General features: G+C 46.5%; 3 protein-coding genes across 3 annotated transcripts; all 3 read left to right on the top strand.

The window, feature by feature from the left end:
* Nucleotides 1-16030: 16030 nt before the first annotated feature.
* LOC123047415 (probable prolyl 4-hydroxylase 3) lies at nucleotides 16031-20129 on the top strand. The gene is made up of 8 exons (XM_044470967.1): nucleotides 16031-16413; nucleotides 16545-16632; nucleotides 17373-17470; nucleotides 17552-17649; nucleotides 19188-19317; nucleotides 19405-19592; nucleotides 19691-19788; nucleotides 19913-20129. Exons 1-7 carry the CDS (start codon nucleotides 16187-16189, stop codon nucleotides 19762-19764), a joined length of 903 nt encoding a protein of 300 aa, XP_044326902.1. The 5' UTR covers nucleotides 16031-16186; the 3' UTR covers nucleotides 19765-19788; nucleotides 19913-20129.
* A 27507-nt stretch (nucleotides 20130-47636) lies between these two features.
* Nucleotides 47637-50000, top strand: LOC123121590 (lanC-like protein GCL2). The gene is made up of 6 exons (XM_044541639.1): nucleotides 47637-47993; nucleotides 48084-48262; nucleotides 48371-48482; nucleotides 48621-48737; nucleotides 48845-49159; nucleotides 49426-50000. Exons 1-6 carry the CDS (start codon nucleotides 47700-47702, stop codon nucleotides 49762-49764), a joined length of 1356 nt encoding a protein of 451 aa, XP_044397574.1. The 5' UTR covers nucleotides 47637-47699; the 3' UTR covers nucleotides 49765-50000.
* A 4307-nt stretch (nucleotides 50001-54307) lies between these two features.
* On the top strand, nucleotides 54308-56064 carry LOC123047408 (bifunctional epoxide hydrolase 2). Its single transcript, XM_044470955.1, has 4 exons — nucleotides 54308-54575; nucleotides 54700-54917; nucleotides 55017-55414; nucleotides 55519-56064. Exons 1-4 carry the CDS (start codon nucleotides 54503-54505, stop codon nucleotides 55763-55765), a joined length of 936 nt encoding a protein of 311 aa, XP_044326890.1. The 5' UTR covers nucleotides 54308-54502; the 3' UTR covers nucleotides 55766-56064.
* Nucleotides 56065-72089: the final 16025 nt, after the last annotated feature.

Raw genomic sequence — 72089 nt, 5'->3', positions numbered from 1 at the left:
CTGAATAGGAGTGGACGGCGTCATTTACCTGCTGGCGACGGCGACACGGGGTGTACAGCGGCGTCGACCTGCTGGTGAAGGAGCTGCGGCGTGGCGGGGCTACCGATCGAAGATGGCGTGGGAGGGGCAGGGTGGGGCTGCGGCGGGTAGGTATGAGGTCGACGGAGGCTCGCCGACGAGGACGTGGTCCAGGACGCGTAGGGGAACCAGGCGGCATAAAAAAGCGAACCTTGCCGCTTGCTCTGTTTTGGCAGGGGAACCAGGCGGCAGCATGGGGTGGGGGGCGAGGCAGAGGTGGAGGCGACGTGGTGCCGCGGAGAGGTGATGGGGGAGCAAGGTGGAGTGGGGCATGGGACGGAGGGGGGAGGCAGTGCCGTCGCCGGAGTAGGGGTGGAGCCGGCGAGGAAGAAAGCGAGGAAGGAGACGGAGTGGACTGCGGGTTTGGTCGGGGAAATTCAAAGGACAAAATTGCGAAAAAGCCTTTGTGACAAGAATTACGGGACGGAGGGAGTAATATGATTAATTTAACTTCAATTTATCATGAACTTAGTACCTGATAGTATTTTGCATGTCTATGTTGTTGTAGATAGATGGCATGTGTTGTTGTTCCAACAAATTTTAATGTGTTCCTAGAGAAAGCTAAGTTGAAAGATGATGGTAGCAACTACACGGACTGGGTCCATAACTTGAGGATTATTCTCATTGCTGCATAGAAGAATTACGTCCTGGAAGCACCGCTGGGAGACAAGCCTGCTGCAGATGCTGCTGACAATGTTAAGAATGTCTGGCAGAGCAAAGCTGATGACTACTCGATATTTTAGTGTGCCATGCTTTACGACTTAGAACCAGGACTTCAACGACATTTTGAACATCATGGAGCATATGAGATGATCCAGGAGTTGAAGTTAATATTTCAAGCAAATGCCCAGATTGAGAGATATGGAGTCTCCAATAAGTTCTATAGCTGCAAAATGGAGGAGAATAGTTCTGTCAGTGAACATATACTCAGAATGTCTGGGTACCACAACCACTTGACTTAGCTGGGAGTTAATCTTCCTGATGATAGTGTCATTGACAGAGTTCTTCAATCACTGCCACCAAGCTACAAGAGCTTCGTGATGAACTATAATATGCAAGGGATAGATAAGACAATTCCCGAGCTCTTCGCAATGCTAAAGGCTGTGGAGGTAGAAATCAAGAAGGAGCATCAAGTGTTGATGGTCAACAAGACCACCGGTTTCAAGAAGAAGGGAAAAGGGAAGAAGGGGAACTTCAAGAAGAAGAGCAAGCAAGTTGCTGCTCAAGTGAGGAAGCCCAAGTCTGGACCTAAGCCTGAGACTTAGTGCTTCTACTACAAAGGGACTGGTCACTGGAAGCGGAACTGCCCCAAGTATTTGGCGGATAAGAAGGATGGCAAAGTGAAAGGTATATTTGATATACATGTTATTGATGTGTAACTTACTAATGCTCGCAGTAGCGCCTGGGTATTTGATACTGCTTCTGTTGCTAATATTTGCAACTCGAAATAGAGGCTACGGATTAAGCGAAGATTGGCTAAGGACGAGGTGACGATGCACGTGGGAAATGGTTCCAAAGTCGATGTGATCGCCGTCGGCATGCTACCTCTAAATCTACCTTCGGGGTTAGTATTAGAATAATTGTTATTTGGTGCCAGCGTTAAGCATGAACATTATATCTGGATCTTGTTGATGCGAGACGGTTATTCATTTAAATCAGAGAATAATGGTTGTTCTATTTATATGAGTAATATCTTTTATGGTCATGCACCCTTGATGAGTGGTATATTTTTACTAAATATTGATAGTAGTGATACACATATTCATAGTATTGAAGCCAAAAGATATAAGTTTAATAATGATAGTGCAACTTATTTGTGGCACTGCTGTTTAGGTCATATTGGTGTAAAGCGCATGAAGAAACTCCATGCAGATGGACTTTTGGAATCACTTGATGCTTGCGAACCATGCCTCATGGGCAAGATGACTAAGACTCCATTCTCTAGAACAATGGAACGAGCAACAGACTTATTGGAAATAATACATACTGATGTATGTGGTCCGATGAATGTTGATGCTCGTGACGGGTATCGTTATTTTCTGACCTTCACTGATGATTTGAGCAGATATGGGTATATCTACTTGATGAAACATAAGTCTGAAACATTTGAAAAGTTCAAAGAATTTTAGAGTGAAGTAGAAAATCACCGTAACAAGAAAATTAAGTTTCTACGGTCTGATCGTGGAGGTGAATATTTGAGTTACGAGTTTGGTCTTCATTTGAAACAATGCAGAATAGTTTCCAACTCACGCCACCTGGAACACCACAGCGTAATGGTGTGTCCGAACGTCGTAACTGCACTTTATTAGATATGGTGCGATCTATGATGTCTCGTACTAATTTACCGCTATCGTTTTGGGGTTATGCTTTAGAGATGACTGCATTTACGTTAAATAGGGCACCATCAAAATCCGTTGAGACGACACCTTATGAACTGTGGTTTGGCAAGAAACCCAAGTTATCATTTCTTAAAGTTTGGGGCTGTGATGCTTATGTGAAAAAGTTTCAACCTCATAAGCTCAAACCCAAATCGGAGAAATGTGTCTTCATAGGATACCCAAAGGAGACTGTTGGGTACACCTTCTATCACAGATCCGAAGGCAAGATATTCGTTGCTAAGAATGGATCCTTTCTAGAGAAGGAGTTTCTCTCGAAACAAGTGAGTGGGAGGGAAGTAGAACTTGATGAGGTAACTGTGCTTGCTCCCTTATTGGAAAGTAGTTCATCACAGAAATCAGCTCCAGTGATTCCGACACCAGTAAGTGAGGAAGCTAATGATGATGATCATGAAACTTCTGATCAGGTTACTATCGAACCTCGTAGATCAACCAGAGTAAGATCTGTACCTGAGTGGTAAGGTAATCCTGTTCTAGAAGTCATGTTACTTGACCATGACGAACCTACGAACTATGAGGAAGTGATGACGAGCCCAGATTCCGCAAAATGGCTTGAGCCCATGAAATCTGAGATGGGATCCATGTATGAGGACAAAGTGTGGACTTTGGTTGACTTTCCTGATGATCCGCAAGCCATAGAGAATAAATGGATCTTCAAGAAGAAGACTGACGTTGATGGTAATATTACTGTCTACAAAGCTCGACTTGTTGCAAAATGTTTTCGACAAATTCAAGGAGTTGACTATGATGAGACCTTCTCACCCGTAGGGATGCTTAAGTCTGTCTGAATCATGTTAGCAATTGCCGCATTTTATGATTATGAAATTTGGCAAATGGATGTCAAAACTGCATTCCTTAATGGATATCTTAAATAAGAGTTGTATATGATGCAACCAGAAGGTTTTGTCAATCCAAAAAGTGCTAACAAAGTGTGCAAGCTCCAGCGATCTGTTTATGGACTGGTGCAGGCCTCTCGGAGTTGGAATATATGTTTTCATAGTGTGATCAAAGCATATGGTTTTATACAGACTTTTAGAGAAGCCTATATTTACAAGAAAGTGAGTGAGAGCTCTGTAGCATTTCTGATATTATATGTAGATGACATATTGTTGATCGGAAATGATACTGAATTTCTGAATAGCATAAAAGGATGCTTGAATAAGAATTTTCCAATGAAAGAACTCGGTGAAGTTGCTTATATATTGGGCATCAAGATCTATAGAGATAGATCAAGACGCTTAATTGGACTTTCACAAAGCACATACCTTGATAAAGTTTTGAAGAAGTTCAAAATGGACCAAGCAAAGAAAGGGTTCTTGCCTGTGTTACAAGGTGTGAAGTTGAGTCAGACTCAATGCCCGACCACTGGAAAAGATAGAGAGAAAATGGAAGTCATTCCCTATGCTTCAGCCATAGGTTCTATCATGTATGCAATGTTGTGTACTAGACCTGATGTGTGCCTTGCTATTACTTTAGCAGGGAGGTACCAAAGTAATCCAGGAGTGGATCACTGGACATCGGTTAAGAATATCCTGAAATACCTGAAAAGGACTAAGGATATGTTTCTCGTTTATTCAGGTGACAAAGAGCTCATCGTAAAAAGTTACATCGATGCAAGCTTTGACACTGATCCGGATGACTCTAAGTCACAAACCGAATACGTATTTTTATTGAATGATGGAGTTGTCAGTTGGTGCAGTTCCAAGCAGAGTGTCGTGGTGGGATCTACATGTGAAGCGGAGTACATAGCTGCTTCGGAAGCAGCAAATGAAGGAGTCTGGATGAAGGAGTTCATATTCGATCTAGGTGTCATACCTAGTGCATCGGATCCAATGAAAATCTTTTGTGACAATACTGGTGCAATTGCCTTGGCAAAAGAATCCATATTTCACAAGAGAACCAAGCACATCAAGAGACGCTTCAATTCCATCCGCGATCTAGTCAAGGAGGGAGACATATAGATTTGCAAGATACATACGGATCTAAATGTTGTAGATCCGTTGACTAAGCCTCTCTCACGAGCAAAACATGATCAACACCAAGACTCCATGGGTGTTAGAATCATTACTGTGTAATCTAGATTATTGACTCTAGTGCAAGTGGGAGACTGAAGGAAATATGCCCTAGAGGCAATAATAAAGTTGTTATTTATATTTCCTTATATCATGATAAATGTTTATTATTCATGCTAGAATTGTATTAACCGGAAACTTAGTACATGTGTGAATACATAGACAAACTGAGTGTCACTAGTATGCCTCTACTTGACTAGCTCGTTAATCAAAGATGGTTAAGTTTCCTAACCATTGACATGAGTTGTCATTTGATTAACGGGATCACATCATTAGAGAATGATGTGATTGACTTGACCCATCCGTTAGCTTAGCACGATGATCGTTTAGTTTGTTGCTTGCTTTGTTCATAACTTATACATGTTCCTATGACTATGAGATTATGCAACTCCCGAATATCGAATGAACACTTAGTGTGCTATCAAACGTCACAACGTAACTGAGTGACTATAAAGATGCTCTACAGGTGTCTCCGATGGTGTTTGTTGAGTTGGCATAGATCGAGATTGAGATTTGTCACTCTGTGTATCGGAGAGGTATCTCTGGGCCCTCTTGGTAATGCACATCACTATAAGCCTTGCAAGCAATGTGACTAATGAGTTAGTTACGGTATGTTGCATTACGGAACGAGTAAAGAGACTTGCCGGTAACGAGATTGAACTAGGTATTGAGATACCGACGATCGAATCTCGAGCAAGTAACATACCGATGACAAAGGGAACAACGTATGTTGTTATGTGGTTTGACCGATAAAGATCTTCGTAGAATATGTAGGAACCAATATGAGCATTCAGGTTGCGCTATTGGTTATTGACCAGAGATGAGTCTTGGTCATGTCTACATAGTTCTCGAACCCGTAGAGTCTGCATGCTTAACGTTCAATGACAATCGATATTATGAGTTTATGTGTTTTGATGTACTGAAGGTAGTTTGGAGTCCCGGATGTGATCACGGACATGACGAGGAGTCTCGAAATGGTCGAGACATAAAGATCGATATATTGGAAGGCTATGTTTGGACATCGGAATGGTTCTGGATGAGTTCGGGCATTTACCGGACTACCGATGGGTTACTGAAACCCCCCGAGGAGTCAATGGGCCTTATTGGGCCTTAGTGAAAGAGAGGAGGAGGCGGCCAAGGTGGAGGGCGGACCCCCCCAAGCCCAATCCGAATTGGGTGGGGGCGCCCCCCCCCTTCCTTCCTATCCTACTCCAACTAGGGAAGAGGGAATCCTACTCCCACCGGGAGTAGGGCTCCCTCGGGCGCGCCATGAGAGGGCCGGCCTTCCCCTCCACTCCTTTATATACGAGGGAGAGGAGCACCCCATAGACACACAGGTTGATTGTTTAGCCGTGTGTGGTGCCTCCCTTCACAGATTTCCACCTCGGTCATATCATTATAGAGCTTAGGCAAAGCCCTGCGTCGGTAACTACATCATCACCGTCATCATGCCGTCGTGCTGACGAAACTCTCCCTCGACCTCGGATGGATCTAGAGTTCGTAGGACGTCGTCGAGCTGAACGTGTGCAGATCGCGGAGGTGTCGTACGTTCGGTGCTAGGATCGGTCGGATCGTGAAGACGTATGGCTACATCAACCACGTTGTCATAACGCTTCCGCTTACGGTCTACGAGGGTACGTGACAACACTCTCCCCTCTCGTTGCTATGCATCACCTAGATGGATCTTGCGTGTGCGTAGTATTTTTTTTTGAAATTACTGCGTTCTCCAACACCACATACATTAGAATAATTAGCATGCTCTCCAATTCACCTGCACGCATGAACATATAGGAAGTAAGCATCAAGACCTTGAATTGATTTACTATGAACTCAAGATTGATTTTTCATGACCTATCAGTTTTCATAAACTAGCCAATTACCAATTATATTATCAGGAATAATAATCCAATCATCTATACAATGTATGCAGTACACTTGCAATCATTAAATGAATTATACAGAAAACTTGATAGAGAAGATGCAGTATGGCCGTGGTACAATTACATGCGCCAACTACAGGTCAAGTGGATGATCTTAATGACGAGCGGCCGGTGAGACAACGCAGCTCCTATGATGATTTTTAATGTCGGCCGCTGAAGCTTGCTTAGGAGACGGTGAGATCAGAAGCAACGACTGCATGCGTATTAGGTTTTGTAGATCAGAAACATTTACGTATATCAGAGAAAAGAAAAGATGACTCGATTGAGCCTAATAAGTCGAACCACATAGCCGGAGGTCATGCGTAACAACGTTCATAGAAGGACGCACTTAGCAATGGCGTCCAGACTTGAACGCTACTCTTCATAGCGTCCTTTCTATTTTAACAATTTTTACCGTCCCTCGGGTCTATTCTCATCATATCAATCTCCATCACTTTAATCTTGCTTTGCTGGTTTTACAAACCTTTCGGCTGCCAGCAACAATGCTCCCCTTCCCCTAGCACTCCCCTTCCCCGCCATGCGCTACTCCGGCGCCGGCGTCCACCTTCCCCGCCGCTAGCCGCTCCGGCTCCGGCGGCCACTCCCCCGTCGTTGGCCACTCCGGCTACGGCGGCCACCCCGTCATCGTCTCCTCGTCTTAATGCGGCTGCTAGATCTAGTTCCCATGGCTGCAAGCCCGCGTTCTGCTTCCTCCTCGTGCCATGGGGAGCGCCCCGTGGTCTCCGGCCTTGGCCTCTCCTCGGCGTCGGAGGGCTCAGTGGCGGCTGTGGCTCCAAAGAGGGAGGTGGTGGCGGACCCTTTGGCAGCGTCTTCTCGCCGTATCGTGCCATGGCAGGAGGCTCCGGCATCGAAGCGCACCCTCTGGAAGCGCCGCAGGGAGGCTGGGCCTCCGGTGGTGGATTCGCGTCCGGTCTCGCCAGGTCGCCGTGAGGTCTCGCCGGAGATGAGGGATCACTGCTTCAAGTGTTTGGAGAAAGGTCACTTCTTGAAGGATTGCACCAATAAGGTTGTCTATCTCCGCTGCGGCTTGTCAGGTCATGTCGCCAGCCAGTGCAAGCACCCCCGCAGCCCCTCGCCGGTGGAGGATCTCAGGCGCGAGGTGGCGGCCAAGGTCGCTCGGAGGTCGGGGGCTTCCGGGGGTGCGGGCCCGGGCTCTTCCGCTGGTGGCGTGCCGGTGTCGGTCAGGCCGTCCCCAGGGATTTCTTCGGGCACGGCTCTGGCAGAGATCTGGCCACGTCTGGCGCCTCCGCGTCTCGAGGTGGAGGAGGATTTGGACATGGTGCCGGCGGATCTGTGTGTGGTTAGGCGGTCTCGTGTGGTGGAGCATCTAGAGGACAAGTTGCAGCAGGCCATGGTGGTGTACGTGGGTGGTGATCGCTCTAAGCTCTCGCCGGAGCTGGTCTTGATGGCTCTGCAGGAGAGATTGGGGATTTCGGCGGACAGAGTTTCGGTTCACCGGTTTCGCCCTGAGGGTTTTCTGGTGGTGTTTGCGAGGAAGGAAGATCGCATTCACGTGGGGCTGAGGCCAGTGCTCGAGTTCCAGGGGAAGAGGCTGGCTTTCCGGCAATGGATCAGGCAGAATCAGGCCGTGTTCGCGGTGCTTCGGACTAGAGTTTTCTTGGAGCTGGAGGGCATTCCTCCGCATGCATGGGAGTTGGAGGTGGTAGAGAGCTTGCTTGGTGGGTCATGTTTCATCGAGTCGGTAGCGCCGGAGACTTCGTCGAGGTCGGATCTGGTGTCCTTCAAGCTGCTGGCCTGGACGGTGGATCCTGATTCGATTCCCACCTGCAGGTGGCTGGCTGTGCCGGAGCCGGAGGAGCAGAGAGATGTTTTCCAGCCCAAGACGCTGCAGTATCGGGTGCTGATCCATCTTGACTCAGTCACCACCTTCCCGGACGGCGAAGAGCCATGGTTTCTGCGTGATGGATCGTCGGGGAGCGGGCAGAGTGGCCTGCCTGATTCAGATCATGACATGGGAGGGGGTGAGACGACCCGGCGCTGCACTTGGAAATTTGGGGTTCGAGACGATCGTGGAGATAATGCGACTGGTGGAGCTTCCGCTCCGGCTGGCCGGAGTTACGCCGGCGTGCTGCTTGGTGCCCAGGAGAGAGAGGACTGGAGGATTCCTCCGATGGCTCCGGTGCGTCAGGTGGGGCGGGAAAGAGGACCCACCATGGTCCAAGATAGGCTGACACGTCGTTAGTCAGCTTTTGACCGATTGGGTGGGGTCGAAGCGCGTGCGAGGGAGACCGGGTTGGGGACAAATTTGAATGATCTTGGCCGCTTGGGGCGGGAATCAGTGATTCGCGAGCAGAGTTTGAGGCTGGCACAGCCAACCCAGGAGTTGTTGGCGGATGCGTTGGATCAGCATGTGATTGGGAAAGAGGGAGTGCAGCAGGTGGGACCTGTGGTGGCAGATGGGTCAGCGCAGGTTGCGGAGAACGAGGAGATAAGGACTGACCAACCGAAGGGCGAGGGGGTGTTGCAGGTGCGGCCTGTTCAGCGGCAGAACCAGTTGGTGGAAGCGCACCTAGGGGTGGCTGTGCTGCCATTGGCCACGCCCCTGGTCGGTGGCGCGCGGGTCCAAGGGCCGGCCACAGAGGATCCGGACGCGACTGCTGCAGAGGCGGTTAGGGATGTCTCGACGCATGTGGGTGGGGACACAGGGAATCCCGAGATGATGGCGACTATCGCTGGGGAGCCCGTGCAGCCAATTATTGAGGAAGCTTCCCCAGCATCTGTGGACGTGCGCGCACAAGTGGCGTGCCACGATTCGCTGGTCTCAGCACCGGGCATGCAGGACGTTGATTTGGCCATGCAAACGCGGGGCCCGACTGCCAGAGACGGAATGACTCCTCAGGAGTCGATTGCGTTCGGGAAATTGAAGTGTTTTTGCAATGCGCTTGTGAAGAAGCTTGCGCCGCCGCTTCTGTTGGAGGTGCAGTCTATGTTGAGGCCGGAAGCTGAGCCTTTTACTCCGCATAGAGCGACGAGGAGTACCAAGAGGGCTCCGACTGCTAAAAATAAGGCGACCCAGGCTGAGAACGTTCTCATGCGAGCACTGGGAATTGTTCCAGAGGACTTGGAAGGCAATGATGATCATATCGCGGAGCTGGTAGACCTATTTGAGTCACTGTTGAGGGAGCAACACATCCGGGTTATTGCGGCGATGTTCGGCAAGGAAGTGCCACCAGCGCAAGACATGAGCTCGGGCACGACAGTCGTCATAGGGGCAGCTTGATGCTGGCCTTTGTGGGGGTGTCGGGTGGATGCAATGGGACCCATGGATTGGAACCCTCAAGTACTATGTTGGAACGTGCGGGGGTTGAACAACATGTCCAAAAGAAATGCTGTTAGGAAGTTTATTAGTGAGGCTAAGGTCAACTTGGTGTGTCTCCAAGAGACTAAACTTGATGTAATAGATGTTTTCGTGGTTATGCAATGTATAGGGCCATCCTTTGATGGCTTTGCTTACTTGCCGGCAACGGAGACTAGGGGTGGCATTCTTGTCGGATGGGACACATTCGTTTTGGCGTTGGATAACTTTACCTTTGATAACTTTGCCCTCACGGGGCATGTGCATAACAAGGATGGGTGGGATTGGTGGCTTACGGTGGTGTATGGCCCCCAAGGGGATGAGCTCAAGACTCAATTCTTGGTGGAGCTCCAACAAAAACGAGACCTGTGCCTGGGACCGTGGATGGTCATTGGGGATTTCAACATGATCCTCAATGCCAATGAGAAGAACAATGTAAATCTCAACCGAAATATGATGAGGAGGTTTAGGACGTTTGTGGATAACAACGAGCTCAAGGAGATTTATATGCACGGGAGGCGTTTTACTTGGTCTAATGAGAGGGAACAGGTGGTGATGAACAAGATCGATAGGGTTCTCGTCTCGGTGGAGTGGGAATTGCACTTCCCGGATGTCCTACTTCAAGCGTTGTCTATGAACATTTCGGATCATGCTCCGCTGCATCTTTCCACTTCTGCACCTTTCTGTGCTAAGAGAAGGTTTAGATTCGAGCTATATTGGATTCGGTTGGAGGGCTTTGAGCAGGCAGTGAAGGATGCTTGGGTGTGTGACGAAGCAATTGTTGACCCTTTCAAATGGCTCGATGCGTTGTTAAGAAACACTGCGGTGGCTCTCCAAGCTTGGGGACAAAGGAAAACTGGCAATATCAAGCTCCAGTTGGCAATCACAAACTACGTCATTCTCCGGTTGGACAGGGCTATGGAGGACCGCAGTCTGTCGGTGGAAGAGCGTTGGCTGCGACGCATGCTCAAGAAGATGGTGTTGGGCTTGGCTTCCCTTCAGCGCACGATCGAGAGGCAACGGTCGCGTCTTCGTTGGATCAGGGAAGGGGATGCGAATACCAAACTCTTCCAAGCGGTGGCGAACGGTCGGAGGACAAAAAACTTCATCCCGCACCTGAGGCATAATGGGGAGTTGGTTACAGATCAGGAGAGGAAAGAAATGATCTTCACAGATGCTTATAAGAACCTGTTGGGTCGTTCGCCCACGCGGGAGGCAGATGTGAACCTCCAGTTCTTGGAGATGGAGGAACACGAGCTCACGGAGCTGGATGCAATTTTTACGAAGGAGGAAGTGTGGAACACCATCAAGGAGATGCCCCCGGATAGGGCTCCAGGGCCGGATGGGTTTATTAATGCTTTTTACCAAAAGGCTTGGCATATCATTAAGCAAGACGTGATGGCGGTGTTTCTAAAGCTCTACGTGGGTGATGGACATGGTTTTGGTAGGCTTAATCGGGCACACACTGTGCTCATCCCCAAAAAGTCTGACGCCGAGGAAGTAGGGGATTTTAGGCCGATCAGCCTCACCCATAGTGCGGCAAAGATCTTTGCAAAAATGTTGGCGAACAGGGCTCGGAGGAGGATGAAAGAGATTGTGTCGGCGAACCAATCGGCATTTATTTGTGGGAGGCAATTACACGACAACTTCCTCTTAGTAAGACAAGTGGCGAGGAAAATCCACGCGAGAAAGGAGGCGGGTGTTTTCCTTAAGCTGGACATATCACGCGCATTTGACTCCCTTGCTTGGCCATTCCTTTTTGAGGTGATGAGAAGCAAAGGCTTTGGTCAGAAATGGTGTGACTGGATTGGCATTCTCCTTAGGACAGCCAACACCAAAGTGCTAGTTAATGGTGTGCCAGGCCGAAGTTTCGTTCCTATCAAAGGTTTGAGGCAAGGAGATCCAGTTTCGCCCTTGCTGTTTGTGATTGCTATGGATGTTCTCTCCAAGATCATGGTGAAGGCGGCGAACTTGAGAGTGATCAGTACATTTTCGGGAATCACGGCACATCAATCGGTCTCAATCTATGCAGATGATGTCGCACTATTTGTTAAACCAAGGTTGCTGGACCTCAACTTCATTATGGCTGCTCTCAAGGCGTTTGGAGATGCACCGGGATTGAGAGTGAACTATAACAAATCTCTGGCGGTCATGATACATGGGGGTGAGGAGGATAGAAACCGGGTGGAGTCGATGCTAAGATGCCGCATGGGGAACTTCCCTTGTAAGTATCTTGGGCTGCAATTGGCAATTCGGCAGTTGACGAGAGCGGAATGGCAGCCCATGTTGGATCATGCAAAGGGATTTGCCCCGGCGTGGCAAAGAGGGTTATTGCACCGTCCCGGTAGGCTCATCTTGGTGAAGTCGGTGATAGCTGCAAAACCAATCCACCACCTCATGATTGAAGATGCTCCGCTTTGGGTTTTCGAAGAGCTTGATCAATGGATGCGTGGATTTTTTTGGGCGGGTAAAAATAAGGCGAATGGAGGGCAATGTCTGGTTGCTTGGAACTTGGTGTGCAGGCCTACCTAGCTTGGTGGTCTCGGGGTGCGGGACTTGCGGATCCAAAGTCTCACCCTGCGCGTCCGTTGGGAGTGGATTCGACGTACTGACCCTGGGAGACCGTGGCAAGGGTTGCCGACGATGGTGGACCGAGATGCGAGAGCGGTATTTGACAGTCTCATTCACATTGCCGTGGGCAGAGGGGATAAGGTGTTGTTCTGGCGTGATAGATGGATCCATGGATTTGCCGTCAAGGACATTGCGCCGCTCTTGTACGCTCGAGTGGACACGCGCACCGTTAACAGAAGGATGGTGCAGGAGGGGTTAACCAATGGTAGGTGGCTTTTGGATCTAAACAGGGAGCTAAACTTCGGGAGTCATCTGCAACTCTTGCACCTTAACTTGGCCATCAGCACGGTAATCACGGACCCTACCGGTGATGATGTGTTCTCTTGACCGGCGGATCCGTCCGGTCGGTACACTGCTCGGTCCACCTATCATAGATTATGCCTTGGGACGGAGAGGGTGCCGTTTGCCTCTTGCATTTGGAAAAGTTGGACGCTCCTCAAATGTACACTCTTTGCCTGGCTGGCAGTGCAGCATCAGATTTGGATGTCTGATAGGAGGGCGAGACATGGCCTGCAGGAGGAACCCTCGGCCTGCTACCTCTGTCTACAAGAGGAAGATAATGCGGAACACACCTTAGTGCAGTGCGTGTATGCCAGAGAAGTATGGCACGGTATCTGGAACACGCTAGGTCTGCAAGGCCGCATCCCGGAGCCTCAGGACACTTTATTGGAATGGTGGCTTGCGGGCAGGAGCTTCTATAGGAGGAGTGGGAAACGTGGTTTTGATACCCTAGTCATTGCCACGATCTGGGCGCTATGGAAGCAACGGAACGCGAGAGTTTTCAATAGGACTCGTCAGCAACTGCACGCGCATGGCCTGGCCACTGCCATACTAGATGAGATCAAGGAGTGGAAGGCGGCGGGTCTAGGTGGAGGAAGTTTCACTACGTTTTGTGAGAATGTAGGTATAGGGTAAGTGTGGGGTATAAGGGTGTGTGCTTCAGGTGGAGGTTTGTTCCATCTTTGGGGCTTCTTGTAAATGGTTTTTTCCCTCTTCTATAAAAATAAGGTACACTTTTGGCGTACTCTTGAAAAAAAAAACAATTTTCACCGACACTTTACCAGTTCTGTAATTACAGATTTATTATTTATTATAAAAAAAATCGGCCCGAGCGACGTTGGAAGCTTTTAGTTTGGTGCCGACTTTCCTGCGTCTAGTATGCGTCTAGTAGTAGTTGTAATCGAAAGTTTGTAATCGTTTTTTAGAGAAAAGTATATTTTTCATCTCTCAAATTTTGGCGGAGTCTAGATTTGGTCTCTCAACTTCAAAACCGGACAACTTGCACCCTTAACTTCTCGAACCAGACAAGATTCATCCCTGGTCACGTTTTTGCCCGGTTTTAGTGCTGTCCCACCCCGGTTTTGACCGTTCCAACTCAAATTTGCCTACTTTTTTCAAGTTCACGTACTGTTTTCAAATTCGGTTACTTTTTTTAAATACGTGAACCTTTTTAAAATGTGTGTACTTTTTTTAAATCGGCGTACTTTTTTCCAAGTTCATGTACTTTTTCAAATATGCATATTTTTTAAAGTTCATTTATTTTTTAAGTTCATTTAATTTTTTTAAAATTGATGCACCTTTCATATCCGAGTACATTTTTCTGAAAGAGTTCATGAATTTGAAAATTTTATGCGAACTTGAAAAAAGTACGCGGATATGGACTTCTTTTGCGCAAAAGTATGTGGATTTCAAAAATTATTTCAACTTGAAACAAGTACGTGAATTTCATACAAAGTTCGTGGATTATAAAAGCAACACAGATTTGAAAAAAAATGCAGACTTTGGAAAGCATGTGGATTTGAAATAAGTATGTGAATTTCAGAAACAATTCATGGCTTTGAAAAATACTTGGATTTGATAAAATTACACAAACTTGGGAAAATACGGGGATTTGGAAAAAGTACGTAAATGTTAAAAATCACGGATTTGAAAAAAGTACACGAATTTCAGAATAGTTTGCTGATTTGAAAAAGAGTATGTTTATTTTAAAAAAAATACGCGACCTTGAAAAAACTACGCGGAGTTGAAAAGTGTATGTGCGGCTATAAAAAAATTACAGGAATATGAATGAGCACGGGTTAAAACCGGGGTGAGTCAACACCAAAAACCGGTCAAAACCGAGTCTAGGGACGAACCTTGTCCGGTTTCGGTAGTTGGGGGTGCAAGTTGTCCGATTTTGAAATTGAGGGACCAAATTTAGACTTCACCCAGAATTAACGGACGAAAAGTATACTCTTCTCTTTTTTTTACATGAAAGTTGTAATCGTTACTCGAAAAGAAAGAGTTGTAATCAGGCATTGCTGCGTATTCCATGTCGAGAGAGACTCTAGTCTAGTCCAGCTAGCTCTATATAGTTACAGAGCTGCTGTCGGCAGATCCGCAGATGCACTTATTTTGCACACGACTTGTAGCTTCCGTCCGCGTGCGTGCTGCTGTTTTGTTTTCTTCTCCATCTATCCATGGACAAATTCTTCAAGGCGAGGTAACTTTCGTTCTTTTTTTTTTGAAATACAGTACAATCATCACAAGCATCTCAGAGTCGACGGAGACGTCACTTACCAATGGAACAATAAAGCTATTAAATCTTGAAATAAATCCATAAAACTGTGATCACCCATGCCAGATATGAGCAGGTTTGGGGTTTCAACACAAGTGATCTGAGCATCTTACCCTAATAAAAGAAAACCCATCTTTTTTAGGGGTAAAACACTTTAGAAAGAAAAACCTGGAATTTTTTCCGATCTTTCATACCTTTTTAGGGTTCTATATCTCTAATCAAATAATTGCCTTCGTATGGTTATTTTACTGACACATATATCTTTAATTGAATAAATTAACTTCAGCATTTTACAGGTAGCTATGAAGATAACGGTTTTAGCTATAGTTTTAGATACTTCTCCTATTCCATAAAGCATACAACTTGATTTAACAACACTGCCCAATATTTAGGGGACCCCTCTCCCGAGTTCATACGTGTTTTTGTGGGTTTTAGTGTAACCGATTTGTCGGAAAATATACTTATCCATATTTTTCATTATGACGTGCATGCCATGTTATTCCTCTGCGTCATGCTTCTATTTGTCTCGTCGTGGGTTATCTTCTTCGTCTTGCTTCTATCTATCTTGCTTTCTTCACTATCATCAAAACCAAAGCTCAAACCGAAGCTTTCCGAGCAGTTGTTTATTTCTCACTTTAGCTACTGCCCTTTTCCTCTTCCGAATTAAGCAGCCTTTGTATGACCATCTTCCCTTCCCGTCTATCTCCTTCGGTCAGGTAGTGAATCATTTGAGTGATAAATTGTTTTATATAGGTTGCATAGCTATTAAACCCTATGTATTCTTTTCGATTCATATTAATTGTCGCTGATTTAATATGGAGTGGAGTGAGTATCATATTTCCGGTCGTGTAGCTGGCCTGCGCATCTGTAGCTTGTCGGCCCACTATTTCGCCGCGTGGACGGTGGACTTTGTCCGCAGCGGGGCCCACTCCTCCTGACACGTCAGCTACAGGACCCACGGGACGCAGCAGCAGTTACGGTACAGCTAGCATCATACCTCGTCGAGCCGAACAAATGCAGCAGCAGCATATCTCCTCTCATCGAGCCCAAAACAGACCGACGACTCGGGTCACACCGCGAGAGAGAAGGAGAGACAGAGGACGACGGCGACGACGAGGCGCTAAACCCACCGCGTCGGTGCCGCGAGACCGGAGGCCAGGCCGCATCCCGGGCGGGCGGGCGGGCGCGCGCGCGCGATGGCGAGCAGGACGGCGGGGCGGGGCGGGAGGCCGCTGCTGGGCGGCGGCGCCGGGGGCGGGAGGCGCGGGAAGCCGTCCAAGGCGATCCTGGCCGCGCTGCTGCTGGCGTCGGTGGCGCTGCTGCTCCTCCTGGCGCTCGGCGCGCTCTCGCTGCCGGCCGGCTCCGGCCGCGGCGCGGTCCTCTCGCTCCCGCGCCCGCGCTTCCGCAGATCCGCGTCCGAGTCGTGCGTCCTCGCCTCCCCCTCCCCTTCGCGTCCACGGCCTCCGTGATCTGCCGTGTTCGTTGCCCGCGCACGCTCTCCCTTTTTTCCCGAGATTGACGTGGTGCTTGTTGTTCTCCGTTGTCGTTGTGCAGGAGGCTGGAGAAGCGCGGGGAGAAAGGGGAGCCCTGGACGGAGGTTCTGTCGTGGGAGCCACGGGCGTTCATCTACCACAACTTGCTCGTGAGTCTCTTGCCCCATTCTGTTTTTTTGGTTTGGGCCTAAACGGCTGCCTCTTTATTCTTTACGTGCTTTATTGGTTCTAGGATGCCGGCTGGGAGATCTCGAGATCTTTGTCGGTGATTTTAGGCGATTGTTGAATTCCAGTTAAGAGCTCGTTGTAAACATTGGCCTATCCGTACCAGATTAGATTCGTTAAGTAAAATCCGAAATGCTTGTACTTCAGTCGCAAGAATGCTAGTTATGAACTGAGGATCTCAACCCCTGAATTAGGTACAGAAAAGCATGAAGGAAACATATGTGAGCAGGACGCCACTGGCATTTCACTGTAGAGGGCTTGTACATGCAGCGCGCCCAGACATGGCTCTTGTTGAGTTCTACATGTTTATTATTCATCTAGGAATCCTCATATATATAGTCACACATAATTTGTGCTTCGAATCTGCTTGACCTTCAAGCCAGGGGCTCAAACTCAGAAGTGCAGGCACATGGGCTTGGGACAAAGAAGTAGATGATAAATATCAACACTGGCATTAGAAACTTTGCACTGTGATTATTAGTATCCAAAATGCCTTTGGAAGGTGTTTACTTCTGATGACATTGCATAATAGGAGATGAAGAAATGTCATGTGTATTTGTTGTATTTATTACACCTGGTTGGTATTACCGCAACTATTTATCATCTATGTTAGTTCGCTTCAAATAGCGATCAGGGTATGACTTGACTTTACTGCTGCTCTCAGTCCAAGGAAGAATGTCAGTATTTAATTTCATTGGCAAAGCCTCACATGAAGAAGTCGACAGTGGTTGATTCTGCAACTGGAGGGAGTAAAGATAGCAGGTTTGGACACTGCAAATTCTTCTTTCTCTCGGAACTGTTACGGAACCTGATGCCCACTTACGCTTAATGAAATGTATTCAGGGTGCGAACGAGTTCAGGAACATTTCTTAAAAGAGGCCAGGACAAAATTGTTCGCACCATTGAGAAAAGAATATCAGATTTCACCTTCATACCTGTAGGTATGGCATACCTACTAATATCATGGATACTTGAAAGTTTATTTACCTTTCTATGTTTTTGCTAGTATGCCTAGGGAGAAGATTACCGCTGAACTTAAGGTCTGAATATATTTTAAATACACTGTATTGTTCATTTGAAGAACTTTTCAGCTTTAATTCAGCATAAATGAATTGAACACCACCTCAAATTATCTATAAGTGTCATTTTGTTTTACTCAAAAGTTATAACTATAGTTGCTCTTCCAAATCTGAACTGTAATTTTGTGAACTTCAGTTTTAGGCTGATGCATTAGTCTTCGTCATGGTATAATTTCAAAGTTCTGATTATCATGCAGTATTGTGTGTCATTGGTTCTCCAAAAGTGCACTTGCTTACGACTTAGTTTGAATAGTTCATCATGGAGTATTAAGTAACTATGCAAAATAATGTATCAGTACATTATGGAGTGCAACTGCAGTGCGTTTCGGTGATCTGGTGTTTTCACAGTTATGTTCAGCGAGAATTATCAAGTTTATTTCAATTGGCAGCAAGGGTTCCACTAGGAGTATTAGCTTACAACGTACTGGCAGTATGTTCAAGTTTACATTGCCTTGTCCGGATACTAGGTGACACTTGCGCACCCAATTGTCTGAGACCCTCATTTAATAAATAGAGTTACACATATCAGTAGACAAAAAAGTGTTTTTGGTTCTCGAATAAGCTGTCAAACTATCTTGTTCTCAAGTTAGCTTAGATGCTAGGTACTTGGTTGAGTTAAACATTTGTTTCTTTCAGCCAGCATGCTTCCGACCTTGTCATGGACCACAGACCTGGCTCTGTGTCTGCCATTTTCCCAACAAGGTCATTGCCAATAATTTCAATTTTTATAGCATACCAAGTGCTAGAAGACAAAATTTTAAAATTGTGCAAGGGCACCAAGTATACACTGTACCAAAATTGTTAACCAAATTCACAGTTGCACTTGAGACAGCGCTCATGCATGCAAAGCATGATATCATACATGTTAAAGTCAAATATCTCATATTTAACTAGACAGTGCATGTGCACTCTTACAAAAAATAATATAAAAAGGATACACACACTAAATTATGCACTCCACTGTGTTTAGTTCATCTTTGAAACTTCTTTATGCTATGTAAAGCAGTACATTGTGTAACTGTTAGTTACTTTTGGGTAGTTTGAAATATTGCACATTTGAATGAAATAAGACATTGTGCATGCCTAATAACATAAGGTACATGAGCTGTCTTAACTCCAGTTTATGCAAAAAGAAAAATAATTAGTGCATTGCAGAAATATCACATTGCCAGCGCTAAATGGCTGAATGTCGATAAGAACTGCCTAGTTCAACGTTTCACCACATGAGAGTTGCACAAATAAATTATATATTCTACCTACCCCTTTTGAGTTCTTGAATGTTTCAATGTTGAAACATCGAAGCACTACCTTTTTCATTCCGTAGCTGCTTATATTCTCGCTGGAAGTTTGCTTCAAATTTGATGTCAATTTCTCGTCGTTTTTATTCATAATCTGTGCAGAAAACGGAGAGGGCCTTCAAGTTCTCCACTATGAGGTTGGACAGAAATATGAACCTCACTTTGATTACTTCCATGATGATTTCAACACCAAAAATGGGGGCCAGCGTATAGCCACTGTTCTTATGTATCTGTATGTACTACAAAGATATGCATTTTTTACATATAACATGCAGCATAGATGATCCAATTGACTTTTCTTTTCCAACTGATTAATTAGTTCGGATGTTGAAGAGGGCGGTGAGACCGTGTTTCCTTCTGCTAAAGTTAATAGCAGCTCAATACCATTTCATAATAAGCTGTCTGAATGTGCAAAGCGGGGTATATCTGTCAAACCGAAGATGGGAGATGCATTGCTTTTCTGGAGCATGAGGCCTGATGGAACCCTGGATCCCACAAGCCTCCATGGTGAGATTCTAATACTCGATGCAATGACAAAATTGTTTTCCTTAAAATGGTTGCGCAACAATATATTGACTCTTATGTCTACCTGCAATTTCTTTTAGGTGGTTGTCCAGTGATAAAAGGTGACAAATGGTCATCTACAAAGTGGATTCGTGTTCATGAGTACAAAGTTTAGGCATAACAGAACCAGGCGCTTAAGGTACTAGTTAATTATGCTGTACAGGTTTTTGATTTGCCAACTACCAGGAGTAGTGGACCTCTACTCCACACTATCAAGCGCATTTTGGATTCATGTGAGGTCTTTTGTTTCTAATTCTTTGCAGGTCATGCACCCGTTACTAAATATGTGGACGTTACAGCACATGATGAGGTCTCCAGTTTTCCATAGAGGATCGCCCTACATTTTTTTCTACCTTAATCAAGGCTTGGTCTTGGTCACCTTGTTGTACATTAACTTGTTAATTAGGCTTATGAACCATGATCACTCAGAGAAGATGTATTTGTTGAGTGTATAAATAACCATTGCCCTCCTAACGCAAATCGAGATGAGTGCCTGATAGCCTGATATCTGTGAAAGAGCATTCCTATTCTATTTGCGCAAAGCCTAATTCAAATCGAGATTTAGAAAGATAAAATCTTGAGAAGTACAGAGGAGATGGCGCCCCTCCCGCTCCCCTAGCTCTCCTCCCCACCAGCCCCACCGCCGTCGACTCCACGCCGGTAGCCCTCCTCCCTCGCCCTGCTATGGCGCCCACTTCCCCCACCCACTCCCTCTCCGGCGAGCGCGTCTCCTTCGGGGACAGCCGCTGGTCTGACTCTGGGTCTGACAGCGCGGTTCCCTCCCGCTCCTACAGGGACGTCGTTCGCACACCACTGCCGGCTCCCGCGCCGGCGCCCAGCGGCCCCTAGGCTGCTTGCCTCCGCCCGCCTCGGGCCTCGCTTGAAGGTTCATCGCGTCTCGTATGGAGCCAGGGTGGACGCCGACGGCTACCAGCAGCCGCGCCGCAGGAACCGACGTCGGCCTCGCCGTGAGCCTGAATTGAGCCCGGAGTTGCGGCGCCAATGCAGCCCATCCCCTGAGGAGCTCGCCGGGCTCTGCTTCCGCTGCCTCGACCCCCGCCACCGCGTCCGCGACTGCACCAACGACATCCGCTGCAGGCGGTGCCTCATCTCCGGCCACAACTCCCGTGGTTGTGACGACTTCCACAGCCGCGCCGGTCGCACCCCACCCGCCGCCCCATGGACGGCCGCGCACCGTGCTGGCCGCGACCCACCCGCCGCCCCGCGGACTGCCGCGCCCCCGACGCCGCCCCCTGCTCCGGTTGTGCATGCCTTGCCCCAGCTACCTGCCCCCGCTCCGGTCGCGCACATGAGCGCCGCTGAGCCAGCGCGCATCATCAGGTCGCGCTCCGTTGAGATGGAGGAGGCAGAGGAGGTGCTCAGCCGGGCGATGGTGGCCACCATCACTGGTACTCGGCCCCAGGTGTGCACCGATGATGTCGCTGCGCTCCTGTGCACCACGTTCGACTTCGAAGACGGCGAGTTCACCACCAACCTCCACAAGCCTGAAGATTTCCTGATCATCTTCGGCTCCCGCGCCTCCAAGGACCGCATGAACGGCGACCACTACATCCGATGCCCGCGCTTTTCGCTGTCGCTACGCCCGTGGTGCAAACTTGCCCATGCCGGCTCCGGTGGGTTCGAATACCGCGTCGAGCTCGAGCTCCGCGGCATCCCCGCCCAGGCCTGGCATTTAGCGACAGCGGAGCACATCCTCGGGACCAGCGTCTGGTCGAGCGCCTCCACCCGCAGACGCGCTCCCGCGCTGACCTGGCCACGTTCCGCCTCTCCGGACGCGCGCACGACCCCGCCAGCATCCGCCGCGCCGCCACGCTGGAGATTGTCGAGGTCACTCCGGGATGCACCGCCTCCTCCGCCCCTACGGTCACCACTCTCAGGTACCCTATCGCCATCGCCCTCGTTCGCTCCGACGTCGACCGAGCTCGCGCCCCCACCGGTCCCGCAGCTCGCCCAGATGGGGAGGAAGACGGGCATGCGGCTGATGGTGATGGCGCTAATGCCGATCATGGCCCCGGGCGGGGCCGCCCGCGCCGTCGCGGCCGCAAACGCCGCTGTACTGCCATCGCTCCGGAGGGACGTGCCGACGGCATGGCTGTGGATGCCGGCGGTTGGGCGCACCCCCGTGGCCAGCACCACGCTGACGGCCTTGCCATCGCCGATCACTGGTCCGGGGCATGCACCGCCGTGCGCGCTCAAACGCCGCCGCCCGTACAGTCAACACCCCGGCCCATGGACGCCTGGCCCACCTCCCTGGACGACGCCCGACGCCCTCATCACAAAGCCAAAAGAGGAAAGAGGGGAGGAAAGAAAAAGCGTGGAAGGATTGCGGCTGCGATTGCCAAAGCTGCTGCGGCTGCCGATCCCAGGCCGACAAGATCACCCCCACGGGCCGATGCACACGTCGCTTCGCCAGCTGGCTCCCTAGCACAGGCGTCGCGCCCTCCCACCCCAGAGGCCGGACCCGCCACGGCTGTGGATCCCAGCCCGACAGGATCACCCCAACGGACGGACGCGCACGTCGCTTCACCAACTGGCTCCCTGACGCTGGTGCCAGGCCCTCCCACCAGAGAGGTCGGGCCTGCCACGACCATGCCCCTCCTGTCGCCATGCACCCAGATGAGCGCCGCAGCTGACTCGGGACCGCCCTCCACCAATCGCTGCGCGCCTAGGGATCCCGACAACATATCCTCATGCAGCGAGCTCCCCGACTCACAACCAGAAGTGCGCCCACCCTTGTCCTCTCCAGAGACTGATGCTGCTGCTGACCTACTATCGGGGCAAAGCGCTGCTTTGTCTACGTCAGTTCCTATTGCCCCTGACGAGGACCGATTCCTTGACCGTATCGAAGCTGCGCGGGGCGATACGCAGGAAGAGATGCGGCAAGCCCACACCACCGCGCCAGAGCGCACCCAAGGCCACGATAATCCTTTGCAGGCTCCTGGCGCGGATGTGATGGGCCTCCCAGTCGCTGCCACTTCGACGGCCCATGATCCCATGCAGATCCTGCCCAGGCCACCTTCCCTCCTGGATGCGGCTACCGCTGGCCCGACCATCGAGGATGTGCGCCCCGCACCGCCCACACCAGCCGTTCGGTGCACGACCCGCTTCGCCTCACCTCTAGTCACGCTACGCCGCTGCCGGCCGAGCACTACCACGATGGGCAACTGGACCTTGGGTGACTTCTTTGCCACAGCCACCCGACAGCTCAATCCTGTCCTTCCCGCCCCAGGCCGCAAGCAGCGCAGGCAGCCTCTCAACTTCGCGCCGCCACGGTTTGGGCGATCTGCGACCATAGCAAAGTCCAAGGTGGCCGCGCCACCTACTGTCGAACGTCGCGCGTAGGTTCAGCTGCTGCACACTCTAGGCATCGTTGGTGTTGACGAGCCAATCACACTGGATGCAATGAAGGCCTACGACAACCTGTTCGCCGCGCCGATCCCTAAGACAGTCCTTGCAGCCATCGCTGCCCTGGTCGGTCGCGAGCTCCTCGCTGACCCATCAACGGCGCCGATCACCACAGTGATCAACGGCAGCCCGATCGAGGTCTGAGCGCGTGCCGCGCTCCTCCCTTGTCGACCATGTTCTCATGGATCACGCCCCGAAGATCATAGTATGGAATATGCGTGGCCTCAATGCTCGCGCCCGGTGCACCGCAATCCGGTCGCTCATTGTATCCGTGAACGCATCTGTTGTCTGCCTCCAGGAAACTAAAATGGAGTTGATCGGCTTGTCCACTGTCCTCGAGACACTTGGCTCGGACTTCGACGACCACGCATACTTGCCTGCGATCGGCACCCGTGGCGGTATTCTGCTGGCCTGGAAGCGCAGCTTGGTGATGATCAACAACCCCTCGCTCACCACAAACACGTCGCCCTGGTGACGCCCCCCCCACAGTGCCAACCCCTGGTGGCTCACTATCGTCTATGGGCCGCAGCATGACAACGACAAGATCGCGCTCCTCCAGGAAATACATGATGTCCGAGCCAACTGTGCTGGCCCATGGATGCTTTGCAGTGATTTCAACCTGATCTATCACGATGAGGATAAGAACAACGGAAACCTTAGCCGCCACATGATGGGGCGCTTCTGACGGGTCATCAACGACCTTGCTCTCAAGGAGATATACCTAAACGGATGGCGCTACACTTGGTCGAACGAGCAGACCCCGCCAACTCTGGTTCACCTTGATCGCGTCCTATGCACCGCGGATTGGGAAGAGCAGCATGACGAGTGTCACCTACGTTGTCTGGCTTCGGTCATATCTGACCACAACCCCCTCCTCCTCGACTGCTCGCCCCTACCCCCAGCACGCTGGTGCTTCCACTTTGAGGACTACTGGACACGAGTCAAGGGATTTCATGACGTGGTCGCAGACGCGTGGCACTCTGTGGATGATGCGGACCCGTTTCGCCGCATCATGCGACGCATGCATGCCACCGCACGCAAGCTCACGAGCTGGAGCGCGCGCACCGTGGGCAATATCCGTGACCAGCTCGCGATCTCACGCGAACTGCTGCTGCGGTTTGACACGGCCCAGGAGAGTCGCCAATTGACGCCACATGAGGATTGGCTACGAAGGCAGATCAAGCTCTCCTACCTCGGCCTCGCCTCGTTCGAGCACACCCTCGCACTCCAACATGCACGTGTTACATCGCTCAAGGATGGAGACGCGAACACCTCCTTCTTCCATCGACAATGCACGTACCGCAAGTAGAAGAATATGATCCACACTCTAACGGTTGAGGGAGCCATTCTTACTGATCCAGCTGACTTGGCCGCCGCGGCGTTCGCGCACTTTGACTCCCTGCTCGGAACGGATCACCCTCGCGAGTGTGCCCTCAACCTCGACGACCTCATCGCGCCCTCCAACTTGGATGACCTGGACGCCCCCTTGGTGAAGAGGAGATTTGGCAGGCTGTCAAGCGATTGCCGGCGCGCAAAGCGCCCGGCCCGGACGGCTTCACCGCAGAATTCCTGCGCTCCTGCTGGCCTGTTGTCAAGCAGGACTTCGTCCGTGTATTCCAGAAGCTCTACGCGCTCCGTGGGCGGGGTTTCAGTTACCTGAACCAAGCATTGCTCACGCTGATCCCAAAGTGCTCCGATGCAGCCGGGCTGGGCGATTATAGGCCCATCAGCCTAATCCACCTCGTCGCCAAGATTTTCGCAAAGGTGTTGTCCCTCCGCCTAGCACCCAAACTGAACGAGCTGGTCAGCCCCATTCAGAACGCATTCATCCCGGGACGAAGCCTACACGACAATTTCGTGCTCGTCCGACAATCGGCCCGTCTTCTCCACCAGCTGGGCGCCCCGCGCATTCTCCTGAAGCTCGACCTCGCGCGGGCGTTTGACTCCGTATCCTGGCCATTCCTCTTTGAGGTCTTGCATCGGTATGGCTTCATCGCCCGTTTCCTTGGCTGGATCGCCATTCTCCTATCGCCGGCAAGCACAAAGGTCATCCTCAATGGCGCGCCGGGACCTGCGATCTGGCACCGCTGTGGGCTTCGTCAAGGTGATCCCGTATCGCCACAGCTCTTCATGCTGGCTGTCGATGTTGGAAATATGCCCTAGAGGCAATAATAAAATGGTTATTATTATATTTATTTGTTCATGATAATTGTCTATTGTTCATGCTATAATTGTGTTATCCAGAAATCGTAATACATGTGTGAATACATAGACCACAACACGTCCCTAGTAAGCCTCTAGTTGACTAGCTCGTTGATCAAAAGATAGTCATGGTTTCCTGACTATGGGCATTGGATGTCATTGATAACGGGATCACATCATTAGGAGAATGATGTGATGGACAAGACCCAATCCTAAGCATAGCTCAAAGATCGTGTAGTTCGTTTGCTATAGCTTTTCCGAATGTCAAGTATCATTTCCTTGGACCATGAGATTGTGCAACTCCCGAATACCGTAGGAGTGCTTTGGGTGTGCCAAACGTCACAACGTAACTGGGTGACTATAAAGGTACACTACAGGTATCTCCGAAAGTGTCTGTTGGGTTGGCACGAATCGAGACTAGGATTTGTCACTCCGTATGACGGAGAGGTATCTCTGGGCCCACTCGGTAATGCATCATCATAATGAGCTCAATGTGACCAAGTGGTTGATCACGGGATCATGCATTACGGTACGAGTAAAGTGACTTGCCGGTAACGAGATTGAACAAGGTATTGGCATACCGACGATCGAGTCTCGGGCAAGTAACGTACCGATTGACAAAGGGAATTGTATACGGGATTGGTCGAATCCTCGACATCGTGGTTCATCCGATGAGATCATCGAGGAGCATGTGGGAGCCAACATGGGTATCCAGATCCTACTGTTGGTTATTGATCGGAGAGTCGTCTCGGTCATGTCTGCGTGTCTCCCGAACCCGCAGGGTCTACACACTTAAGGTTCGGTGACGCTAGGGTTGTTGAGATATTAGTATACGGTAACCCGGAAGTTGTTCGGAGTCCCGGATGAGATCCCGGACATCACGAGGAGCTCCAGAATGGTCCGGAGGTGAAGGTTTATATATAGGAAGTCAAGTTTCGGCCATCAGGAAGGTTTCGGGGGTAATCGGTATTGTACCGGGACCACCGGAAGGGTCCCGGGGTCCACCGGGTGGGGCCACCTATCCCGGAGGGCCCCATGGGCTGAAGTGGGAGGGGAACCAGCCCCTAGTGGGCTGGTGCGCCCCCCTTGGGCCTTCCCCTGCGCCTAGGGTTGGAAACCCTAGGGGTGGGGGGCGCCCCACTTGGCTTGGGGGGCACTCCACCCCCCTTGGCCGCCGCCCCCCTTGAAGATGGCATCTCCTAGGGCCGGCGCCCCCCTCTGGGTCCCATAAATAGTGGGGGGAGGGAGGGCAGCTGCACCCAAGCCCCTGGCCTCTCCCTCTCCCTCTCGTGACACTCCTCCGTCTCCCTGTGCTTGGCGAAGCCCTGCTGAGATCACCGTTGCTTCCATCACCACGCCGTCGTGCTGCTGGATCTTCATCAACCTCTCCTTCCCCCTTGTTGGATCAAGTTAGAGGAGATGTCTTCCCAACCGTACGTGTGTTGAATGCGGAGGTGTCGTCCGTTCGGCACTTGGTCATCGGTGATTTGGATCACGTCAAGTACGACTCCATCAACCCCGTTCTCTTGAACGCTTCCGCGCGCAATCTACAAGGGTATGTAGATGCACTACTCTCTCCCTCGTTGCTAGATGACTCCATAGATTGATCTTGGTGATGCGTAGAAAATTTTAAAATTCTGGTACGTTCTCCAACAGTGGCATCATGAGCTAGGTCTATGCGTAGTTACTATGCACAAGTAGAACACAAAGCAGTTGTGGGCGTCGATGTTGTCAATTTTCTTGCCGTTACTAGTCTTATCTTGATTCGGCGGCATCGTGGGATGAAGCGGCCCGGACCGACCTTACACGTACGCTTACGTGAGACTGGTTCCACCGACTGACATGCACTAGTTGCATAAGGTGGCTGGCGGGTGTCTGTCTCTCCCACTTTAGTCTGATCGGATTCGATGAACAGGGTCCTTATGAAGGGTAAATAGAAATTGGCAATTCACGTTGTGGTTTTGGCGTAGGTAAGAAATGTTCTTGCTATAAACCTATAGCAGCCACGTAAAAACTTGCAACAACAATTAGAGGACGTCTAACTTGTTTTTGCAGCAAGTGTTTTGTGATGTGATATGGCCAAAGGATGTGATGAATGATATATGTGATGTATGAGATGATCATGTTCTTGTAATAGGAGTCACGACTTGCATGTTGATGAGTATGACAACCGGCAGGAGCCATAGGAGTTGTCTTTATTTATTTATGACCTGCGTGTCAATATAAACGTCACGTAATTACTTTACTTTATCGCTAAAGCGTTAGCCATAGTAGTAGAAGTAATAGATGACGAGACAACTTCAAGAAGACACGATGATGGAGATCATGATGATGGAGATCATGGTGTCATGCCGGTGACAACGATGATCATGGAGCCCCGAAGATGGAGATCAAAAGGGGCAAATGATATTGGCCATATCATGTCACTATTTGATTGCATGTGATGTTTATCATGTTTTACATCTTATTTTCTTAGAACGACGGTAGCTTAAATAAGATGATCCCTCATAATAATTTCAAGAAAGTGTTCCCCCTAACTGTGCACTGTTGCAAAGGTTCGTTGTTTCGAAGCACCACGTGATGATCGGGTGTGATAGATTCTAACGTTCGAATACAACGGGTGTAAGCCAGATTTACACACGCAATACACTTAGGTTGACTTGACGAGCCTAGCATGTACAGACATGGCCTCGGAACACAGAAGACCGAAAGGTCGAGCATGAGTCGTATAGAAGATACGATCAACATGAAGATGTTCACCGATGTTGGCTAGTCTGTCTCACGTGATGATCGGACACGGCCTAGTTAACTCGGATCATGTTTCACTTAGATGACTAGAGGGATGTCTATCTGAGTGGGAGTTCATTAAGTAATTTGATTAGATAAACTTAATTATCATGAACTTAGTCTAAAATCTTTACAATATGTCTTGTAGATCAAATGGCCCATGTTGTCCTCAACTTCAACACGTTCCTAGAGAAAACCAAGCTGAAAGACGATGGCAGCAACTATATGGACTGGGTCCGGAACCTGAGGATCATCCTCATAGCTGCCAAGAAAGATTATGTCCTAGAAGAACCGCTAGGTGACGCACCTGTCCCAGAGAACCAAGACGTTATGAACACTTGGCAGTCACGTGCTGATGATTACTCCCTCGTTCAGTGCGGCATGCTTTACAACTTAGAACCGGGGCTCCAAAAGCGTTTTGAGAGACACGGAGCATATGAGATATTCGAAGAGCTGAAAATGGTTTTTCAAGCTCATGCTCGGGTCGAGAGATATGAAGTCTCCGACAAGTTCTTCAGCTGTAAGATGGAGGAAAATAGTTCTGTCAGTAAGCACATACTCAGAATGTCTGGGTTGCATAACCGCTTGACTCAGCTGGGAGTTAATCTCCCGGATGATGCGGTCATTGACAGAATCCTTCAGTCGCTTCCACCAAGCTACAAGAGCTTTGTGATGAACTTCAATATGCAGGGGATGGAAAAGACCATTCCTGAGGTGTATTCAATGCTGAAATCAACAGAGATGGAAATCAAAAAGGAACATCAAGTGTTGATGGTGAATAAGACCACTAAGTTCAAGAAAGGCAAGGGTAAAAAGAACTTCAAGAAGGACGGCAAGGGAGTTGCCGCACCCGGTAAGCAAGCTGCCGGGAAGAAGCCAAAGAATGGACCCAGGCCCGAGACTGGGTGTTTTTATTGCAAGGGAAGTGGTCACTGGAAGCGGAACTGCCCCAAATACTTAGCGGACAAGAAGGCCGGCAACACTAAAGGTATATGTGATATACATGTAATTGATGTGTACCTTACCAGTACTCGTAGTAGCTCCTGGGTATTTGATACCGATGCGGTTGCTCACATTTGTAACTCAAAGCAGGAGCTGCGGAATAAGCGGAGACTGGCGAAGGACGAGGTGACGATGCGCGTCGGGAATGGTTCCAAGGTCGATGTGATCGCCGTCGGCACGCTGCCTCTACATTTACCTACGGGATTAGTTTTAAACCTCAATAATTGTTATTTAGTGCCAGCTTTGAGCATGAACATTGTATCAGGATCTCGTTTAATTCGAGATGGCTACTCATTTAAATCCAAGAATAATGGTTGTTCTATTTATATGAGAGATATGTTTTATGGTCATGCTCCGATGGTGAATGGTTTATTCTTAATGAATCTCGAGCGTAATGCTACACATATTCATAGTGTGAATACCAAAAGATGTAAGGTTGATAATGATAGTCCCACATACTTGTGGCACTGCCACCTTGGTCACATAGGTGTCAAACGCATGAAGAAGCTCCATGCAGATGGACTTTTAGAGTCTCTTGATTACGAATCATTTGACACGTGCGAACCATGCCTTATGGGTAAAATGACCAAGACTCCATTCTCAGGAACAATCGAGCGAGCAACCAACTTATTGGAAATCATACATACTGATGTGTGCGGTCCAATGAGTGTTGAGGCTCGCGATGGCTATCGTTATGTTCTCACCCTCACTGATGACTTGAGTAGATATGGGTATGTCTACTTAATGAAACACAAGTATGAGACCTTTGAAAAGTTCAAGGAATTTTAGAGTGAGGTTGAGAATCAACGTGACAAGAAAATCAAGTTCTTGCGATCAGATCGTGGGGGAGAATACTTGAGTCACGAATTTGGCACACACTTAAGAAAATGTGGAATAGTTTCACAACTCACGCCGCCTGGAACACCTCAGCGTAATGGTGTGTCTGAACATCGTAATCGCACTCTATTGGATATGGTGCGATCTATGATGTCTCTTACCGATCTACCGCTGTCATTTTGGGGCTATGCTTTAGAGACTGCCGCATTCACTTTAAATAGGGCTCCGTCGAAATCCGTTGAGACGACACCGTATGAATTATGGTTTGGGAAGAAACCTAAGCTGTCATTTCTAAAAGTTTGGGGATGTGATGCTTATGTCAATGAACTTCAACCAGAAAAGCTCGAACCCAAGTCGGGAAAATGCGTCTTCATAGGATACCCTAAAGAAACTGTTGGGTATACCTTCTACCTCAGATCCGAAGGCAAGATCTTTGTTGCCAAGAATGGGTCCTTTCTAGAGAAAGAGTTTCTCTCGAAAGAAATAAGTGGGAGGAAAGTAGAACTTGATGAAGTATTACCTCTTGAACTAGTAAGTGGCGCAGCTCAAGAAAATGTTCCTGAGGTGCCTGCACCGACTAGAGAGGAAATTAATGATGATGATCATGAAACTTCAGATCAAGTTACTACTGAACTTCGTAGGTCCACGAGGACACGTTCCGCACCAGAATGGTACGACAACCCTGTCTTGGAAATCATGTTGTTAGACAACGGTGAACCTTTGAACTATGAAGAAGCGATGGCGGGCCCGGATTCCGACAAATGGCTGGAAGCCATGAAATCCGATATAGGATCCATGTATGAAAACGAAGTATGGACTTTGACTGACTTGCCCAATGATCGGCGAGCCATAGAAAATAAATGGATCTTTAAGAAGAAGACAGACGCGGATGGTAATGTGACCATCTATAAAGCTCGGCTTGTCGCTAAGGGTTATCGACAAGTTCAAGGGGTTGACTACGATGAGACTTTCTCACCCGTAGGGAAGCTGAAATCCGTCCGAATCATGTTAGCAATTGCCGCATTCTATGATTATGAGATATGGCAAATGGACGTCAAAACGACATTCCTTAATGGTTTCCTTAAGGAAGAATTGTATATGATGCAGCCGGAAGGTTTTGTCAATCCTAAGAATGCTGACAAGGTGTGCAAGCTCCAACGCTCGATTTATGGGCTGGTGCAAGCATCTCGGAGTTGGAACATTCGTTTTGATGAGATGATCAAAGCGTTTAGGTTTATGCAGACTTATGGAGAAGCCTGCATTTACAAGAAAGTGAGTGGGAGCTCTGTAGAATTTTTCATATTGTATGTGGATGACATACTGTTGATGGGAAATGATATAGAATTCTTGGAAACCATAAAGGCCTACTTGAACAAGTGTTTTTCAATGAAGGACCTTGGAGAAGCTGCTTATATATTAGGCATCAAGATCTATAGAGATAGATCGAGACGCCTCATTGGTCTTTCACAGAATACATACCTTGACAATATATTGAAGAAGTTCAAAATGGATTAGTCAAAGAAGGGGTTCTTGCCTGTATTGCAAGGTACGAGATTGAGCACGACTCAATGCCCGACCACGACAGAAGATAGAGAAAAGATGAGTGTCGTCCCCTATGCCTCGGCCATAGGGTCTATCATGTATGCTATGCTGTGTACCAGACCTGATGTAAACCTTGCCGTAAGTTTGGTAGGAAGGTACCAAAGTAATCCTGGCATGGAACACTGGACAGCGGTCAAGAATATCCTGAAGTACCTGAAAAGGACTAAGGACATGTTTCTCGTGTATGGAGGTGATGAAGAGCTTGTCGTAAAGGGTTACGTCAATGCTAGCTTCGACACAGATCTGGATGACTCTAAGTCACAAACAGGATACATGTATATTTTGAATGGTGGGGCAGTAAGCTGGTGCAGTTACAAGCAAAGCATTGTTGCGGGATCTACATGTGAAGCGGAGTACATGGCAGCCTCGGAGGCAGCACAAGAAGCAGTCTGGGTGAAGGAGTTCATTACCGACCTAGGAGTCATACCCAATGCGTCGGGCCCGATGACTCTCTTCTGTGACAACACTAGAGCTATTGCCCTTGCCAAGGAGCCCAGATTTCACAGGAAGACCAGGCATATCAAGCGTCGCCTCAACTCCATTCGTGAAAGTGTTCAAAATGGAGACATAGATATTTGTAAAGTACATATGGACCTGAATGTGGCAGATCCATTGACTAAACCTCTCCCTAGAGCAAAACATGATCAACACCAGAGCTGCATGGGTGTTCGATTCATCACAATGTAACTAGATTATTGACTCTAGTGCAAGTGGGAGACTGTTGGAAATATGCCCTAGAGGCAATAATAAAATGGTTATTATTATATTTCTTTGTTCATGATAATTGTCTATTGTTCATGCTATAATTGTGTTATCCGGAAATCCTAATACATGTGTGAATACATAGACCACAACACGTCCCTAGTAAGCCTCTAGTTGACTAGCTCGTTGATCAAAAGATAGTCATGGTTTCCTGACTATGGGCATTGGATGTCATTGATAACGGGATCACATCATTAGGAGAATGATGTGATGGACAAGACCCAATCCCAAGCATAGCTCAAAGATCGTATAGTTCGTTTGCTATAGCTTTTCTGAATGTCAAGTATCATTTCCTTGGACCATGAGATTGTGAAACTCCCGGATACCGTAGGAGTGCTTTGGGTGTGCCAAACGTCACAACATAACTGGGTGACTATAAAGGTACACTACAGGTATCTCCGAAAGTGTCTGTTGGGTTGGCACGAATCAAGACTGGGATTTGTCACTCCGTATGACGGAGAGGTATCTCTGGGCCCACTCGGTAATGCATCATCATAATGAGCTCAATGTGATCAAGTGGTTGATCACGGGATCATGCATTACGGTACGAGTAAAGTGACTTGCCGGTAACGAGATTGAACAAGGTATTGGCATACCGATGATCGAGTCTCGGGCAAGTAACGTACCGATTGACAAAGGGAATTGTATACGGGATTGGTCGAATCCTCGACATCATGGTTCATCCAATGAGATCATCGAGGAGCATGTGGGAGCCAACATGGGTATCCAGATCCCGTTGTTGGTTATTGACTGAAGAGTCGTCTCGGTCATGTCTGCGTGTCTCTCGAACCCGTAGGGTCTACACACTTAAGGTTCGGTGACGCTAGGGTTGTTGAGATATTAGTATACGGTAACCCGAAAGTTGTTCGGAGTCCCGGATGAGATCCCGGACATCACGAGGAGCTCCGGAATGGTCCGGAGGTGAAGGTTTATATATAGGAAGTCAAGTTTCAGCCATCGGGAAGGTTTCGGGGGTAATCGGTATTGTACCGGGACCACCGGAAGGGTCCCGGGGTCCACCGGGTGGGGCCACCTATCCCGGAGGGCCCCATGGGCTGAAGTGGGAGGGGAACCAGCCCCTAGTGGGCTGGTGCACCCCCCTTGGGCCTTCCCCTGCGCCTAGGGTTGGAAACCCTAGGGGTGGGGGGTGCCCCACTTGGCTTGGGGGGCACTCCACCCCCCTTGGCCGCCGCCCCCCCTTGGATATGGCATCTCCTAGGGCCAACGCCCCCCCTAGGGGTCCCATAAATAGTGGGGGGGGGGGAGGGAGGGCAGCTGCACCCAAGCCCCTGGCCTCTCCCTCTCCCTCCCGTGACACTCCTCCGTCTCCCTGTGCTTGGCGAAGCCCTGCCGAGATCACCGTTGCTTCCACCACCACGCCGTCGTGCTGCTGGATCTTCATCAACCTCTCCTCCCCCCTTGCTGGATCAAGTTGGAGGAGACGTCTTCCCAACCGTACGTGTGTTGAACGCGGAGGTGTCGTCCGTTCGGCACTTGGTCATCGGTGATTTGGATCACGTCGAGTATGACTCCATCAACCCCGTTCTCTTGAACGCTTCCGCGCGCAATCTACAAGGGTATGTAGATGCACTACTCTCTCCCTCGTTGCTAGATGACTTCATAGATTGATCTTGGTGATGCGTAGAAAATTTTAAAATTCTGCTACGTTCCCCAACAGTCGACACACTGGGACGCCTTTTTCGCCACGCTGCCGAGCTCAATGTGTTGCAAAAACTGCACCCCCGCCGAGCGCTTCCCGTCCTCTCGCTGTACACGGACGATGTCATACTCATTTGCCACCCCTCGGCAAGCGACACACTCGTTGTCCGGGATATCCTGCAGCTATTTGGCCAGGCGTCCGGCCTATGGGTGAACTTCCAAAAGAGCACAGCCACGCTGATCAGATGCGACAACGACATGGCTGCCCCGGCCATCGCCAACCTGGGCTGCCCAACCGCGGCGATGCCTGTCACCTACCTGGGGATCCCGCTCACCCTTGGGCGCCCAACCACTGCACAACTCCAACCCCTTGTCGACAAAACTGCTCGAAAACTCCCTACTTGGAAGGCACATCTCATGAACAAAGCTGGATGCCTCGCCTTCGTCAAATCGGTACTAAGCGCGATCCCCATCCACCAGCTCCTTGTGCTTGCGCCGCCAAATAAGATCCTCAAGCTCCTAGAGAAAATTCAACGAGGATTCCTATGGGCGGGCCGCACAGAGGCGCACGGTGGCCACTGTCACGTTAACTGGCAACGCGTCTGCCGCCCAACTCGCCTTGGTGGACTTGGAGTGCATGACCTGGAGCGCACGGGACCGGCCCTGCGTACCAGATGGCTTTGGTTCGCCCGCACAGACGACACTCGGGCATGGTCTGGCCTCGACCTCCAATTCAATGCTACGGAGCGCGCCTTCTTCTTCGCGTCCACCACCATGATCCTCGGCGACGGCCAGCGCGCATTGTTCTAGGAGGACCGATGGCTTAACGGTTACTCCATCTCAGAACTAGCGCCACAACTTCACGCCGTCACCCCGAAGAATCACCGCAAGAGCAGGACCATGGCGGATGGCCTGCAAGCGCACCAATGGGCATCAGACATCCAGGGTACTCTCTGAAGGAAATATGCCCTAGAGGCAATAATAAAGTTATTATTTATTCCCTTATTTCATGATAAATGTTTAGTATTCATGCTAGAATTGTATTAACCGGAAACATAATACATGTGTGAATACATAGACAAACAGAGTGTCACTAGTATGCCTCTACTTGACTAGCTCATTAATCAAAGATGGTTATGTTTCCTAACCATGTACAAAGAGTTTTCATTTGATTAACGGGATCACATCGTTAGTTGAATGATCTGATTGACATGACCCATTCCATTAGCTTAGCACCCGATCGTTTAGTATGTTGCTATTGCTTTCTTCATGACTTATACATGTTCCTGTGACTATGAGATTATGCAACTCCCGTTTGCCGGAGGAACACTTTGTGTGCTACCAAATGTCACAACGTAAATGGGTGATTATAAAGGTACTCTACAGGTGTCTCCAAAGGTACATGTTGGGTTGGCGTATTTCGAGATTAGGATTTGTCACTCCGATTGTCGGAGAGGTATCTCTGGGCCCTCTCGGTAATGCACATCACATAAGCCTTGCAAGCATTGCAACTAATGAGTTAGTTGCGAGATGATGTATTACGGAACGACTAAAGAGACTTGCCGGTAACGAGATTGAACTAGGTATTGATATACCGACGATCGAATCTTGGGCAAGTAACATACCGATGACAACGGGAACAACGTATGTTGTTATGCGGTCTAACCGATAAAGATCTTCGTAGAATATGTAGGAGCCAATATGAGCATCCAGGTTCCGCTATTGGTTATTGACCGGAGACGTGTCTCGGTCATGTCTACATTGTTCTCGAACCCGTAGGGTCCGCACGCTTAAGGTTTCGATGACAGTTATATTATGAGTTTATGAGTTTTGATGTACTGAAGTTAGTTCGGAGTCCCAGATGTGATCACGGACATGAAGAGGAGTCTCGAAATGGTCGAGACATAAAGATTGATATATTGGACGGCTATATTCGAACACCGGAAGTGTTCCGGGGAAGTTTCGGATAAAACCGGAGCACCGGGGGGGTTACCGGAACCCCCCGGGGGGTTAATGGGTCTCATGGGCCTAAAGTGGAGAAGAGGAGGGGCTGCCAGGGCAGGCCGCACGCCCCCTCTCCCCCTAGTCTGAATTGGACAAGGAGGGAGGGGCGGCGCCCCCCTCCCCTCTCTCCCTTCCTCCCCCTCTCCTAATTGGACAAGGAAAGGGAGGGGAGTCCTACTCCCGGTAGGAGTAGGACTCCTCCTGCGCGCCTCCTACTAGGGCCGGCCGCACCCCCCCTTGGATCCTTTATATACGGAGGCAAGAGGCACCCCATAGACACAAGTTGATCCACGTGATCATATTCTTAGCCGTGTGTGGTGCCCCCTTCCACCATAGTCCTCGATAATATTGTAGCGGTGCTTAGGCGAAGCCCTGCGACGGTAGTACATCAAGATCGTCACCACGCCGTCGTGCTGACGGAACTCTTCCCCGACACTTTGCTGGATCGGAGTCCGGGGATCGTCATTGAGCTGAACGTGTGCTAGAACTCGGAGGTGCCGTAGTTTCGGTGCTTGATCGGTCGGGCCATGGAGACGTACGACTACATCAACCAAACACTTCCGTTGTCGATCTACAAGGGTACGTAGATCACACTCTCCCCCTCTCGTTGCTATGCATCACCATGATCTTGCGTGTGCGTAGGAATTTTTTTGAAATTACTACGTTCCCCAACAGTGGCATCCGAGCCTAGGTTTTATATGTTGATGTTATATGCACGAGTAGAACACAAGTGAGTTGTGGGCGATATAAGTCATACTGCTTACCAGCATGTCATACTTTGGTTCGGCGGTATTGTTGGACGAAGCGGCCCGGACCGACATTACGCGTATGCTTACGCGAGACCGGTTCTCCCGACGTGCTTTCCACATAGGTGGCTTGCGGGTGATAGTTTCTCCAACTTTAGTTGAACCGAGTGTGGCTACGCCCGGTCCTTGCGAAGGTTAAAACAGCACCAACTTGACAAACTATCGTTGTGGTTTTGATGCGCAGGTAAGATTGGTTCTTGCTTAAGCCCGTAGCAGCCACGTAAAACTTGCAACAACAAAGTAGAGGACGTCTAACTTGTTTTTGCAGGGCATGTTGTGATGTGATATGGTCAAGACATGATGCTAAATTTTATTGTATGAGATGATCATGTTTTGTAACCGAGTTATCGGCAACTGGCAGGAGCCATATGGTTGTCGCTTTATTGTATGCAATGCAATCACGCTGTAATGCTTTACTTTATCACTAAGCGGTAGCGATAGTCGTGGAAGCATAAGATTGGCGAGACGACAATGATGCTACGATGGAGATCAAGGTGTCGCGCCGGTGACGATGGTGATCACGACAGTGCTTCGAAGATGGAGATCACAAGCACAAGATGATGATGGCCATATCATATCACTTATATTGATTGCATGTGATGTTTATCTTTTATGCATCTTATCTTGCTTTGTTTGACGGTAGCATTATAAGATGATCTCTCACTAATTATCAAGAAGTGTTCTCCCTGAGTATGCACCGTTGCGAAAGTTCTTCGTGCTGAGACACCACGTGATGATCGGGTGTGATAGGCTCTACGTTCAAATACAACGGGTGCAAAACAGTTACACACGCGGAATACTCAGGTTATACTTGACGAGCCAAGCATATACAGATATGGCCTCGGAACACGGAGACCGAAAGGTCGAGCGTGAATCATATAGTAGATATGATCAACATAGTGATGTTCACCAATGAAACTACTCCATCTCACGTGATGATCAGACATGGTTTAGTTGATTTGGATCACGTAATCACTTAGAGGATTAGAGGGATGTCTATCTAAGTGGGAGTTCTTTAAGTAAATTAATTGAACCTAAATTTATCATGAAACTTAGTACCTAATAGTATCTTACTTGTTTATGCTTGATTGTAGATAGATGGCTCATGCTGTTGTTCTGTTGAATTTTAATGCGTTCCTTGAGAAAGCAAAGTTGAAAGATGATGGTAGCAATTACACGGACTGGGTCCGTAACTTGAGGATTATCCTCATTGCTGCACAGAAGAATTACGTCCTGGAAGCACCGCTGGGTGCCAGGCCTGCTGCTGGAGCAACACCAGATGTTATGAACGTCTGGCAGAGCAAAGCTGATGACTACTCAATAGTTTAGTGTGCCATGCTTTACGGCTTAGAATCGGGACTTCAACGACGTTTTGAACGTCATGGAGCATATGAGATGTTCCAGGAGTTGAAGTTAATATTTCTAGCAAATGCCCGGATTGAGAGATATGAAGTCTCCAATAAGTTCTATAGCTGCAAGATGGAAGAGAACAGTTCTGTCAGTGAACATATACTCAAAATGTCTGGGTATAATAATCACTTGATTCAATTGGGAGTTAATCTTCCAGATGATTGCGTCATTGACAGAATTCTCCAATCACTGCCACCAAGCTACAAGAGCTTCGTGATGAACTATAATATGCAAGGGATGAATAAGACTATTCCCGAGCTCTTCGCAATGCTGAAAGCTGCGGAGGTAGAAATCAAGAAGGAGCATCAAGTGTTGATGGTCAACAAGACCACTAGTTTCAAGAAAAAAGGCAAAGGGAAGAAGAAGGGGAACTTCAAAAAGAACAGCAAGCAAGTTGCTACTCAAGAGAAGAAACCCAAACCTGGACCTAAGCCTGAAACTGAGTGCTTCTACTGCAAGCAGACTGGTCACTGGAAGCGGAACTGCCCCAAGTATTTGGCGGATAAGAAGGATGGCAAGGTGAACAAAGGTATATGTGATATACATGTTATTGATGTGTACCTTATTAATGCTCGCAGTAGCACCTGGGTATTTGATACTGGTTCTGTTGCTAATATTTGCAACTCGAAACAGGGACTACGAATTAAGCGAAGATTGGCTAAGGACGAGGTGACGATGCGCGTGGGAAACGGTTCCAAAGTCATGTGATCGCAGTCGGCACGCTACCTCTACATCTACCTTCGGAATTAATATTAGACCTAAATAATTGTTATTTGGTGCCAGCGTTAAGCATGAACATTATATCTGGATCTTGTTTGATGCGAGACGGTTATTCATTTAAATCTGAGAATAATGGTTGTTCTATTTATATGAGTAATATCTTTTATGGTCATGCACCCTTAAAGAGTGGTCTATTTTTATTGAATCTCGATAGTAGTGACACACATATTCATAGTGTTGAAGCCAAAAGATGCAGAGTTGATAATGATAGTGCAACTTATTTGTGGCACTATCGTTTAGGTCATATCGGTGTAAAGCGCATGAAGAAACTCCATACTGATGGACTTTTGGAACCACTTGATTCTGAATCACTTGGTACTTGCGAACCGTGCCTCATGGGCAAGATGACTAAAACACCGTTCTCGGTACTATGGAGAGAGCAACAGATTTGTTGGAAATCATACATATAGATGTATGTGGTCCGATGAGTATTGAGGCTCGTGGTGGATATCGTTATTTTCTCACCTTCACAGATGACTTAAGCAGATATGGGTATATCTACTTAATGAAACATAAGTCTGAAACGTTTGAAAAGTTCAAAGAATTTCAGAGTGAAGTTGAAAATCATCGTAACAAGAAAATAAAGTTTCTACGATCTGATCGTGGAGGAGAATATTTGAGTTACGAGTTTGGTGTACATTTGAAACAATGCGGAATAGTTTCGCAACTCACGCCACCCGGAACACCACAGTGTAATGGTGTGTCCGAACATCGTAATCGTACTTTACTAGATATGGTACGATCTATGATGTCTCTTACTGATTTACCGCTATCGTTTTGGGGTTATGCTTTGGATATGGCCGCATTCACGTTAAATAGGGCACCATCAAAATCCGTTGAGACGACACCTTATGAACTATGGTTTGGCAAGAAACCAAAGTTGTCGTTTCTGAAAGTTTGGGGTTGTGATGCTTATGTGAAAAAGCTTCAACCTGATAAGCTCGAACCCAAATCGGAGAAATGTGTCTTCATAGGATATCCAAAGGAGACTATTGGATACACCTTCTATCACAGATCCGAAGGCAAGACTTTTGTTGCTAAATTCAGAAACTTTCTGGAGAAGGAGTTTCTCTCGAAAGAAGTGAGTGGGAGGAAAGTAGAACTTGACGAGGTAACTGTACCTGCTCCCTTATTGGAAAGTAGTGCATCACAGAAAACTGTTTCTGTGACACCTACACCAGTTAGTGAGGAAGCTAATGATGATGATCATGAAACTTCAGAACAAGATACTACTGAACCTCGTAGATCAACCAGAGTGAGATCCGCGCCAGAGTGGTACGGTAATCCTGTTCTGGAAGTCATGCTACTAGATCGTGATGAACCTACGAACTATGAAGAAGCGATGGTGAGCCCAGATTCCGCAAAATGGCTTGAAGCCATGAAATCTGAGATGGGATCCATGTATGAGAACAAAGTATGGACTTTGGTTGACTTGCCCGATGATCGGCAAGCAATTGAGAATAAATGGATCTTCAAGAAGAAGACTGACGCTGACGGTAATATTACTGTCTACAAAGCTTGACTTGTCGCAAAAGGTTTTCGGCAAGCTCAAGGGATTGACTACGATGAGACCATCTCACCCGTAGCGATGCTTAAGTCTGTCCGAATCATGTTAGCAATTGCCGCATTTTATGATTATGAAATTTGGCAGATGGATGTCAAAACTGCATTCCTGAATGGATTTCTGGAAGAAGAGTTGTATATGATGCAACCAGAAGGTTTTGTCGATCCAAAGGGAGCTAACAAAGTGTGCAAGCTCCAGCGATCCATTTATGGACTGGTGCAAGCCTCTCGGAGTTGGAATAAACGGTTTGATAGTGTGATCAAAGCATTTGGTTTTATACAAACTTTTGGATAAGCCTGTATTTACAAGAAAGTGAGTGGGAGCTCTGTAGAATTTCTGGATAGCATAAAGGGATACTTGAATAAGAGTTTTTCAATGAAAGACCTCGGTGAAGCTGCTTACATATTAGGCATTAAGATCTATAGAGATGGATCAAGACGCTTAATTGTACTTCAACAAAGCACATACCTTGACAAAGTTTTGAAGAAGTTCAAAATGGATCAAGCAAAGAAAGGATTCTTGCCTGTGTTACAAGGTGTGAAGTTGAGTAAGACTCAATGCCCGACCACTGCAGAAGATAGAGAGAAAATGAAAGATGTTCCCTATGCTTCAGCCATAGGCTCTATCATGTATGCAATGCTGTGTACCAGACCTGATGTGTGCCTTGCTATATGTCTAGTAGGGAGGTACCAAAGTGATCCAGGAGTGGATCACTGGACAGCGGTCAAGAACATCCTGAAATACCTGAAAAGGACTAAGGATATGTTTCTCATTTATGGAGGTGACAAAGAGCTCATCGTAAAAGGTTACGTTGATGCAAGCTTTGACACTGATCCAGACAATTCTAAATCGCAAACCGGATACGTGTTTACATTAAACGGTGGAGCTGTCAGTTGGTGCAGTTCTAAACAAAGCGTTGTAACGGGATCTACATGTGAAGCGGAGTACATAGCTGCTTCGGAAGCAGCAAATGAAGGAGTCTGGATGAAGGAGTTCATATCCGATCTAGGTGTCATACCTAGTGCATCGGGTCCAATGAAAATCTTTTGTGACAATACTGGTGCAATTGCCTTGGCAAAGGAATCCAGATTTCACAAGAGAACCAAGCACATCAAGAGACGCTTTAATTCCATCCGGGATCTAGTCCAGGTGGGAGACATAGAGATTTGCAAGATACATACGGATCTGAATGTTGCAGACCCGTTGACTAAGCCTCTTCCACGAGCAAAACATGATCAGCACCAAGGCTCCATGGGTGTTAGAATCATTACTGTGTAATCTAGATTATTGACTCTAGTGCAAGTGGGAGACTGAAGGAAATATGCCCTAGAGGCAATAATAAAGTTATTATTTATTTCCTTATATCATGATAAATGTTTATTATTCATGCTAGAATTGTATTAACCGGAAACATAATACATGTGTGAATACATAGACAAACAGAGTGTCACTAGTATGCCTCTACTTGACTAGCTCATTAATCAAAGATGGTTATGTTTCCTAACCATGGACAAAGAGTTGTCATTTGATTAACGGGATCACATCGTTAGTTGAATGATCTGATTGACATGACCCATTCCATTAGCTTAGCACCCAATCGTTTAGTATGTTGCTATTGCTTTCTTCATGACTTATACATGTTCCTGTGACTATGAGATTATGCAACTCCTGTTTGCCGGAGGAACACTTTGTGTGCTACCAAACGTCACAACGTAAATGGGTGATTATAAAGGTACTCTACAGGTGTCTCCAAAGGTACATGTTGGGTTGGCGTATTTCGAGATTAGGATTTGTCACTCCGATTGTCGGAGAGGTATCTCTGGGCCCTCTCGGTAATGCACATCATATAAGCCTTGCAAGCATTGCAACTAATGAGTTAGTTGCGAGATGATGTATTACGGAACGAGTAAAGAGACTTGCCGGTAACGAGATTGAACTAGGTATTGAGATACCGACGATCGAATCTCGGGCAAGTAACATACCGATGACAAAGGGAACAACGTATGTTGTTATGCGGTCTGACCGATAAAGATCTTCGTAGAATATGTAGGAGCCAATATGAGCATCCAGGTTCCGCTATTGGTTATTGACCGGAGACGTGTCTCGGTCATGTCTACATTGTTCTCGAACCCGTAGGGTCCGCACGCTTAAGGTTTCGATGACAGTTATATTATGAGTTTATGAGTTTTGATGTACCGAAGTTAGTTCGGAGTCCCGGATGTGATCACGGACATGACGAGGAGTCTCGAAATGGTCGAGACATAAAGATCGATATATTGGACGGCTATATTCGGACACCGGAAGTGTTCCAGGGAAGTTTCAGATAAAACCGGAGCACCGGGGGGGGGGTTACCAGAACCCCCTGGGGGGTTAATGGGCCTCATGGGCCTAAAGTGGAGAAGAGGAGGGGCTGCCAGGGCAGGACGCGCGCCCCCTCTCCCCCTAGTCCGAATTGGACAAGGAGGGAGGGGCGGCGCCCCCCTCTCCTCTCTCCCTTCCTTCCCCCTCTCCTAATTGGACAAGGAAAGGGAGGGGAGTCCTACTCCCGGTAGGAGTAGGACTCCTCCTGCGCGCCTCCTACTAGGGCCGGCCGCACCCCCCCTTGGATCCTTTATATACGGAGGCAAGAGGCACCCCATAGACACAAGTTGATCCACGTGATCATATTCTTAGCCGTGTGCGGTGCCCCCTTCCACCATAGTCCTCGATAATATTGTAGCGGTGCTTAGGCGAAGCCCTGCGACGGTAGTACATCAAGATTGTCACCACGCCGTCGTGCTGACGGAACTCTTCCCCGACACTTTGCTGGATCGGAGTCCGGGGATCGTCATCGAGCTGAACGTGTGCTAGAACTCGGAGGTGCCGTAGTTTCGGTGCTTGATCGGTCGGGCCGTGGAGACGTACGACTACATCAACCAAATGCTTCCGTTGTTGATCTACAAGGGTACGTAGATCACACTCTCCCCCTCTCGTTGCTATGCATCACCATGATCTTGCGTGTGCGTAGGAATTTTTTTGAAATTACTATGTTCCCCAACACTCTCGGCATCCGAGAGATCGGCCGGTACCTGACCACCTGGCACGCGCTCGAGCACATAACGCTCAATGTCGAGTCGGATCGCCTACATTGGAAGTGGAATGCGGCAGGCAACTACACGGCGCAATCCGCCTACCTCGCCACTTTTCAAGGCTAGGTCTCCTGCCCTGCATGGAAACTGAACTGGAATGGCTGGGCACCTCCGCGTGTCAAGTTCTTCCATTAGCTTGCTCACCTTGGGCGTTGCTGGACGGCTGATCGCCTGGCTCGTCGCGAACTGCCACACCCCCTCGCTGCCCGCTTTATGATCAGGAGCCCGAATCGATCCGACATCTCCTGCTGGAATGCTCCTTCTCCAGACAAGTATGTCATGAGAGCCTGTCCTGGCTACGCCTGCCATCTAGCGCACCCTCCAACGAGGAATCCCTGTCCGACTGGTGGCGCTCGGCGCACCGGAGCACGCCCAAGCCAATGAAAAAGGGCCTTACCACCGCTACTTTGTTGATCCCTTGGATGACCTGGAAGCATCGCAACAACTGCGTGTTCAACGGCGCGACCCCTTCGACCAACTTGTTGATCACACAGATCAAGGATGAATCTACGCTCTGGGCAAGAGCGGGAGCCCGTGGCCTGCGTGCCATCCTACCACAAACCTGGGACATACACTGATTTAGACCGCTATCTGTAATCGCTCCTCCTAGGAGGCTGTAACAAACTCTATCTTTTCAATACAAAGAAACGCAAGTCTTTTGCGTTTTCTAAAAAAATCAAGATTTAGCTGTTACTCTCTCTATCCCTATTTACATGGTGTCCATGTATTCGAGGTGTAACTTCCCATTTTTATGGGTCAAATTGATGGTCAAAGTTCAACCATGGAATTCAACAAGAAAGTTTGATCCCACATGCTAAATACTCCATAACTGGAGCATGTTTTTTTTATGAAATCATGAAAACATGCTAATTGTGTAAAATGAACCCCGTCTTTCAAACATTTAAGCAGGCCTCTGTTTGAAGTTAGTACTAGTAAGATGGTAATTCTATATATTTCAATACCAATTCTACATTTTCACTGGAATTGTTGGACCATATAGAAGTTTGTAACTACTAGTGTATCAACAAGATAATCACTCCATCATTGCCTCTCCCCCTATCCTTAATCTTCTGTAAGATAATACCCATCCAATCTCTAAACACTCAATAAGTCTTTATCCATAGATCTCGCGCTTTACTTTTGGTTCCCAAGAAATGGAAGCAGACTCCTTTGGAATTGGTGCATGCTCTTTCTTCTTTCTTTAGAGTCGGTGCATATTCATTCTTCTTCCATGGATTGGCAGTGGTTCTCTTCACTTGAGTTGGGAACTGTATCATGGCTCATCTTCTGCTCCGGCTTGAAGGAGTCTCAGCCGAATTCTGGTATGTTCAGAGGCAACCATCGATCTCAAGCATCAACCACCTTCACTGGAGGCCCCGAATGTGGTCTGTGGATGCACATCCTTGGCACACAGGTATTTGATGTTTCTTCATCTTCTACAAGGAGGCCACTGCCCGTACAAGGAGATCATTCCTCTCTGACACATGTTGTTCAACTAGATCCTCGTCGTCAGTGAGCTATTTATCATCTTCATCCTCTTATAGGTGTCCGACCATCATCTTCATCACCAACGTCCAGTGGGGCTCTTGCCCGATGGTGATTGTCGTCGACGAGGCTTCGAGGTGGAGCAACGTCAGACGTCTCTCCCAATGTTCGCTAGATGTGTGGCCCTCCACGTGCTCTCTCCCTACATGGTTGAGCGGAACATATTATCTGGGGCATTGTGGTAAATTGCCCTAGATGGGGATTGTAGTCTCTTCTTGTAATGGACGACATGTCTTTTATTTGCCTAGAAAAACAAGAGACAAGCTTTGTTGAATGGAGAGGCCGATGGGTCTCTATAACCGAGACTTGTTTGAGGCGGGTAAGGCTGACCGGGTAATTAGAGGGTGTTAGGAAACAACGAATCTCTATTTATTTTTCACTCTATAATTAGTTTCATCAAAGTTATACAAGATTTTTGAGAATCACTAGGGAGGTTAGGAGGATGGCTGTACCCCTAGTCCACTAGGGATCAAACACCATGTTTGATAAGCAAGGTGCGAGTGATGCCTTCGTCAATCTCAATATGTGAGCTTAGGCCCTCTAGGAATCTACTATTTTATTCTTGATGTTCTAATGAGTTACTTGAAAAAAATGACGTGTTCGTAGTCTTCCTTATATGCCCTAAAAATTCAGAGAAGAACTAAGAATTCTTTGAGGCGAGAAATATTAATATTTTTAATAAACAAGATACATAATTTATAATTAATCAACTACTCCCTCTGACCATGAAAAGAGCACATAATTTTTTTCGCTTGTAGATTAAGGAGGAGCACAATGCTAGCGAAACTTCCTAATTTACATTCATGTGACCATTTCATCCTTGCGCAATCGTGTGCACAATAACTGCCTTGATAAGGAAAGAGGTGGGTAATGGTGGAAGGGAGTATTTTAGGAAATTCACTGCTAATAATCACTCGCACCCTTCTTTCTAAAAGACAAATATTTTTGTACGCCCTCTCTTCGCGACCGGAGGAAGTACCAATGAGCGATGTATGGCTATTGAATTGTATTGTGTTGTGCTTAGTTTATACTTATACATGAAAAAATAGTTGTAAACCGAGCCTAGTACTAGTTTAACCTTCCATATCTAAATTGTTAGGACATCTTCAAGGCAGACCCTCAAACCTCGCGCAAGCATCCAGATCGCGTTGTCCGGACGCAGTATGCAATCCAACGCGGTCCTGTATTGGTCCACCGAGCGGCCCATGCCACTTTTTTTGGTAAACTGGAACCAAACGTAGGGGGAGGGGGGGTGCGAAAGTCCGGACATCCGCCAAGGCATCACGTACCGTATCTACTCTTCGTCCACTCAGAATGGCTAGCTTTGGGCGGAAGACTTTGTGCTAATTGCGTTACATTTGACGAAAGATAATGTGGAAGATGTTTATGCATTTGGCAGAAGGTGCTAATTATGCTTGATTAGGCAGTCCTTGCTAGATTAGGCGGAACTTAGTAGCTTCATTTGGCGGAAATATAAGTAGCATTTGGCGGAAATATGAGTAGCATTTGGTGAAACTATTAGTTTAGCTATTAAACAAATTATAAATTACATTTGCTATTTTTCTAAGGCAAACATTTGCGGTATAGGGTTGGATGGATGGTTTCCGTATCTGTGTATGGACACCAGTCCAGACCAATTTTCGGACAAATACCATGTTCTTTTGCAGTTTGGTGTTGAAGATGCCCTTAGCCCCTACTAATATATTCATCTCAACATGTAAACATACCAACCTCAGTATGCAACATGCATAAAAAAGGATCTATGTTGACGGGAAATACATAGGAGCTCCTGGGCGCTCCACACCCTTATATGAACTAGTCAAATGTGTACATGCAATGCACGTTAATTTGAAAGTATATCAAGTGCATGCGGATATTAAGTAGAATATTATTTACGTGTTATTATGTGATTAGCATTATATTTGGCATGAAATTAACTACACGCTAAACGTGTTGAGCACTTGACATTGAATCAGTCTAGGTCGTTGGATTGACATGATTTGATGGCTGGGAGTAATTGGATCTGTCCTTTGAGTCTTTTTATATTGGTATAGATATTAAACGTAAAAATTATCAAAAGTTATACAAAGCTGAAATTTGAGATATCAAACCTGAGTTCTCAATCTACCCCGTGTGAAATTTCGTGAAAAATATCAGGAAACATATCCACGGCGAAGGAAATACTGTCCGAATAAAAATCTATCCAAACATTTTTTTCTATACATAGGAAATTTTGTCTTTTTGCCATGAATGCATTTCCTGGTATTTTTTCATGAAATTTTACACGGGAGTAGGTTGGGAACCCAGATTTGATATCCCAAAATCTCACACATTGTTGCCATCTTCTTTACTCTTTAAATATTCCTATTTTTTTGAACGTAAATGCTCCTAATTCTTAAAATGTTTTAAACAGATTGGCGCCTGACATTGAAGCGGTGAGCAGCTCCAAGCTCTAGAAGAAAGGGACAGCAGGTACTCCACGTGTGCAAGCTCACCACAGACGTGCCAGCCTCGCCGAGGAACCCAGCAGAAAAATATGGGAAATGGCGACGAGGAGAAGGTGGAAGGCCTCCACCACGCTCGGCAGCCCCCGCACGGCGAGTCTTCCTCCTCATCCCCTTCCTCCCGCCACGCCACGAAGCGCCGACGCGCGCACGGCGCGGCAGCAGCCATGGCCGACCGCTTCTTCCCCAACGACCTCCCCGACTTCGTCGCCGAGGCACCCGACGGCGGCGACCCTCCCGCCGCCGGGCTCCGCGGCCTGCTCTCTCTCCCTTACCCCAGGCTCTCCGACCGGCTCCTCCGCGCCGCGCTCCGGCTCAAAGACAAGGCACGCCGTCTTTGCTTCATTTCTTGTGTTGTGGTTTCATTTCGGGGCGCGCGCGCGCGAGGTGCTCGACTGATTGATCGTGTCCTGCAGGTCGTGCAAGAGACATGGACTAGGACGGGGGGCCAGGTGACGGACTACACGCTCTACACGGGCGCGCTCGGGACGGCGCTCCTGCTGTTCAAGTCCTTCCAGGTCACCGGCGACCGCCGTGATCTCAACCTCGCCAGCGACATCGTCCAAGCCTGCGATGCCGCGTCGCTTGGCCTACCGTACGATGGCGACTCTCATTGTTTCCGTTTTGTAGTTTTGTTTGGTTAGATAGATTGTTCTGGTCGTTGTTAATTCATGTGAAATGATCGCCTGGTTGCAAGGCGCAGGTTCTTGACTTTCATATGTGGGAGGGCCGGTGTCTGCGCTCTCGGAGCAGTGATCGCGAAGCATTGCAATGATCAGTTGATGGAGACCAACTTTCTGAGCTCGTTTGATGAGGTGAAGCCTCTATTAAGCGTAATTTCGGTTCTTGAGTCTGTATGTTAAATTCTGTGCTATTTTGCTACATGGTTGTAGAACCACGGATGGTATACCTAATGTTGTTGACAGAGTTGTCTTACATTTGTGATCTTGTAGATAATTATCACAGAGAAAGTTCCAAATGAGCTGCTGTATGGAAGGGCGGGCTATTTGTGGGCTTGTTTGTTCCTGAATGAGCATCTCAGTGACAAGACAATTCCTGCCGAACACATTGTATGTTGACACTGTGATTCTGTTCCTCTTTTCACGTTATTTGTTTCTGTAGAACAATGTGAAAGGTACATCTTATCTAATCATGCAAAACCGCTGCAATGAGGCAGAGTTCTGTAGCAAAGGACATAATTAGGGAGGGAAGGAAGCTGTCGAACAAGGGGAGCTGCCCGCTGATGTATGAGTGGCATGGGAAGAAGTACTGGGGTGCTGCCCATGGACTTGCTGGAATCATGCATGTTCTCATGCACACTGAATTGAAGCTGGATGAGCAGGATGACGTGAAGAATACTCTGCAGTACATGATCAGTAACCGGTTTCCAAGTGGAAACTACCCCTCGAGTGAAGACAGTGAATCCGATCGCCTGGTGCATTGGTGCCATGGTGCCCCTGGTGTTGCTCTTACACTCGCTAAGGCATATCAGGTATTGCTGCATCTGTATAGAGTTAGTCTATAGGATCTTCCTGAGTATGTATGCATCTTATTCACACCACATATGTATACCCATCTGGGAAGTTGTGCATGCATCTCCACATAGGCAAGTTTGTTCAGGCCTCAGCAGGAGTTTTTACTGACGACCAATTAGGCTTTGGCACAAGTTTTAGCTATGACTGATGAGCAGCCAAGTAGTAGTGTTCTAACTTAACTTTCCCTTTGATCACAATGATGAGCTAACCGTTTGTGTTTCAGGTCTTCCAAGATGATCACTTCAAGCAGTCCGCTGCAGAGGCTGCTGAAGTTGTCTGGAACCGTGGTCTTCTCAAGCGAGTTGGAATATGCCACGGTATAAGCGGGAATGCCTACGTATTCCTCTCACTTTATAGGCTAACTGGCAATGTTGAGTACCTCTACCGGGCTAAGGCTTTTGCTTGCTTTCTGCTTGAAAATGCTGATCGATTGATTGCTGAGGAGGCCATGCATGGTGGTGACCGTCCGTTTTCATTGTTTGAAGGAAAGGCTGGGATGGCATATCTCCTTTTAGACATGGTTAACCCCTCGGAATCAAGGTTCCCCGCCTACGAACTTTGAGTTCCAGCATCAATGTATGTAGGCCCAGCGATCCGTCAGTGCAAACAATCTGTGTCAAAAAAATGATCTTACATTTTGGGACGGAGGGAGTACTTGTGTTCTTATCTACCCTGTAAAATTACCTTAGTGCGGTTGATATCCTTGTAAATTTTAGTGTTTCTGACTCTGCAAACTTGGACCTTTGTAAAATATGCTTGTGAGGGGGTTCTGGTAATAATGCTCATCTTTGTGTTGAATAGTGCCTATGACCTTGAATAAAATGAGTGCTTTGGGATGCAAATGATATCATGGCCAGCAGCCAGGGCGATTCCTTTGGGATGAAATGTGGATGTAGCCTTTGCCTTTCCTTGCTTAAACTTTTAAGATGCAGTCTTTTCTTTTAACAACGAGGAAGTAGTCTTTTTGACCCATGCTCATGAACATTTGTATGTTCTCAACCTTGGCCCTCCACATTTCATTATTTCTAATGTACTCCCTCCGTCCGGAAATATTTGTCATCAAAATGGATAAAAAGGGGTGTATCTAGAACTAAAATACATCTAGATACATCCCCTTTTATTCATCTTGATGACAAGTATTCTCGGACGGAGAGAGTACTTGGAAAACACCTCTAACCTTGAAACTATTGCACATGTACTTTGGAGTTCATATCTGATTGCTGACTTTGTGTTTGGCTTTCTTGGAATGGGTCAATGGAAATAGCGAAGAGTAGAGGGGACAACGGGTCACCCTGTCGAAGACCACACCCATGGGCGATAGGATTGCCAGCAATACCATTCAGCCGTAACAAGAGGAGGTGCATGTAGTGCGGAGACCCAATCACGAAATATGCTTGGGAATCCCCTCTGCTGAAGGGGATCAAGGAGGTACCCCCACCTCACCGTGTCAAAAGCCTTTCAAATGTCGAGCTTCAAAAGTAGGGTGGGGGTGTTGCACATATGGTGCTGAAGGAGATCAAGGAGGTACCCCCACCTCACCGTGTCAAAAGCCTTTCAAATGTCGAGCTTCAAAAGTAGGGTGGGGGTGTTGCACATATGGAGCCGGCACACATGAGCTTGCTCACATACACAAAGTTATCGTGGATGCTTCTCATCTTGATGAAAGCACTTTGGGCGCGCATATGACGGACGAGTAAGCCTGATGGCGAGAATTTTCGCAATAATTTTGGCCACCGTGTGGATAAGGCTAATGGGGCGGCAGTCAAAGATTATCTCGGCACCATCCTTCGGGAGGAGGACAACATTCGCGGAGCTGAGCCAATGAAGGTTGGCAGTGTGGAGGTTGACGAATAGGGGAATTACCTTCATGATATCATCCTTGATGATGCCCAACACTTCTTAAAGAAGAGACCGGTGAACCCGTCCGATCCGAGCGTTTTATCACTTGTCACTTGGTTGATGGCCTCCCGAACCTCGGATGATGGAGAGGGTGGCATGGTGCTGAATTTTGGCGTTAAAAGAACAACCTCCGGCTCCATCGGAGAGGCGAGTGCCGGTTTTCATAAGTTTGTGGTGAAGGGCTTATGGTTCGGAATGATCGGAGTGCTCACTCCAGAGGTTAGAACCCACCTCATTGAAACCCAGAAGGGAAGCCTAAAGATTATCGAATTTAGAAGTCCTCGGCCTACGTGGCCCAGCGGCTTCCACAAGAAAGAGGGTGTGGTAGTCGGAGAGTGATGAAGATAGGGCCTGGAAAATCTGGGTGTCGAATTGGATGTCCCATTCAACATTGCAAAAGAAAGAGTCAAGTTTGCCCGAGGTCGGCTTTTGCCTACCATTGCTCCAAGTGAATCACTGATTTTAGAGATGGATCTTTTTGAGCTCACATCTATGGAGAGTGACTCGGAAACAGTTGATGCACCTTACACTGACGTTTCTCTTATTTTTGTCACGGGCTCGATAAATTTGATTTAAATCATCAAAGGTGAGCTAAAGATCGCCATGCGATGGCTTTTGAGCAATGAGCTCGGCAAAGAAGGCATCTTCTAAGAGTGGATGAAGAAGGGCCGTATACCGAAGTGATCTTGAAGTTGATCTTGGAGCCTTTAACATGGACCATGGCCGAAATACAGAAAGTTGAGGCAGTAATGTAAGAAATATCCACAAGAGCTGATCCTCCCACAACATGAGCATTGAGCATTCCTCCACAAATAATTCATTTGTTGGTTGGATGCTCGTGCGTCCAGCCAACGGATGCTGGTCCGTTGCAGCACTATATATACAACATAAAAATACATGCCTTCTTTGCTGTCACGCTCTCCCCACTCACGGCAGAATCTTCAACTCTACTCCTTGGGGCTACTAAAGATTGCAAGTCTCCTTCATTTGCAGAAGATCACCTTCTTGCCAGGTTCGCTCAACCTCACAAGGGCTGCTGCTGCAACACACATCACTTCACAGGATGTGCCGTTGATGGCGAACTTTCCTTGTACTGTTGCCCACATTAACTCTTCCATCGACCATATTTCTAGGACTTCGAATAGTGAAGTCCACAACTTTGCTCACCCGGCTCTGAATTCTTCCAGTGAAGGATATGTATTCATCCTGTGCTCTGCACTTGATTTGGATGAAAACTTGCCGCCTTTCCTTTGCTAAAAAGACCAACGCTTGTTTGTCCTCTCTCCCAATGTTTCTAATGAGCTTTTACCTTTTGTCGGGAAGGATTCACACGGGCTTTGACAAACACAGAGGTGTTTTTTACTGGAATTCTTCCGATAACAAGCGCAAGTATAGGTTGGTCAAACGGAAACTGATTTGCAGGCCTAAGAGCATGGGGGGGGGGGGGGCTTAGGGATCATTAATACTTCGGTTATGAACAAGTGCCTCATGGTAAAATGGTGGTGGAAAATCATGTCCCTTGAGGAGCGTCCCCTCTGCTTATCCTTTCTCAAGGCCAAATACTTCTCGGACTCGAGTCCCATGTTTGCATCTTTCTCGGGTGGCTCCCAGTTTTGGCGTCAGCTTGTTAAAGTCCGGCCTATCTTTCAGTCTTTGGTTAAATTCGTAGTTAGAAATGGTAAGTCCACTCGTTTTTGGTTAGATTGGTGGGCCGGGGAGTCCACTCTCGCGGTGGCCTTCCCGGTTCTTTTCTCTTACTGCTCTGATTCGAAGATCTCTATCTTCGAGCTCTCCGTTAATAATTGGGACCTCGCCTTTCGTCGATCTCTTTCTCCTGCAGAGTTGGAAGACTGGCAACGTCTTACTGCTTGCTTCTCCATGCTCTCAGATGAAGATGATTCGGTCGTTTGGCCTCACGCCTCTTCTGGTCGGTTTTCGGTTAAGACTACTTACGCTAAGCTTATCTTCGGTGCTCACACGTCGAAATTTAAGAACATTTGGAAGGCCCGTATTCCTCCTAAGATCAAAATCTTTATGTGGCAAGCTTTTTGTGGGAAGCTTCCCGCGGCTGATCAAATCCGAAAAAGGAATGGCCCGAGCTCTGATAGATGCGTGCTTTGTGGGGCCATTGAAAACATCGAGCATTTTTTCTTTCATTGTTTTTCTGGCTAAATTCCTTTGGTCTTGCATCCGACATTGGCTTCATGTTAATTGGAACCCCTCATCCTTCGAGGACCTGCGACAATGTGTTTCTGCTTTATCTGGGTTGACTAAAAGGGTTTTTTGGGTTGGTTGGGCTGAGATATGTTGGGCGCTGTGGACTACTAGAAACAAGTTTATTATTGAGCATGTCTTCCCGGCTAACCCTGGGAGCTGCTTATTTAAAGCTAATGTCTTCTTGCAGCATTGGAGATTATTGACTAAGGAGGTGGACCTTGAGGCTTTTGACAATATGGTATCTAAGATGCAGTCAACGGCTTCCTCCCTGCTGCGGCACTCTCGGACGCCGTCTTAGTAATTACCCTTTTGGTTTCGGTGCTGGCCTGCGTGCCATGATTGGCTAGGGTGCCATGTAATCGTACTTGCTAGCTGTTGCTTGATACTCTGTTCATCTGGTGTTTGTGATGTGACTCTGACTGATGACTTTATTTATAAAATCGGGCGTATGTCTTTTCTTTAAAAAAAGAGAGAGGAACCCGGCCGCGCCTTGCTCCAGGTCCGCCACAACATCCAAACACAACATTAGATGTTTCTAAACAGAACACATCATTAGTAGCATCACTAACATGCTCGGCGACGAGGCATTTGGAATCTAAGAACAGTTGACAAACATATCAACAGCCGATGGTTGCAAATATTATTAGTAGCACGAGGCCGGCCTGCCATATGGTAAGGCCATAACTAAAGCCCTCGTGGTTCAGGCCTTGGACTATTTTATCAAGCGGCGTACCTAGGAGGCTGGAGGAGCCACGAGTCACTCACGCCGTAACTGTATTTGTTCAGGTAAACAGCACAAACAACCAGTTACCGCGGTGCAGAGTTTTAACTGAATGCTGCTCCGGGTGAGTTGAAATGGCATTGCAAGGCCCTGGTGCAGTGCTGATTCTTATCCACGGAATTTTTTCTTTGTAGGATTTCAGGGTATCTGGGCTGAGCTATTTCTTGGATTCCGGGGTGCGCAGTGTTTGTCTATAGCTCGGCCTGCAGGAAACACCAAGAGCGCATGAAGCCGAAACGGCAGTGTCAAAGAGAGTGGGGAGCCATCTCGACTCATTCCCACTACCAAAAAAATCCCCATCCTTTTCTATCCTTTCATTTTAGAAACTAATGTCTCCTACTGGTCTGGCTATATAAAGTGAAGCATCGCGCACTAGGAGCTCCAGAAGTAGTAGTAAGCAGCAATGGCGCAGCAGATAGAGCACACCCACCTCCTCCTCCGTGGGCTCAACCTCCACCTTGCTCAAGTAGGCAAAGGTGAGAGCTTCTTCCCCCCCTTCTTTTCGCCATCGGCGTCGTGAGTGGAGCTTGAGCTTGATGGAGCCAAGCAGAGTGACGGTTCTTGGTCATGTGTGTGATCTGTTCTTTGTGCTGCTTGCAGATGAGCTTGGGACGGTGGTGTTCTTGCACGGCTTCCCGGAGATATGGTACACGTGGCGCCACCAGATGCTGGCCGTGGCCGCCGCCGGGTACCGCGCCATCGCGCCCGACAGCCGCGGCTACGGGCTCTCCGACCAGCCGGCGGAGGACGTGGAGGCCACCTGGGAGGACCTCGTCGCCGACGTGCTCGCCATCCTCGACGCCCTCTCCATCCACAAGGTGCGTAGTCACCACATCCACTGCAGTGAACAGCTGAGAGACGCACGTAGCCCGCCATGCTCGCTCCCTGGCATGACCATCATGTGCTCCTGCCTCCAGGTGTTCCTGGTGGGCAAGGACTACGGCGCCATGCCGGCGTACGACTTCGCGCTGCGGCACCCGGACCGCACCCGCGGCGTCATGTGCATGGGCATCCCCTTCAGCCCGGGGCCCTTCAACTTCGACACCATGCCGGAGGGGTTCTACATCCTGCGGTGGCGCGAGCCCGACAGGGCGGAGGCCGACTTCGGCCGGCACGACGTCCGCCGCGTGGTGCGCACCATCTACATCCTCTTCTCCCGCAGCGACGTCCCGATCGCGGAGGAAGGGCAGGAGATCATGGACCTCGCCGACCTCTCCACGCCCCTGCCGCCGTGGTTCACCGAGGAGGACCTCGACGCCTACGCCGCGCTCTACGAGAAGTCCGGCTTCCGCTACCCTCTCCAGATACCATACAGGTAGGCCAGCTGAAGCTTCTTCGTGCCCCCAGCCATGGCACGATTATATTACAACGAAGAAGAAACAGATTGATGAACTCAACTGCTTCCATGCATGATCGCAGGTCTCTGCACAGGATGACGAAGCACGTGGACCCCAAGTTCCAGGTCCCCGTGTTCATGGTGATGGGGGAGAAGGACTACTGCTTCAAGTTCCCTGGTTTCGAGGCCGCCATGAGGAGCGGCGTCATGAACACCTTCGCGCCGAACCTCAAGATCACCTACATCCCTGAAGGAAGCCACTTCGTGCAGGAGCAGTTCCCGGACCAGATCAACGACCTCCTACTCGGCTTCCTCAAGGACCATCCCTGATCTATAATCCATCGCCGGACGAGAGTGAGCTCGGGGTTCCCAATGAATAAAGCTTCCGCCACCATTGCTCTGCTTGAACCATGTCGCTCTGAATTTTCTTGGTCGTTGAAAATGGATAGTGTAATGTAATCATGCCCGTCTGGTTTTTCAGTTTTTGAATCGGGTAGCTCATCATCGATTAAGAAACATTATATTTCTACTTTTTTGAGGGTTTTTTCTTTTTTTGAGGGTAACATTATATTTCTACTACAATGTACTCCTTTCATTAACTCAAAAATGCAACACTATGGAGATATCAACCATAACTGAGAAACACATAGCATATGCATAATTAGGATGCACACGAACATCATGAATACGCCCACGCAAATGATCACATCGGCAAACATAAAAGCCATAGAAGAAGCGAAACTAAGCCTAATAAGGCAAAGGGGGTGAAGGGCATATCTCAAGACTATGTCGACATCCATGTGGAATAGACGTCAAGCTCTGCACAATCTTGAGTACACTCCCAAGTATATATCCATCCAAATCCTTTCTTTCTCACATTCACGTATTTCTTCAAATATGAAAAATCATGGCGTAGCTCCTCAAAGGAATGTGTGAGGACGTCGAGATGTGTGTGAGGGATCTCAAGCATGTGGTGTTTGGCCTTTTGAAGGTTTCTACCAAATGCTCCAGCCATCCCGAGAACCTTGGAATCGAGGAGGGGGAAGTTGAGTCCGTGTATGATGGTCAACTTCTCTCATTTGGTGAACCAGACGGTTGGAGGTGGGTTTAGATGACAAGAGGCTCGGGCCAAGCTTTGTGATCTTACAACATCATCTTCAAAATATGAATCACACTTGTCGAAAAAGAAGAAAATCACCTAAAAGGGGGAAGTTCTTACCCATCACGAAAGACATGCTTTGAAATAGAAAAAAATTCGTGACTTGTCTAAACACTGACCCCGTTGCTATGTGTGTGATCATGGGTTGGGCTTTGTTGCCATAACAGAATCTGGTAAACATGACTTTTCAGTGCATGTTCTTAATCACATCTTCGGTGGTTTCGACGTCACCTCACCTTGTTTACCTACGCATGGCAGGTTCTATGGAATCTTACACGGTGTCTAGCAGGGAGGAAGCTAGAAAAAAGTTTGATGGAGTCATATCCATAGCAATGGGGTCATCTTCTATAATCAACAATGATTAATACTAAGTTAATGAAGGGTTGAGTAATTGCACCTACATGCCAGCTCTGTCCCTGGTGTCTAGCTTACCTCAATGGATTTTTAGCCATTTTGGTTGGATAATTTCACATGGAAGGTTTTGCGGGATCTTACACGGCCCTTGCCACATCAACTGATATTGGGTGTGTAGGCCCCTTCTTTTGGAAGGCCTAGGGGTTTTGTGAAGGAAATATGCCCTAGAGGCAATAATAAAGTTGTTATTTCATATTTCCTTATTCATGATAAAGGTTTATTATTCATGCTAGAATTGTATTGATCGGAAACCTAAATACATGTGTGAATACATAAACAAACACCGTGTCCCTAGTGAGCCTCTACTTGACTAGCTCGTTGATCAAAGATGGTTAAGGTTTCCTAACCATAGACATGAGTTTCCATTTGATAAAGGGGTCACATCATTAGGAGAATGATGTGATGGACAAGACCCATCCGTTAGCTTAGCATAATGATTGTTCAGTTTTATTGCTATTGCTTTCTTCATGTCAAATACATATTCCTTCGACTATGAGATTATGCAACTCCCCGATACTGGAGGAATACCTTTTGTGCTATCATACGTCACACCGTAACTGGGTGATTATAAATATGCTCTACAGGTATCTCCGAAGGTGTTTGTTGAGTTGGCATAGATCGAGATTATGATTTGTCACTCCGAGTTTCGGAGAGGTATCTCTGGGCCCTCTCGGTAATACACATCATAATCTTGCAAGCAAACGACTAAGGAGTTAGTCACGAGATGATGTATTACGGAATGAGTAAAGAGACTTGTCGGCAACGAGATTGAACTAGGTATGAAGATACTGGCGATTGAATCTCGGGCAAGTAACATACCAATAGACAAAGGGAATTACGTATGTTGTCATAATGGTTCGACCGATAAAGATCTTCGTAGAATATGTAGGAGCCAATATGGGCATCCAGGTTCCTCTATTGGTTATTGACCAGAGAGGTGTCTCAGTCATGTCTACATAGTTCTCGAACCCATAGGGTCCGCATGCTTAACGTTCGATGCCGATATAGTATTATATGAGTTATGTGATTTGGTGACCGAATGTTGTTCGGAGTCCCGGATGAGATCACGGAAATGACGAGGAGTCTCGAAATGGTCGAGAGGTAAATATTGATATATAGGATGCGGTATTCGGACACCGAAAGTGTTTCGGGGGGTACCGGGTACTTATCGGGTCACCGGAAGGGGTTCTGGGCACCCCCCGGCAAAAGATATGGGCCTTATGGGCCAAGAGGGGAAACGCACCAGCCACAAGGGGCTGGTGCGCCCTCCATATGGGCCGGCCTAGGAGGAGAAGGAAAGAGGGGAAGGGAAAGGAAAGAGAGGAATAGGATTCCCCCTTCCTTCCCTCTCCCACCCCTCTTTCCTTCCCCCTCCAACAAACATGGCAGGGGGACACGGCCAAGGGCAGGAGCCCAAGTAGGATTCAGACCTACTTGGGGCGCCCCTTGGCCTCTCCCCTCTCCCTCCCACCTATATATATGAGGAGGGGGTGCCTAGCACATACCAGACAATTGTTTAGCCGTGTCGGCGCCCTGCTCCACCGTTTACACCCCCGGTCATATTTTCGTAGTTCTTAGGCGAAGCCCTGCGAGGATCACTTCACCATCACCGTCACCACGCCGTCGTGATGACGGAACTCATCTACTACCTCGATGTCTTGCTGGATCAAGAAGGCGAGGGACGTCACCGAGCTGAACGTGTGCAGAATGCAGAGGTGCCGTGCGTTCGATACTTGATCGGTTGAAGCGCGAAGAAGTTCGACTACATCAACTGCGTTGAGGAACGCTTCCTCTTACGGTCTATGATGGTACATAGACACACTCTCCCCCTCGTTGATATGCATCTCCATGGATAGATCATTGCGTGTGCATAGATTTTTTTGTTTTCCATGCAACGTTCCCAACAGTGGCATCATGAGCCAGGTCTATGCTTAGATGATATGCACGAGTAGAACACAAAGAGTTGTGGGCGGTGATAGTCATACTTCTTACCACCAACATCTTATTTTGATTCGGCTGTATTGTGGGATGAAGCGGCCCGGACCAACCTTACATGTTCACGCACATGAGATCGGTTCCACAGACAGACATGCAACTAGTTTTGCATAAAGGTGATTGGCGGGTGTCTGTTTCTCCTACTTTACTTGAATCGAATTTGACTGCGGCCGGTCCTTTTGAAGAAGGTTAAAACAGCAAACTTGATGAAACACCATTGTTGTTTTTTGCGTAGGTAAGAACGGTTCTTGCTAGAAGCCCGTAGCAGCCACGTAAAACTTGCAACAAGAAAGTAGAGGACGTCTAACTTGTTTTTGTAGGGCATGTTGTGATGTGATATGGTCAAGACATGATGTGATAAATGTTATTGTATGAGATGATCATGTTTTGTAAGATACCTGACAACCGGCAGGAGCCTTATGGTTGTCTTTTTATTGTATGAAATGCAAATGCCATGTAATTTTTTTTATTTTATCACTATGCGTTAGCAATAGTTGTAGAAGCAATAGTTGGCGAGACGACCACGACACAACGATGGAGATCAAGGTGTCGAGCCGGCGATGATGGAGATCATGATGATGCTTTGGATATGGAGATCAAAAGCACGAGATGATGATGGCCATATCATGTCACATATTTTGATTGCATGTGATGTTTATCTTTTATGCATCCTATTTTGCTTAGTACGACGGTAGCATTGTAAGATGATCCCTTCACTAAATATAAAGGTAAAAGGGTTCTCCCTAAGTATGCACCGTTGCTATACTTCGTCGTGTTGAGACACCACGTGATGATCGGGTGTGATAGACTCTACGTTCACATACAACGGGTGCAAGACAATTTTGCACATGCGGAATACTTGGCTTAAACTTGACGAGCCTAGCATGTACCGACATGGCCTCAGAACACTGGAGACCGAAAGGTCGAACATGAATCATATAGTAGATATGATTGATGACCCACAAGTATATGGGATAAATCGTAGTCCTTTCGATAAGTAAGAGTGTCGAACCCAACGAGGAGAAGAAGGAAATGACAAGTGGTTTTCAGCAAGGTAATGTCTGCAAGCACTGAAATTGTAAGTGGCGAGTAGTTTGATAGCAAGATAATTTGTAACGAGCAAGTAACGACAATAGTAACAAAAGTGCAGCAAGGTAGCCCAATCCTTTTGAGGCAAAGGACAGGCCAAAACGGTCTCTTATGATAAGCAAAGTGTTCTTGAGGGTACACGGGAATTTCATCTAATCACTTTCATCATGTTGGTTTGATTTGTGTTCGCTACTTTGATAATTTGAAATGTGGGTGGATCAATGCTTAGGTGTTGTTCTTACTTGAACAAATCTTCTACTTATGATTAACCCCCTCGCAAGCATCCACAACTGCGAGAAAAGTATTAAGAATAAAATTTAATCATAGAATTAAACTTTTGGATCCAATCGGTCCCTTACGGAATAACGCATAAACTAGGGTTTAATCTTCTATCACTCTCGCAACCCATCATCTAATAACTACTCCACAATGCATTCCCTTAGGCCCAAATATGGTGAAGTGTCATGTAGTTAACGTTCAGACACCACTAAGGGAATCACAACATACATACCATCAAAATATCGAACACATATAAAATTCACATGATTACTTGCAACAAGATTTCTCCCGTTACCTCAAGAACAAAAGTAAATACTCAGAAATAATAATCATGCTCAATATCAGAGGGGTATTAAATATCATATTGGATCTGAATATATAAATATTCCACCAAATAAACCATATAGTAATGAACTACAAGATGTAATCAACACTACTAGTCACCCACAAGTACCAATCTATAGTTCCGGTACAAAGATTGAACACAAGAGATGAACTAGGGTTTGAGAGGAGATGGTGATGATGAAGATGTTGATGGGGATTTCCCTCCCCAAGATGGGAGAGTTGTTGGTGATGATGATGACGATGATTTCCCCTCTGGGAGGGAAGTTCCCCCGGCGGAATCGCTCCGCCGGAGGGCAAAAGTGCTCCTGCCCAAGTCCCGCCTCGAGACAGCGACGCTTCATCCCGAAAGTCCTCTCCTTATTTTTTCTAGGTCAAAATGACTTATATACCATAAGATGGGCACCGAAGGTGGGCTGGGCTGAGCAGGTGGCTCCCCTCCAGTAGTTATTTGCTCCAATATTTCTTATTTACTCCATAAAAATTCCCCGTGAAGTTTCAGCTCATTTGAAGTTGTGCAGAATAGGTAGCCTGACATAGCTTTTTCAGGTCCATATTTCCACCTGCCGGAATTCTCCCTCTTTGTGTGTTCCTTGCAAATTATGAGAGAAAAGGCATTAGAATTACTCCAAAAAGCATTATTATGTATAAAAATATTATAAATAACAGTAGGTAAACATGATGCAAAATGGACGTATCAACTCCCCCAAGCTTAGGCCTCGCTTGTCCTCAAGCGAAAACCGAAATCGAAAAACATGTCCACATGCTTAGAGAAAGAGAGAGAGGTGTCGATAAAAACAAAATACGGACATCGAAGCATCATGTGAATTATTATAACAACAATAAACTTCAACATAAATTTTTTATCATAGACTTCTCATGAATAAGTAGCAATTCATCACAACATCGAAGCATAAAACATAAACTCTATTAGAAACCAACAAACTATGTTCTCAGTCAACTTTGCAACTACAATTCATCATATTTTCAGGAAGGGTCACTTATAGGAGCCTTTAGGCAAGTCCACATACTCAACCATCATATAGTCTTCTATGATTGCTACCACTCACCGCATACACATGAGCAAAACGTTTCAACCGGACACATAGAAATATAGGGGCTTATAGTTCCGCCTCCCAACGTATTCACCTCAAGGGTGATGTCAACAATAATAACTCATGCTACCCATATCCAACTGGATATATGTGCCTAGATCTTTCCTCACCACATGATGCTTGCCAAAAGAGAAAATAAAAAGGAATATAAAGAAGAACTTTGACTCTTGCATAAAAATAAATACATAAAAGTAAAAGATAGGCCCTCCGCAGAGGGAAGCAGAGGTTGCCATGCGCTTTTTGTTTGTATGCTCAATCCCTTAGTGCAAAAGAACGTCACGTTATATTGCCCCTTGTGATAGCGACCTTTATTATGTAGTCTGTCGCTTTTATTCTTCACCATCACAAGTTCATACAACGCTCAATTTTCTCTTACACTAAATGATCTAACACTTTTAGAAGCAATTTTTATTGCCTTATTGCACCGATGACAACTTACTTGAAGGATCTTACTCAATCCTTACGTAGGTATGGTGGACTCTTGAAAATAAGATTTGGGTTTAAGGGTTTTTGGATGCACAAGTAGTATCTCTACTTAGTGCGGAATTTTTGGCTAGCAAAGATGCGGGGCAAGCTTTAAGTTGTCTTCCTTGTCCAACGTCAACGTCAACAATTGCACCGATAACAACGTTGAAGGATCTATGACAATATAACTTCTATGTGAATATGAACAAACATAAATCATTAAGTTGTCTTCCTTGTCCAACGTCAACAATTTTGGCATATAATATTTTGATGGGGGCTCACAATCAAAAAAGGTTTCTAGGATAGTGTATTTGCATGTGAATCTTCTCTTCCCTTATTAATTCTTTCATGAATTGCATCATTGACCAATGCTATGTTTGTCAATCTCCAATAAAATTTTCTACTTATACTTTTCCTTATGTGGTGTCATTACTTACCATAAGATTAGCATATGATCTTTTTCATTTATTTCCTTTCTTTTTATTGAACATGAAAGTAAAGAAAGCAGAACTCAAACTAAACTTTATTATATATCTCACACATGATTACAAAGATGGATCACTAAGAAAACTCTCAAAAAGAAAGGATCGAACTAAACTTTTATTCATCTAAAGCAAAAGATAACTATGGATCGAACTAAGATAAGTAAAGGCAAAAGATAGTGGAGATGATATGATACCGGGGCACCTCCCCCATGGTTGGCGAAAGCCAAGGGGAGTGCCCATACCCGATACTCAATTTTCTTTTGGTGATGAAGAAGGAGGTGGTGGTGATGAAGTGGAGGGTTTGTCCTTCTTTTCCTCCAACTTACGCCGGAGGATAGAGTTATCTATCCTCAACTCATCATTCTCCATCTCGAGCTTTCTTATCCTCCCGCATAATGCCTCCATGCTTTCGTTCTTGAAACGAGGAGGGACTGGTTCATCTTCATCTTCCTCATCGGTGTACCACATATAGGGATATGTATCCTTGAAGAATTCCTATCCAGAGGCTGATATGTGACTGGACAATCCTCCTCAGAACTTTGAGACGACATATTTTTAGATCTGGTAGAAAACAGTAAGGAAAAGAAGATAGGAGATTTCTCCACGATACGATGGTCAATAGGTTCGGGGGGTATATAAAGATTTTTTTATCTTGGGAAACAAGCAAATAGAAGAAAAATGGAGTCCGGAAGGTACTCGAGGTGGGCAGCCAGGCGTGCCCTGGTGTTTTGTGCCCACCAGGGTGACCTTCCTTGTTGTTTCTTATTTTCCTAATTTTATAAATATTCCAATACGGACAAAAAATATTTTTGCGGATTTTTCAGAGCCCGTTTACTTACCCTATCACGTACCTCCTCTTTTTCACGATTCTGGAGTGTTCTGGAAGGTTTCTTTTATGTGTTCTTCCGGTGTCATAGTTTGGATAATATTGCTTTCAACATTAATGGGCATACCTGAGATATAATGTTTTATTCATTGCCCATTAACAACCTTCGGGTTAGTACCTTTGGCATTATTTATTTTGATAGCTCCAGATCGACAAACCTCCTCGATAACATAGGGTCCTTCCCATTTGGAAGGAGTTTTCCTGCAAAGAATCTGAAACGAGAGTTGTACAAAAGAACATATTCTCCAACTTTGGACTCACATGTTTGGATTCTTTTATCATGCCATCTTTTAACTTTTTCTTTGAATAACTTGGCATTTTCATAAGCTTGGGTTCTCCATTCATCTAATGAGCTAATATCAAATAACCTCTTTTCACCGGCAAGTTTGAAGTCATAGTTGAGTTCTTTAATTGCCCAATATGATTTATGTTCTAACTCAAGAGGCAAATGACAAGCTTTTCCATAAACCATTTTATAAGGAGACATACCCATAGGATTTTTATATGTTGTTCTATAAGCCCAAAGTGCATCATTTAATATCTTAGACCAATTCTTCCGGGACCTATTGACAGTCTTTTGCAAAATTAATTTTATTTCTTGATCACTAAGTTTAACTTGACCAGTAGGCCGAGGATGATAGGGTGATGCAATTCTATGGTTAACATCATACTTGACAAGCATTTTACTGAAAGCACCATGAATAAAATGTGAACCACCATCAGTCATTAAATATCTAGGGACTCCAAACCTTGGGAAAATAACTTCCTCAAGCATTTTAATAGAGGTGTTGTGATCAAAACTACTAGTTGGAATAGCTTCTACCCACTCAGTAACATAATAAACAACAACCAAAATATGAGTATACCCATTAGAGTAAGGAAAAGGTCCCATGCAATCAAAACCCCAAACATCAAATGGTTCAACAACAACTTAATAATTCATAGGCATTTCTTGACGCTTACTGATATTACCTATTCTTTGACATTCATCACAAGATGAGACAAACTTACGAGCATCCTTGAAGAGGGTAAGCCAATAAAACCTAGATTGCAATACCTTGTGAGCAATTCTGTCTCCCACATGATGTCCTCCATAATCTTCGGAGTGACATTTCCGTAAGATTTGTCCCTGTTCATGCTCAGGTACACAACGTTGAATCATAGCATCTACTCCTTCTTTATAAAGATGTGGGTCATCTCAGAAGTAATGTCTTAAATCATAGAAGAATTTTTTCTTTTGTTGGTAAGTAAAGCTAGGTGGTATGTATTTAGCAACAATATAATTAGAATAGTCAGCATACCAAGGTGTACTATGAGAAACATTTATTGCAGCTAATTGCTCATTAGGAAAACTATCATTAATAGGTTGTGGGTCATCAAGATTATTTTCAAGCCTAGACAAGTTATCAGCTACGGGGTTCTCCGCTCCTTCTCTATCAATGATATGCAAATCAAATTCTTGTAGCAAGAAAACCCACCTAATGAGTCTAGGTTTAGCATCTTTCTTTTCCATAAGATATTTTATAGCAGCATGATCAGTGTGAACAATAACTTTAGAATCAATAATTTAAGATCTAAATTTATCACAAGCAAACACCATTGCTAAGAATTCTTTTTTCAGTAGCAGCATAATTTCGTTGAGCATTGTCTAGAGTTTCACTAGCATAATGAATAACATTCAATTTCTTATCAACTCTTTGTCCTAGAACAGCACCAACAACATAATCACTAGCATCACACATAATTTCAAAATGAAAGTTCCAATCAGGTGGTTGAACAATAGGTGCAGAACTTAAGGCTTTCTTAAGTGTTTCAAAGGCTTCTAAACAATCATCATAAAAAACAAATGGCATATCCTTTTGCAATAGATTTATAAGAGGCCTATAAATTTTAGAGAAGTCTTTAATAAACCTCCTATAGAAACCGGCATGACCAATGAAACTACAGATACCTTTGATATCTTTAGGACATGGCATTTTTTCAATTGCATCAACATTAGCTTTGTCCACCTCAATACCTCTTTCAGAAATTTTATGGCCTAAAACAATACCTTCGTAAACCATAAAGTGGCACTTCTCCCAATTCAAGATAAGATTTGTTTGCTCGCATCTCTGCAAAACTCGATCAAGATTGCTTAAATAATCATTGATACGTCTCGAACGTATCTATAATTTTTTTTATTGTTCTAGATGTTTTATATGCATTAATATGCTATTTTATATGATTTTTGGGACTAACCAATTAACCTAGAGCCGAGTGCCAATTTCTGTTTTTTCCTTGTTTTAGAGTTTCGCAGAAAAGGAATACCAAACGGAGTCCAAACAGAATAAAACTTTCGCGATGATTTTTCTTGGACCATAAGACACCCAGGAGACTTGGAGTGCAAGTCAGAAGAGCCACGAGGCGGCCACAAGGGTGGAGGGCGCGCCCCCAACCTTGTGGGCCCCTCGGTGACCCCCTGACCTAGATCTTCCTCATATATATACACATATACCCCAAAAACTTCCAGGGGAGCCATGAAACCACTTTTTCACCACCGCAATCTTCTGTACCCGTGAGATTCCATCTTGGGGCCTTTTCCGGCATCCTGCCGGAGGGGGATTCGATCACGGAGGGCTTCTACATCAACACCATTGCCTCTCCGATGAAGCGTGAGTAGTTTACCACAGACCTACGGGTCCATAGCTAGTAGCTAGATGGCTTCTTCTCTCTCTTTGATTCTCAATATACCATGTTCTCCTTGATGTTCTTGGAGATCTATTCGATGCAATACTCTTTTGCGGTGTGTTTGTCGAGATCCGATGAATTGTGGGTTTGTGGTTAGCTTATCTATAAATATTATTTGAATCTCCTCTGAATTATTTTATGCATGATTTTATATCTTTGCAAGTCTCTTTGAACTATCGATTTGGTTTGGCCAACTAGATTGGTTTTTCTTGCAATGGGAGAAGTGCTTAGCTTTGGGTTCAATCTTGCGGTGCTCGATCCTAGTGACAGAAGGGGAACCGACACATATTGCATTGTTGCCATCGAGGATAAAAAGATGGGGTTTTCATCATATTGCCTGAGTTAATCCCGCAACATTATGTCATCATGTAAAAATATGGGAAAAACCAACGCAAGCTCAAGAGGTAGCAATCATCAAAAGACTTCCCATAAACAGAAAAGTCATCCATGAAAACCTCAACAATTTTTTCATAAAAGTCAGAGAATATAGCAGTCATACATCTTTGAAAGGTTGCAGGTGCATTGCATAAACGAAAAGGCATACGTATATAAGCATACGTTCCAAAAGGGTAAGTAAAAGTGGTCGTTTCTTGATCAGGTTGAGAAACATGTATTTGTGAAAAACCAGAATATCCATCAAGGAAGAGAAAATGTGTGTGCTTAGATAATCTTTCTAGCATTTGATCAATAAAAGGCAGAGGGTAATGATCTTGTCTAGTTGCTTTATTTGGTTTTCTAAAATCAATTACCATTCTATAGCCTGCAACAATTCTTTGTGGAATTAGTTCATTCTTATCATTAGGAACAACAGTAATACCTCCTTTCTTAGGGACACAATGAACATGAGTTACCCATCTACTATTAGCTATATGATAAATTATACCTGCTTCCAGAAGTTTTAATATTTCCGTTCTTACCACTTCTTTCATCTTCGGATTAAACTGACGTTGGTGATCAACAATGGGTTTAGCATCAGGTTCCATATTAATCTTGTGCTGACATAGGGCGGGACTAATGCCCTTAAGATCATCAAGAGTATATCCAATAGTGGCTCAGTGCTTCCTTAGAACTTTCAATAATCTCTCTTCTTCATGTTCTGAAAGGTTAGCACTAATAATAACATGATATATCTTCTTCTCATCAAGATAAGCATATTTCAAAGTGGCTGGCAATTGTTTTAATTCAAATAGAGGATCACCTTTAGGTGGAGGAGGACCTTCTAGATCGAAGTCTCTGTGCTTAAGTGTCATCCCTGGATCGTTATGCTGACACACACAGTACTCGAGGAATTATAACAGAGTTTAGTCACACACTTATTACATCGAGGTCCTCATAAAGAGTATTTATTACAATAATATGGCTAAAGGCCATCTAACAAAATAACTGTCGAAGCTTCGAAGGTAAATGAGTCCATCTAACTCCACGACAAAAATGAGTGCAAGACAACGACCTATCGCACCTTAATCCTCGTCTGAAAATTCTGCAACATGAGACGTTGCAGCCGTGTAGGTCAGCACATGGAATATGCTGGCAAGATCACACTATAGAGCAATGATGAATAATGACTATCACTACATGCATATTTGGCTGGTGGAGGCTCTAAGTTTAACATTTGCATAAAGCTAATTTTTTCCTACAACAAAGGGATAGATTTTATTTACTACCAAGTTTATGCCATTATTGAGAAGGTAACCCCAACTCAATCCCAGAATTATCAAGTAACAGTAATAATAATAATATACCCAACAAATTTATTAAGTAAAGTGATGAGATCAACCGATAACTCAAATACCAGATACTCAAGATTTCCATAACCGGGGACACGGTTAATCATGATTAGTTTGTACACTCAGCAGAGGTTTGCGCACTTTTCCCCACAAGACTCGACCACATCCATGATCGGAAGATCGAGACATAGTCTTTCTGAAGAGGTCCCCTTAACCGATAGATAGGTCGGTACACCTATAATTCCCCTACATCTGCTAGCCCATCATGAAAAGGTTTCTCACAACTTACTTAACTATGCCAGAGCCCATAATGGATTGTGGCTGCACACGGAAGTTTCCGAGCATGAATAATCTTATGATCCCTTTGAGCCTGGGTGGCATTCCATAGGATGATCACACGGGTACCCAGGGATCTCCTAGGACAACACTGGATTACCCAGATACCCACAACCAATCCCCCAGATGTGTATTAAAGTAGCCACCTTAAGTTTCCCTAAGTCATCATATCTCACAACTTTCATGATTCTCACATACCAATCCCCGTCTACGAGCATGGCTAAGCAATATGAGCATAACGTATATTCCCGGGGTGATCAAAGGTATTAGGTTCCTACCTCATCAACTACATAGCAACAACCACATGTTCCCAATCCTACTCATGCAATGTTTGAGGGTGTAACTAATGCATAAAAACCGGGTAATAAAGGGTATGATCAAAGTGTAACTTGCCTTGCTGACGATCGGAAAACCCTAGAGATTCGTAGTAGCAAGCTTCGCACTCCGCAAAATCTATCGTAGACAAACAATAGCATACAAAAGAACTCAAGCATGAAGATGCAAAGAAAACCAGAGAAAAAGATCTTAACAGAAAGTTCAGGTCGAGAACTTCGATTTGCAAAAAGAATCAACTAAATCGAAAATACGAAACTCAAGTTATGATCAAAAGAAGTTCAAATTCAAATCTATTTGAAACCAAATTTTAAACTTTCAAAAACATGTTTAAGTTAGTTATCTAGATAGAGGGGATCAAAATGAATAATTTGGTGTTGGTTTCATTGGATTTGGATAAACGAGCAAAAAGTTGTGATCGTTTGAAGAACATGGACTAATCTGTGAAGAAAATAATTACGTATGGGCCCCTGGCCGAAAATAAACAGAAAAAGAAAAACCTATCAGACGGACGTCCTCTACGAGACACTAACGAACGAAACCGTTCATTAACAGATCTAAACCGGCGAGCGTACGCTAAGTAGATCGAACTGAAAAGAAAACCGAAAAAACCCGTACACTAAAATAAAAACGGACCGGAGAGGTTTTTTACCGGTTCGGTCGGTTTCGACGTCGGCGGCGACATCGGCTTCCGGCGACGGTGATGCGGGTCGGGCGGCGGAGCTGCAGTGGCGGGTGCGGGCGGCGGCGACTGCGAGTGGCTGGTGGAGCAGCGGCGGCGCGACGTCGGCGGCAGAGGCAGTGGAAGGCGGCAGGCCGCAGCTGTGGTGGCGGCGGGCGGCTTGAGGGAGAGAGAGCCCGGGGCGGCGGCTATTTAAGGAGAGGGAGGGTGCGGCGACCTTGGAGGTAGGGGCAGTAGGAGCGGCGTGGCACGATCGGACTCCGTCCGGAGTCCGGCTCGGCGACGGAGGTGAGGGCTGCACGGCGGTTGGGCTGGCTAGGCTTTGGCCCAGTTCGGTCCAAAGTTTTTTTTAACATTTTCCGAAAATACGAAAAATAGGAAAACCCTAGTAAAAATATTTTTAAAAATTCCTGAAAAATTCACATAATTCCCTCCTAACATATGGACTAATGTGAACATTTTTCTGGACATAAGTGCCTAAAAATAAAATAACATTTTTAGTATTAATAAAAATAAATATGCACGCAAATAAAATCAAATAAAGTATATATTTATTCAAAAATAAATTTCCAACATTTCTTTACTATTTTTGAAGAAGTCATATTATCTTCTCTCCTTATTTTCATTTATTTGAAATTATTGGAAAAATATTTTGAATAAATTACTTTGATCCAATTTGCCAATTTTGAAAAATTCAGAAATGGGTTTTTTGAGGAAAACTCAAACGCTCGCAATTGGTCCTTGAGTTGCTTAAGGTTTCTAGGATCAAAATTCAAATAAAACAAATTTCAGAAATGCATATGAATGATGTAAATAACATCCAAATTGAAAATTGGGATGTTACAAACCTACCCCCTTAAGATGGATCTCGCCCACCAGATTCGGGTTGGCTAGCAAAAAGGTGTGGGTGGTTCTTTCGGAGGTCTTCTTATCGTTCCTAGGTGGCTTCCTCCTCGGTATGGTGACTCCACTGAACCTTGCAAAATTTGATAACCTTGCTGCGAGTAACTTGGTTGGTGAACTCGAGAATCTTGACGGGTTTCTCATCATAAGTGAGGTCACTCTCCAACTGAATTGCTTCTAGGGGCACTGTATCTCTCAGAGGAATATCGACCATTTCTGCATGTCACTTCTTCAACTGAGAAAGGTGAAACACATCATGAACTCCTGAAACCTTCGGGTAATTCCAACTTGTAGGCAACTTCACCCGTACGTTCCAAAACTCTCTATGGTCCCACAAATCGTGGCGCCAACTTTCCTTTGACTCCAAACCATTTAACTCCTTGAACTGGCGACACACGAAGATATGCTCTGTCTCCGACTTCATAGGTCACCTCCTTGCATTTAGTATTGGCATAACTCTTCTGCCTAGATTGGGCTATCTTGAGTCTATCACGAATCAACTTGACCTTCTCCCCAGACTCTCAGATTAAATCTGGTCCGAACAATTTTGGTCTCCAACTTCATACCACATCAATGGTGTCCTGCACCTCCTTCCATACAAAGCTTAGAAAGGGGCCATCTTCAAACTAGCTTAGTAGCTATTGTTATACGAGAACTCTGCGTAAGCCAAATTATCATCCCAACTAGATCCATAATCTAGTGCACAAGCTCTCAACATGTCCTCTAGAATCTGATTGACTCTCTCGGTCTGCCCATCTGTCTACGGATGAAAGGCTGTACTGAACTCTAGCCTGGTACCCAAAGTTTGGTGTAACTGATGCCAAAACTTTGAAATATATTGTGTTCCTCTATCTGATACTATGGTCCTCGGAACTCCATCCAGACATACGATCCTGGTCATATATATCTTGGCTAACTTAGCGCTCGTATAAGTGGTTTTAACGGGGATAAAGTGAGCCACCTTGGTCAAGCGATCAACTACAACCCAGATGGAGTCATATCCGGAACGAGTCCTGGGTAATCCGGTGATGAAATCCATGTCAAGTTTATCCCACTTCCATTTGGGTATTGGCAAAGGCTGAAGTAATCCTCCTGGTTTCTGATGCTCTGCCTTAACTCTCTGACATACGTCACATACTGCTACATACTCGACAATATCCTTCTTCATACCTGTCAACCAGAAACGTTCCTTCAAATCCAGATACATCTTGGTGTTGCTTGGGTGAATCGAGTAAGGCGAATCATGAGCCTCCCGAAGAATTAACTTCCTGATCTCTAGGTCATTGGGCACATAGATGCGATCTTCAAACTATAAAGTTCCGTGTTCATCCTCACGAAAACCTTTGGCCTTTCCTTTACTCATATTTTCTTTTATCTCTGCAATTTCCTTATCAATCTTTTGAGCTTCTCAGATCTTTCCCAACAAACTGGACTGAACTTCCAACGCTGCAACAAAACCTCTCGGAACTATCTCTAAGCGAAGTTCACTCAGAGCATCGGCTAACTCCTAAGGTAATCCTCCGGTTATGAGATGTAACGCCCAGATAATTAAGCTACAGTGAACCTATGATAATAATGCCACGTCACCTCCGTTACTGTCGCTAATCTCGCATCAGTTCAAAACATTTTGAATTCAAATTTGAATTTTTGTCAAACATCAAAAAATTTCAAGCAGTAAAACTAAAATGTTCGGTTAGTGCTGAATATTACATAGGTA

This window comes from Triticum aestivum, chromosome 1A (assembly GCF_018294505.1).
Source record: "Triticum aestivum cultivar Chinese Spring chromosome 1A, IWGSC CS RefSeq v2.1, whole genome shotgun sequence".
Taxonomy (NCBI): Eukaryota; Viridiplantae; Streptophyta; class Magnoliopsida; order Poales; family Poaceae; genus Triticum; species Triticum aestivum.
This window is presented reverse-complemented; position numbering and strand designations above follow the sequence as displayed.

Coding starts and splice junctions, on each gene's coding strand:
- LOC123047415 (XM_044470967.1), top strand. CDS start 16,187: ATGGCGAGCAGGACGGCGGGGCGGGGCGGGAGGCCGCTGCTGGGCGGC. Junction 16,414..16,544: donor CGCAGATCCGCGTCCGAGTC/GTGCGTCCTCGC, acceptor GTCGTTGTGCAG/GAGGCTGGAGAAGCGCGGGG. Junction 19,318..19,404: donor GCCACTGTTCTTATGTATCT/GTATGTACTACA, acceptor CTGATTAATTAG/TTCGGATGTTGAAGAGGGCG.
- LOC123121590 (XM_044541639.1), top strand. CDS start 47,700: ATGGGAAATGGCGACGAGGAGAAGGTGGAAGGCCTCCACCACGCTCGG. Junction 48,483..48,620: donor TTCTGAGCTCGTTTGATGAG/GTGAAGCCTCTA, acceptor GTGATCTTGTAG/ATAATTATCACAGAGAAAGT. Junction 49,160..49,425: donor CACTCGCTAAGGCATATCAG/GTATTGCTGCAT, acceptor TTTGTGTTTCAG/GTCTTCCAAGATGATCACTT.
- LOC123047408 (XM_044470955.1), top strand. CDS start 54,503: ATGGCGCAGCAGATAGAGCACACCCACCTCCTCCTCCGTGGGCTCAAC. Junction 54,576..54,699: donor CCTTGCTCAAGTAGGCAAAG/GTGAGAGCTTCT, acceptor TGCTGCTTGCAG/ATGAGCTTGGGACGGTGGTG. Junction 54,918..55,016: donor ACGCCCTCTCCATCCACAAG/GTGCGTAGTCAC, acceptor TCCTGCCTCCAG/GTGTTCCTGGTGGGCAAGGA.